Below are 71108 nucleotides of genomic sequence, written 5' to 3'. Positions count from 1 at the left end.
TTAAGTAGAGGCTCTGAGAAAAGAACTTTAATACTCCATTTCTTGCTGTGGAAAGGGATTCTGAAGATAAACCTCTAAGACCCTGAAATATTAAAATAAGTGAGGCATATTACCCGAGTGAGTGCTTATTATAAACTTATTACCCGAGGGAAATAATCATTGGAAGTCAGCTCCTGGAGAAATGCATCAAGTTCTTCAATCAAGACACGCCCTTCGTTCGACTGATTGAGATAGTTGAACACCTAGATCCAGTGGGTTGAGACAGATTAGCAGAAGGTCAAAATTGGAAGAATCATTATATCCTTGCCTAGATCTGAGGGCAGCCAAAAGGATAATTACTGATCACGGACGTCCATCGACACTAACCTTTAAAAGGAAAAAAAACTGAAACTTATGGGATGATCAGAAGATTCTTGGGATCAACACGCGTTAAAGGAAGCAATTGAATAATGCAGAAATATATTTGCTCAGTTAAAGCCAAAGCGAAAGTGACCGATAGAAGGACCAGCGTGGAGAGTCCTGTTTAGAATTTATGAATGATTCTGTTAATGGCAAAATATTTTCAATTCGAAATAGATCATAGAAATTTCGATCAGATCTTCCGGAAACCTACAAGAATCAAATAATGCAGATGGTGAAGTCGCTAAAACGAAAGGGAACAATTGAACGACCACCCTGGAGAGTTCTGTTTAGAATTTATGACTGATTCTGCTAAATATAAAACCTTTTCAATTCCAAACAGATCACGGAAATTTCGATCTGATATCCTGGAACCTAGAGAAAATTAAAAATAAAACTTTTTAAAAATAAAAATTGTTAGGTAGTGATTCGATCTTACTTCCTCAAAGAAGGCCCCCCATTTTATAGCCTTTCCGACATTCTCCGCGTCCCAAGATGCAGACGCGCCCGACGAGCAGTGACCGGAAGCCAAGATTAGAATATCCACGAAGCCATTGATCAACTTCGAAATATTCTCGAACGATAAACTCGAATCCGACGGAGACATCTCTGCAAGTTCGAGCGGAACTTTCTTTGTGAATTGGGGACGAGGTTGAGAATTTTAAATTCGAGAAAAACTGTTTAAGCAACTAACGGTTCGCTGGAAGGATATTTAAGTCATATTCAAAAAAGAAAAGCCCTAATTTCTTCAGAGTGGCCGCTTTATATATAAACGGCGTACACAGTCGTCGTAGGAGAGGCTTGCCGGAGTCGCGAAGGAGCACCGCCACCATGTCGAAGCGAGGTATTTCTTCATTCTTCTTGTTTGGCACATCGAACAATCTTGATTTCTGTTATCTTCGCAGTTTTCAATACTGATCTCATTCTGCTCGCGTTTCTACTGCCGCCGGTTTGGAATGCTTGAATAACCGCACGGTTCGCTACTTTCTGAACGAATAGGTCACTTCCTCATCGAAAATGACATTTACTGAATGATTTCGAAAAACTTCTGTTTGTTCAATTCCGATCGTATTCTTCATTCCCGATCCAATTTCTGGTGCCGGCTTGATTGAACTGATCTTCCACGGAATTCGCTCTCTACTCAGCGAAATCGATAATTGCAGACAACAGGATTTCCGCTCGCTTGGATCATTGAATATATCATTATTTACTGATTCGCCTCACATTTTAATGCCGGTTCCAATTCATTCCAATTTTCCATTCGATCTGCTCTTGGTATGATTAATAATTCCTTTCATTTATGGATCGCAATCTTCATGATTTGCTCGTTTCTAAAATATATTTGCTTTGCTAATTTCGGATTATCAAATTTTGTGCCGATTCGCCTCCCATATCTGTTGCTGATTCCAATTGCGTACTTGTCGACCACACTATCGATTTAAAGTCAACGGAACTTCATCAGAGTGTTGTTCAATCGTGTTCTGATTCATTCTTCCTGCTTCTTCAATGTCCATTCGATCTGCTCATGGTTCGATCAATAATTCTTTTCAATTATGGATCGCAATCTGCATGATTTGCTCATCAAAAAAATATATTTGCTTTGTTAATTTCGGATTATCAAAATTTGTGCCGATTCGCCTCCCATATCTGTCGCTGATTCCAATTGCGTTCTTGTCGACTACACTATCGATTTACAGTCAACTGAATTTCATCAGAGTGATGTTCATTCGTGTTCTGACTGACATCATTCCTTCTGATTCTTCCATTCGTGTTCTGATTGATATCATTCTTTCTGATTCTTCCATTTTTTTAAAGGGCGCGGAGGTAGTGCGGGGAACAAGTTCAGGATGTCGCTTGGTTTGCCGGTGGCCGCCACGGTGAACTGCGCCGACAACACCGGGGCGAAGAATCTGTACATTATATCCGTCAAGGGGATCAAGGGACGCCTTAACCGTCTCCCGTCGGCTTGTGTCGGAGACATGGTCATGGCCACTGTCAAGAAGGGAAAGCCAGATCTGAGGAAGAAAGTGATGCCCGCCGTCATCGTCCGCCAGCGCAAGCCGTGGCGCCGAAAGGACGGCGTCTTCATGTACTTTGAAGGTACCTTCACAGCTTCTTCGACTTCAAATATGTTCCCATTAATTCAATTTTTCATGCAATTGACCTGTGATGAGAATCGGTTCTCAATCTCACGACGGTCATCTGAGATGCTGATGCAAAGAACCATGATTTTCTGATGGTCGGTGCCCGTCGGGTTATCCAAGATACTTTTCGTTGATCTTCTTCCACTTTTGATCAAATTTCTTCCTTTTTTCAGACAATGCTGGAGTGATTGTCAACCCCAAGGGAGAAATGAAAGGTGAGAAATCTCACATTATCAATCCTTTTTCAGCTTGAATTTGAGATCTTATTTATCTCAAATTCTCAATTTTTTTCTTTGCAGGATCCGCGATCACCGGCCCTATCGGGAAGGAGTGCGCTGATCTCTGGCCCAGAATCGCCAGCGCCGCCAACGCCATTGTCTGATCTTTCCATTCCCGGTTCTCTTAATCAAAGATCTTTGAATTGAATTTTCTCCAATTTTGGTGTAGAACTGCTGCACGAATCTCTATTTTCATATACATATTTTTGCGCCTATCTATCAACACCTGGGTAGCAAAGTGTAGAAGATGAGAGTGCAGGCATGCTTGCATGAGTGACTGCCACAGCGGTGGAGAAACACTGAAGCCCTGAAATACCCTCGGAGTAAACTTTGTAAGTGTCATTTTGCAAAGGCTCTATTCTTATCATTCTTCCCTTTTCTCTTCCCTGCAAACATTTTACCATAATAAACCAATAGAATTAGCATTAATTTCGATCAAATTCGTCATGGTTATTGTGTTAATTGAGAGAATGAGCAAAGGGGACTGGCCTCGGGGAGCAGTTCAAGCGGACTCTGCCATTGGCGATCTCTTTCCTCGAAGCTCGGCCCGCCTTTGCTGGTTAAGACTGCGATGGGGCAGCCAAGATCCCATCCGCCGCAGTCGCAGCAACCGGGGGATCTCCATCTCTCGCTGAGGCTCGCCACGGCGCCGCCGTGAAACGCCGTGGGGAAAATCGCGACAACTGATGATTGAGAGATGGCAGCAGGCTTTGGTAGAAATTTGAGGCCCCATCCGCCGACGACAGCCTCGTGGCGGGGCTGCCGCCGGATGACGACCGCCGCCAGCTCCAGATTCACTGCAGCCCTTGCTTCATATAACACCTTGACACTGGATACAGCCTTTTTTGGCTGTGATATTGACCTGAACAGGCCTTTCTTCTTCTGAGATGGGGATTGGAGTTGAGATTCTGAGGATGTTGCAAAGAGAACTGACTCGGTCTCTGAAAGTCCAGCGCTGGAAATCTTCATCTTACCGACGAGCTTCTTCTGTGAGGAGTTGCAGGAATAGAACAAGTAAACCAGGTCTGTGGTTCTTCCTGGATTGAGCATGCTTGCAGCGTAAGTCTCTCTGTTAGCTGTGAAGGTGAACCAAGGAGCGCCTCTCCTCCATGAGAATTGCAAGAGTCCTTGGGATAAGCTTGTTTGCCTTGGATGGGTTTTCTCCTTGATTAGAATATTTTCCATAATTGGAAACCGTTTTCCATAGATGGGCTGACGATTCTTCTCGTTCTTGTGTTGTCCCAGCATATCTGCTATTCGATCCTGGCTACGCATCCCGCCGGAAAATCTTCTTGTTAAGGCCATCTTCCTGTTCAGATTTCATGTTGGATGAGAAACTAGTCCGAAGTACCTTAGAAAGTAACTGAGAAACATAGTTTCGGGTTGTTCGCTTGTAATTAAACATAATAAATCATGTACGATGTGTGCTTATGATAGAGATTGTGGTAGGAAAATTATTGTGTAAGGATGTCAAAAAGATTATTCACTCCATAGAGAATCATAGTTTTGGAAACTACTCACTCCCTAGCTGACGTATTGTTTGCTCTGTTAAAAGAACAAAGAATGGAGTAAATGATTAACATAGAATTATTGACCAACCTTATTAAAAATAAAAAAATAAAAAAAAGAGTGGCCAATGGGGCATACTCGTTCAAAAGATTTTTTCAAAGATCAGGCATACTCACGTGACGGGTTTTGCAATGGGAACGAAAGATCGTCCTTGGGCTTCTAATCACCATTAGAGGTTGTAGACAATTTCGAAGAAACAAACAGCTGAAATTGGAGTTGTGGGACCACTCGGCAACGTGTCGCTGACTACGGTGGAAACAGCAAAATTTCTTGATCGGAGGAATGAACCAGTGCAGCGGTTTTTTCTGGACACACAAATCCCTGAAATGTTTCGGCGATGCTTTCATAAACTCACGGATTGACTTTGAACATGAAACAGTCCGCGGAGAGAGACGATCCTTGTTTCCTACAAATATTTTTTGAAAGTTTGGTGATTAGAAGCTCAGAAAGAGGAGTCGGACGTATAAGCTTTTTTCCATCGACTAACGGCAGCTGAATAGGATGTAAAAGCGCAAATTTCAAAGAATTTTGATTAGTAACGAACTCTAGAGAAACCGGATCAATATGATCAATTTTCCGTAGATTAAGAAAGGACAGCCGAAGGGATAAACGAGCTTAGAAACGCTGATTTTCTGCGGCGGAGGGAGAAAGCACGAAAAATAATCACGAATCATTCATCTGCTGCTTTTAGAGCAGCCAAAATTTCGAGGTGTTGTCTCTGAAAGTGCAGTGAAAATCACGTTCACTAACGCACCTGGAATGCTCGGCAGACAGATTGCGGTGGACGGAAAAGAACTATCTCCTCTTCAAAACTGAAAACCAGAACCAATCTCCGTAGTTAGCGCAACCGAATCGACTAAGGGCAACCGAATCGGATATACAAAGCGCAAAATTCATCGAATTTCGAAAAGTAATAAACTCTAGAGAAACCGGATCAGCCCGATCAATGTTCCGTGGATTAAGAACGGAGAACCGAAGGAAGAAACAAGCTTAGAAAGGCTGATTTTCAGCGGCCGAGTGAGAAATTTCGCTCAAAAAAAATCATGAATCATACATCCGTCGCTTCCGACAGAAAGAAAAAAGCAATCAAAATTCAGAGGCGTTACCGCTGGAAGTGCAGTGAAAATTACGTTCAATAACGTACCTAGAAGGATCAGCGGACAAATATTGCAGTGGACGGAAAAGAACGATCTCCTCGTCAAAAAATGAACAGAACCAATATCCGTAGATAGCTTTCTTTCATCGGCTAAGGACAACTGAATCGGATATACAAAACGCAAAATTCATCGAATTTTGAAAAAGGAACAAACTCTTGAGAAACCGGATCAGCACGGTCAATGTTCCGCGAATTAAGAAAGGAGAACCGAAAGAAGAAACAAGCTTAGAAACGCTGATTTTCAGCGGCGGAGTGAGAAATTTCGCTCAAAAAAAAAATCATGAATCACACATCCGTCGCTTCCGACAGAAAGAAGAAAACAATCAAAATTCCGAGGCGTTACCGCTGGAAGTGCAGTGAAAATTACGTTCAATAACGTACCTAGAAGTATCGGCAGACAAATATTCCAATGGACGGAGAAGAACGATCTCCTCGTCAAAAAATGAAAACTAGAACCGATCTCCGTGGATAGCTTTCGGAGAAAAGTTGAGGATGGGAGGAAGCCACCTAATCGCTGTTACTTCACAGATCAGAACTCGCCTCTCCCTTTCCGCTTCACAAGATCAACCGAGAAATAGAGCTTCAACGCTCGCGTAACCGTCTCTCTCTCTATATATATAGAGAGAGAGAGAGTGGGAAAGGTGGGGAAGATGGAGGTGGGGTCAGCGGTGGTGTTTCCTGGTCAAACCTCTAGGGGTGACGGTTTGACGAAAAACCCCTCGTTAAATTACATAAATATCATAAATTATCTAAGGAGAAGATGATTTTATGTCATAACTGGTAGGGTATATGAGTCATTTCGGAGGTGGTCCCCTGCTGCCTTGCGGCCGATTTTCAACGGTCACTTTTGGGCGACTTCACATGCGGTTGGCGTGGCGTCTTTGGACGTGGAGAGGAAGGAGAGAGAGAAGATAGGGAAATATGAGAGAGAGATATTAAATATTAATATTAATTTAAGAGATAGGGAACGGCACGTCAGGGACGTGACGCCTGGGATATTAATATTAAATAAGCCGATGAAAGAGATGTGTGATGGAACAGATGACGAAACATGATGGATAGTGACGTGATAAAACTTGCATCACGTCACCGTCCCGTCCCGTGTCCTAGTCCCCGTCACCGGTTGGCATCACTGTCACCGGTGACGCAAAAAGAACCCCTAAAAAATTGTTTTCACAGTCCCCTGCTCGCCGACGACCATCCTCACCTGCTCGCTCGACGACTCCTCTACCCCAACGACTCATCTACCCCGACGACGGGCTTCGACAATAATATCTGCAGCACATACACGATCTGCAACTCCAAGTCTGCCAGAAGAGGCATAATCTCAATCGCCTCTAGGCGCATTGGAAGATCTCAACTCTCGACGTTTGTGGGCTTGATCCCGAGGGAAACCTATCCCTATCATTTTTTCTTTGTGGTTTTTGGTATTACATTCTCTGTAAAACCCAGGTTTTTGCTTGATTCTTTGATCTGAGTTTGAACGGGGGGTTTGTTAGGCGAAGGGTTACCGTGACCCGACCTCTTTGTTTTCTTTTCTTTGTGGATACCTCATACTTTCCCTTAATGTCGTACTTGATTCATTGGATGTTAGATTTGCCAAATATTATTTTATCTTCTATATAACACGGGATGCATCTCCTTGAAGTCCACCTGATTCATCGGAGTTCTGATCTGAAGGCTTTTTGATGGAGTGCACCCAAATGACCTTCAAGATACGTCATCGGAGCCACCCTCGCCGTCATCACCATCACCGCTGATCCATATCCAGCCTGACCAACACGCCAAAGCGTTCGTGAAGACGCCCGGGTTTAAATACCCTGAGGAAAGCACGCCTGCGCACGTGCTCGTATTTTAATTTTCCGTTTTTGTTTGTCCAATTCATGTTTCGTGTTTGTCACGACGAGTTCACTGTACTTGTCGTGAAGCGTCCGTATTGTCGTGTTTTATCCGTTGTTTTATTCCAAGTCGTTTTAAAATTTCCCCTTCGTTTTATTTTAAGTGTTAAAAAAGGGGTCCCTTGTTGGGCCGCTTGTGTGAACTGTTTGTAATGGGCCCATCATGGCCCTATATAAGGCCATGATGGGCACACCAAAACTCAGATCTGGAAATTTGGTTTTAGCAGTTATCATCGACCAGATCTCACCCCAGGAGAGGAATAAGAGAGGAAGAGGGATGAGGAGGAAAAGAGGAAGAGAAGGGAAGAAGAAGAAGAAGAAGAAGAAGGGGAAGAATACAAAAGGGAAGACGCCGAGATAGGGAAGAAGAGGCCGCCGTTTTCCTCTCGGTCGTGTTGCCAAGCAATTTGTCGCCATCACCAATTACCGCATCTGGCTCACCATTGCAGAGCATCTCGGAGGTGTGATTGCACCGTCCGCTTGCGTCCCAGTCAGCGTTCAGTTCATATTTGTGCACTGACCATGGCGTCCCAACCTCAATCGAGTGTACGTGCCTCTACCACGGACTGGTCAATCCCACAATTTGCCTCACCATCGCAGACGACCTCCCGCACGTGGGACTTCATCGTCTTCCCGCACAACAATCTGTAGCTGGCTCACGCACTTCGCGTTGACCACAAACTCCCGCCTCCACAAACGCGTGCGCAAGCTCTCCACCACGGCTGACTATTTTCACCGTTGGCCGGCTACATGCAATCCCGACTAGAAGAATTACGTATCCATCATCCAGAAGCCTCCACTTTGTACCTAGTCTTCAACGACATTGGCCGGTCATTCCTGCTGCCGCCGGCCACTTGCATTGCTCTGGTGCTGGAGCGTTGGGATCTGCTCGGTTCTTCTTGGCGCTGATAGCATTCAGTGGTCTCGCAGCTCGGACGATCGTGTACATCGTCCACCAAACGCCTACGACGGCTTCGACCCCCGATCTCTACGCAAGCTGTTTGCAAGCTGCAACATCCGGCATCGCCCTGTCGCACTTTTGCCGCCTGTTCGGACTGGCAACAACTCACACCACAATGCTCGCCGCTCTGCCGAAACGTCGCATTGCCTAGTGGCCCGCCAGTCGTTGCTTTAACTCACGCACCCCCCCCACTGGGCAGCTTGTCGTCGTTCGACATCGCTGCTTGTCTCCGCTCGCACCACCGAGCCCAACCGTTCCCTTGATCTGCCTTGCTGCTGATCCTTTCCCTTCCCTCACCTCCAATCTCTGCCATTACGCTCCTACACCGTGTCATTGCCGCCAATCAAGCCCTGTCGTACCCGTATACGGCACATCTCCCACTACATCAACCTGCACTGGCACATGCACCAACGAAGATCTCGACGATGATTGACGCCGCCAACGAGGTACGTCATCCCTTGCTCGTCCGTTACATTACTTTCTACAGTATATTTTTGGTTGCACTCTACCGCGCTCGGGTTAGAATTAGGTGAGAGAAGTATTTATCAAGGAAACTATGCATCGAGTGATTTTTTAGGTACGGGTCAAGCCCGTACATTACGTGCGAGCATCCACAGAATTATTCTGTTTGACACCATAGTCCTTGTCGTCACTTCGACAAGGGTCAGAAGGTCACCATCACCGTCACCGGTCGCCCACCCCGGAGCTCGAAACTTGGTGAACCCCGTGAGTCGGGGCCTGCACATACATCTACCTAGGGTTTATAGAATCACGTAGTTACATCCCCTTAGGCATTTATCCATCAGACGACGTCATTGACGACGCCTGACATCATCTAGGTATTCGAGCATCACCTCAGTACCCTCGGGACATCGTCACCGACATCGTCCTGCATCATCTTGGTATCATAGCATCGTCTCGATACTCGATCGAACGATGTCCTTGACGTCGTCTGGTACCATTTTGCTATCAGAGCATCGTCTCGATGCCTGACCGGACGACGTCTTCGATAACGTCCGACATCACTTTTCTTTCATATCATCAACGACGTGGGCTGTCTTTTGTAGACGCTCACTTCGTTCATTGGAGTTTAGATGAACAAGTTTTTCTTCAATCCTCTCAATAACGCCAGATGATTCTTCTGGGCGTTCATCTGTTTTGTGAGAGTTTTGATCTTCCTTCCTCTTCTCAACAGTGCAGGCTGCATCTTGCAAAAATTCTGCTGCTTTAAAGGACTTTTGATCCCTTTTGTTGTTCCAGATGTTCATATAGTAGACGTTCCATGTTCGCCATAATATTTTCAGAAGTTCATATGAAGTGGTGGCAGCCTTCTTTTCCGTCGCTTCTTTACATGGGGGAGCAGATCTGCCATCTACTACTTCCCTCAAAGGCTCTCGCCATTCCCCATCGTCCAACGTGGCCGGTCGATTGTGTGAGCCATTGGAATTGGTGCAAAATTCCAAGAAATGGAAATAGCGATTCCACATGGCAACCAACCGTCAAAAAGCTTAAAATAATGATTTCTTATGTATTCTCTGTCCATTTTTAACTTTTTTAAAAATCCGTCACGACAGTTGTTGGGGGACCATCCTGCTTTGAAGACCCCGTCGAACCAGTTTGTTGAGCGAGGGCTCATGCGTGAGACCCAACCTTCGAAGTACCCACCCTCGTCAATAGGCCACAAAGGTTTGATGTTCTCTTTCATTATATTTTCTTTATTTAGTAGGCCTTGTTTATTCGCACGTGTCTGGACCGCTGTACGGACTTACACGTTTACGTGTGTGTTAGCGCATGTGTTGGGTGTGTTAGCGTGTTTCTCTCCTATTAGGGGGCCCTAATTACTTTTAATTGGGTCTTCTCCCCTTTATTTCTAAGGGGGAAGGCCCACATTTGCCCCTATAAAAGGTGGGCACCACCCATAGGAAGAGAAGAGAGAAGAATGATTGAAGAACATGTAATTTTTAGTGAATTTTCCTATTTTTTAGTGTTTTTTAATTTTTTTTTCATCATATTTACAAAAATGCCACTATCAAAATAGAGAGAGAGAGAGAAAAAACCCTAGAGTTTGCTGGAAACCGCCGCTGCCTTCGCCAAAAACTGCCATCGCCATCATCTTCGCCAGAGCTCTGCCTCCGATGCCGATGTCCTTCCTGCCCACGATCGGCATTCCCCTGGCCGACCACACCGCCGCCACGCCCTTCCGGCCACTAGCCGTGGCCGCAACCGCAAAAGCAGCCGCAACCGCCGCAGGCCGTGGCTGCGGCTGTGGTCACCGCGATAGCCAATAGCCATTGTAGCCGCCGCGACAATCAGCGGCTGTTGCAGCTGCCCGCGGCCACCGCAGCAGCCATGGCCAACGAAGCTGTTCACGACCGTCGCAACAACAAGCGGCCGCCACACCCACCCACGGCCACCGTAGCAGCCCACGGCTGCTAGAGCCACCAGAGCCGGCGAAGCACCAAAGCCCTCGCACCCGCGACCATCGCAACAGCCCACAATCGCCGCAACCCTAGCGGCCCTACAGACTGCTCGGTCCTGCAGCAGTCCTAGCAGTTGCAGCAGCCCGCCACAGCCGCACCAACCCTAGCGACTGTTGCAGCGGCCCGTCGCAGCCGCTTGCTGAAAATCGGGCCACAGATTGCTTGGCCACCTAGATCTTCGCTAGCCGCGGCCACTTCCATAGAATTCATCGTCGTCACGCCTGTCACCGTGCATAGCCGCCTACTTGTGCCGCCGCGCTTACTTGAGCCGTCACGCCTACTTGCGCCACCGCACCTACCTACATCCTCATCGCGCCTCTGTGTTGCTCGCCTTACACTGCTACTAAATCAGACACCGCTCGGGCCTGCCATTCCTGGTACGCTCATCCATTCACTCTCGGCGTTATATTATTTCTTTCAGTGCCTCCGAACATTTTCTCCACCGTCGGGGTTAGATTAGTGATAGAAAGGATTCATGTTTTGAGGATTAGGATTTCATTTGGTACATCCTTGGTTGAGATCGTCCAAGGCATGCGCAAAAGCGACAATAGTCGAGCTCGCACCGTCGGCCTTCAACCCGACATCTGGATCATCGGGAGCCTAGTGGCATTCCCAGGTCGCACTTACCGTAGGCTACTGGCTGTTGGTGTCCATCAACACCAGATTTTTACTTCTTAGTGTTTTCATCGTTGCATCGTCATCACATGCATTACATCCACATTAGTCATCTTCACTACATGACATGATTGTCATCGTCCTCCGTGTGGTGTAACACGAGCCATTCAGTTCCGGTGTCCGTCGTGTTACATTAGTCATCATCCGTAATGGCCGTTCCGTCACATCACGTCCGTGATGGCCGTGTCCAGGGAACCCCGTCACCGTCACATCTCCGTCACAACCACTTCGTCATGTGTCATCGTCACAGACCCCGAAATCTGACACCGTCACCACCACGTCATCCATCATGTTTCTGTCAATGTAACGTGTGACATGACGGATGATGCCTGCCGATCCCTAGTGGGAGGGAGATGAGAGAGACTAATATTGGTAGAGAGAGAGAGGAAGAAGAGAGAGACTAAGATTTGGGAGAGAAAGAGAGAGGGAGATGAAAGAGACTAAGATTGGTAGAGAGAGAGGGAGTGAGAAGAGAGAGACTAAGATTGGAGGGAGAGAGAGAGAGTCAAGTGCACATCCGAGATTAAGAGAGTAAGATTTGGGAGAGAGAGAGCCAGGTGCACATCCAAAATTAAGAGAGTAATATTAAGGAGAGAGAGAGAGGTGCACATCCAAATTTAAGAGAATGAGATTTGGGAGAGAGAGAGGGAGAGTCAGAAGCACATCCAAGATTAAGAGAATAAGATTTGGGAGAGAGAGGGAGATAAAGAGTTAGGTGCACATCCATAATTAAGAGAATAAGATTTGGGAGAGAGAGAGAGAGAGAGAGAGAGAGAGAGTCAGGTGCAAATCCAAGATTAAGAGAATAAGATTTGGGAGAGAGAGAGAGAGAGTTAGTGCACATACAAGAGTAAGAGAATAAGATTTGGGAGAGAGAGAGAGAGTCAGTGCGCATCCAAGAATAAGAGAATAAGATTTGGGAGAGAGAGAGAGACATGTGCACATCCAAAATTAAGGTTAGAAGAAGGATGCAAATGGAACATGATCCAATAATGCATAACCCAGCAGTTCTGACCTCAAAACATTGAGGCAAACAAGACCATTTGTGCCTGACATTTTATCTAGGATGCCCGGGATTTTATAGAATTGCATAGGGATTGCATTTCTGTATCATCATTATCTTAACAGGTGGCAAAATCCATGTAATTATTAAAAATTCAGTAAGAGTTTGGTATGGTCTCAGTTAGGTCAAATACCAGTTTGGTTCAATGACAACAGTCTTATATAGCGGGTAAAGTCAAAGTAACATATATTCGAGTATAAATATATTGAATGGAACCCTTGGGCAGTCAATAAAGACAATGGAACTGTAAAAAATAATATTTTAACATTTCTATCATTCACATGGATCAAAGAAATATTTTCATGAATTTTATGTTTGGCAACTATATCTAGATAAGGCAGAGGGGTAGTAAGATAAGACACTACATGATCTATGTGGTGTAAGTATAACACCAAGATATGAGAGCGTCATTGATCTGTGTTCAGATGATGAATAAAATAAGACACTACATACCAACCAGATGTGAGATACTTTTCACCTTAATTGTTAGTAAAAAGGTGGTCCATGATATTGATAGTGACAGATATTATATGGCAACCAAACCATGTCATAATATGTTATGCTTAAGTTCACTAAAGTGAATATGAATTTTCATTATTATTCTTAAGATATCGATGATGAAGTTTATGAATATGTGCAATGACTATTGAATTATGATGAAAAGATAATATAGTGATCAATATTTAAGTTTGTATTCCAAATATTCCTACTTGCTGGATACTCAAAACAGCATGAACTATCTGGAGAGAATGACACTATTTAATCGTATGTATACATTAAGTATTGTTGACCATGTGGCCATTATTGTGGATACACTAAGGATTTGCTCTTTAGAGAAAGAGTGGACTAATTTGATTCATAAGAATCTTGAAATGGTATTATACCTAAACAACAATCAAGTTGATTTATATCCATTGACTTGAGACATGAAAGACATCTTGGGCATAGAAATTTATGTTTTGACTGAGAATTATGAGTCTCTTATCTTGAAGGTAATTAAATGGTCAAGATGGAATCGTCTATCTAAAAAATAAGAGGAGATTGAGTTTAGGAAGAAGATTCATTAAATTCTTGTATAGGGTAGTGAAAATATTGGTGAAAGTGTTCTTGAGTGATCCCTGCTATACATCAATACTAACCAAATAACAGATTAGGGTTTCAAGACTAACTATATCCTAAGTCATTCAAGAGTCCCAAACAGACAAAAGATTACACACACACACACACATATATACGGTAATCAATGCCAAAAAAGGTTACATGAAAGAGTTCAACTACCACTTGGTATCTTATATATCACGAGGTATATCTTGGCACCCCAAGGCCTGGAATTTTAACATATCAATTGGATTAATAAGAATGGTCAATTAGTGCTATTTCACCATTAAAGTCACTAACGAGAATAATACGTGGGCCTAGAAGATCACATGCATAAGATTAATGTATGTTGTTGGATATAATTAAATTCATAAGGGCTCTTACAAAAAATGTGTGTGATAGCCAGAACAGCCCCCTCTATTCTTTCTCTTTTAATCCACTCACTCTACGAGAAGGTTTTAATGATGAGAAGATTAACTAGATCTTCAAGAAGAGTTGGAGAAAAATAATGGGAGATCCAACATTACATTGATATCGTAGTTACGTATAGAGGTCGGGCATGTGAACATCTTGAAGATACTCACCCCAAGAGAAAGTCAAAGGTGGAACAAGTTCCCGAAAATTTAATGAAACTATTTTGCTTCGTGGATCAATGGCAAATTGATCATCTATCTTTGAACGAATTAGAAAAAAGGCTTTCAAGCACTCGACCATAGCTTGAGAAACCAACATAGAGCTCCTTGTCCAATGAACATGTTGGATCTTCTCGACCTTATGCTGCCCAGCAAATTAAAACACCAATATGCTATCACCTAGGGCGTGTGTTGGGGGCAAACACATGATGGAAAGATGCATGCCCAGCAAGCCAATCGCACATTTACATCTCTTTTAATATTCATATAATGCATGTGTGATAAAGTCCATGAATACTTGGGATGACTAAACGAATTAAGATGATATGATAATATAGAAATCACTAATGTTTAAACTTGTGTTCTAAACATTTTTATTCAAAGGACACCTGATAAATATATCAAAATATCCAAGTAAAACAGAACAACCTAGTCCCACTCACATGAATGAGATATCTTTAGTGGAAGTCATCCTTAGACTCTAGATACCACCACTAGAATATTGTAGCTGGAAGATTATGTTTTACTATGACCTATGTGATCCAAACCACATAATTTGAGGAAGATTATGTGAAGAATTCCATGGATAAGGATATAGAATATTGCAGAAGAGTTTCTTTGATGATTCCCAAATCATCAATACTAATTGGGGTGGCCTGTTATAGACTGACAATTGACTATACCCTTAGTCTTAAGAGCATCAAGAAATTGAGGTATTATTTGTTTGGAAATTTTGGAGCTTCAATTGATAAGATCTGAACTCGATTGCAAATAAAAAATGAATATGAAAAACCAATAAAAATGGAATAACAAACAGCACCCTTGCACATATCAAATATGCAATTTCTTGGTTCCTCAAGTGAGCATCTTCAAGCCATTAAGATGCCCGGGCACCAGATGTATCCACGTGATCTTTGGAGTGTTGGATCTCATCTTCTTTCCATGAACTCAAGAGTAGGAAATATGATTTCCTCTCCACCTAGACCCCACCCTAAGCAACACTTAGGGAAAATGAAGAGAATAATGAGGGGGGAACTCAAATTGACTTCCATGGACTTCAAATGAGGGTGCCTCCTTCCATTTTCTATTGTCTAGGAAAAAAATACAATAAAGTCTTTGTCCTCAGGAATAGTTAATAAGAGTCCCCGAACTTCGAGTATATCCACCAACATCTGAAAATCGTTTGCATGTGACCCTCTAGACTCATGTATTAATCTAATTTTTAACTTCAATGGCCTAATAACCTTTATTGGGTTGATGTTATTAATTCAATATATCACATATATTAATTAATTAAGGATTGATTTAACCCAATCAATTGGTTAAGTTGCTTTCCCATTGGGTACCAAGCTACATCACGTGCCCTAGAAGATACAAAATAATATGTCAGTTCTCTCTTGGAACATTTATCATCATCAATTATTGTGTAAGTATACTTCCTCACCTGCACGAGACTCTAAAATGAATAAGGTATGTTGAAATAAAAAAACCACAATCTTTCTTTCTAGTTAATACTTATGCTCAAATAAATCATCAGAGAATGCCTTCTCAAATATTTTCGCTATCCCAACTAGGGATTTAACTCCATCATCTTCCTTAAATCAATCTCCTCTAATACTGATGGCATATGATACCATCTTGATGTGTCTAATCTTGGACAGTTTAGAATCCTTTTATTAAAAACTCATTGATCATAGTCACAACAGAAACATCTATCCACAAGAAGTCTTTGGTGTCTCAGGTACAAGGTCCACATACACAGTTGTGATATGAATAAACCTAATTGACCATAGGTATAATACTACTCAGGGATTCATATGGATCAATTCAATTAATTATTCCCCAAAGAGCACCCACCATTAATCCTTAGTGCCTCCACACTATTGGATATGGGACTGGCCATACTCATCATATGAGTTGGGACTAGATAGTGTTATTCTACCTAGATACTTAAATATCCTTCTCGAGTATAATTTGAATAGGAATGTTTCGAACACATATTTAAAGACTAGTAGTCTTTGTATTATGATCTCACCATAATTTACTTAGTCATTTCATGTATTCATGGAATATATAAGCTTTATAATTAATATATGTTGAATTGATAAATCTCAAATGAGACGTAGAATGTGTGATTGGCTTGCATGCCACACATATTTCCAACAATTACACCAGTACAATAAAAAAATAATTAAGTTTCCGTTCGAGAGTTAAATTAATACTCTATATCTTTTGGAGAACAAGTTGTAGCATGGCCCCCCATTGGGCTGAAAACTAAATTAATACATGGGCTGAGGGAGTCACACACAAATAATCCAGTTTGACTTAAAATTATATAGTTAAAGTTTATTGGCTTTCGTAAAGAAAACTCTTGTTAGGGATGAATACGAGAAATCATTGAATAAAATTCACCCATGAAAAAGTTATTTGGATGCTAATACTTATTCTCCATTCTCTCAATGGAAGCCTGATAACATGAAAACTTCCAGTATTGTCATGTATATTACATAAAAATATTGATCAAAATGGCATTTTTACATGTTATCCTGGTTCAAATTGATTAAAACCTTTATTCTGATTCCAGGCTAAATTGATTAGCATATTAATTTTACAAGACAGATAATACTTTTTCTATGATTGATAGGGACATTCATTAATTTTTATATATTTTTGTGTTTTTCCAGATTTTTTGATAACCAATGTACTACGAAACTAATTTGAGAAGTCTAGAAATATATTTTGGATTTAACAGATGCATTTAACATTTTTTTCAAGGGTTTAAATTCTATGTGGCCAATTTTTAGTCAATGATTGGCTCCATCAATCATTGGAAAAGGAATTATTATGGCTTCACTCTTTGCAACGCCATAACAAATCAATAATTGGATCATTTTTAAAATTACATGAGGGACGTGGCACAAACACTTTAAAAATTATTTTTCAGCAAATGAAATGATGGTTCACCTATGTGGACCAATAAAAAATGCAGCTCTTTTCTTGTGAAAGATATGATGCGAGTCACTAAAAGATCTTGATATTCTAAGCTGACCTGGCATGATTTAATACACTCAAAATTAATATTTATGGTGCTGAAACCAGCACCATAAAAGCAATATCTTTCATTCTAATGACAGCTTTTTTGAATGTGCTGTCCAAGTGGCACCTTTTTTTTGGGTGAAATAATGAGATCTATGTGGTGTCTCACAAATCGTGAGACACCATTAATTATCAACATTTTTTATCACTATTTTTCCTTAATTATTTTCATATTAATTTCAGGACATGCAACTTGATAAACTCAAATTTGGCGTTAAATTTTTGATATTTTTATTTAAGTTAATCAATATATTTTATAAACAAACACCCACTTACTAATTATAGCTAGCGGATGGGTCATCTCCACGTAGGGAAGGACACGGTCCAGTCTCACTCCGGTTTTACCAAAAACCTAAACCTAGACCTGAAGTTCTGTCCAGTCTAGGTCTCAGTACGGGCTCCGTCCTGTCCGGTCTTCAGTCAGTCATGTTTACTAGCCAATGTTAAGTTGACTTTGGTCATCTTGTTGCATCCTATGGTGCTGAAGCAGTGTTGAATAATGAGTGTGAGAGGGGATAGTGAAAGAGTGTGAGAATGATAGAGGGAGAGAGTGACATTGAGATAGTGCAAAGGCAGAGAGAATACCATAGGAAGAGAGTGTGAGAGAGAGGTAAGAAGGAGAGTACAAGAGAGAAAGAGGAAGAGAGTGAGAGATGGAGAGAGGGGGAGAGCCTGAGAGGGAAGTGAGGGGGAGAGAGGGAGAATGAGCGGGCGACAGGGAGGGAGTTCCATAGAGAGAGATTTCAAGATGGAGACAGTGTGTGAGAGAAAATGAGAGAAGGAGAGCAAATGAGAGGGCGAGTGAGAAAGAGGACTAGAGGGAGAGAGGCAGAGAGTAAGAGCAGGAGAGAGGGTGACAGAGAGAGGGAGAGAAAGGGGTGACAGAGAGCAGAGAGAGAACGAGAGGGCTTGAGAGAGAGGGAGAGAAGAGGAGAGGGAGAGCAGGAGAGAGTTTGAGAGAGAGAGGGAGAGAGGGTGAGAGAGAGGGCCTTGAGAGAGAGGAGGAGAGGGAGTGTGGGAGAGAGGGACCTGAGAGGGAGAGATTGGGAGAGAAGGTGTGAGAGAGGGGGAGAGAACGAGATAGAGGGAGGGATAGAGGGAAAGAAAATGAGTGGAAGAGAGTGAGAACGCGAGCAATGAAAAGTGGGAGCTAGGGATGGAGAGCGAATGAAAGAGAGTAAGGCCAGAAGACAAAGAGAGAGTGAGAGAGTAAGACCAGAAGACAAAGGGAGAGAGAGGGAGAGGGACGGAGAGAGAGAGTAAGAGCGGGTGAGAGAGTGAGGAAGAGATGAAGGAGAGCAGGAGAGGGTGAGAGAAAGAGAGGGAGAGAACGAGACAGGGAGACAGATAGATGGAAAGAAAATGAGAGGGAGAGAGTGAGAACGGGACAGAGAGCTAAAGGGAGGGAGGGAGAGCGCACGAGAGCGAGAGTGAGACCGGATCAGAGTTGGAGGAAGAGAGGGAGAGAGAACGAACAAGAGAGAGTGAGAGCGAATGAATGGGAGAGAGGGAGAGACAACAAGAGAACGAGAGAGAGAAATAGCGGGAGAGAGAACGCGCATGAGAGAGGGAAAGATGACGACAGAGAGAGAGAACAAGCGGGAGTGAGGGAGAGAGGATGAAAGAGAAAGAGGAGAGAGAATGGGAGACAAAACAGAGGGAGAGAGAGAAGAGCAGGTGAGAGAGAAACGGTCTTTGGTCCGATTCAACCTACAAACCGGACCCGGACCAAAAGGTTAGGTCAGCCCTAAAAAGGCTGACCGACTGTCCGGTTCGATCTGATCTGACCGAACTTCGGTCAGATAGTGTCCTTCCCTATCTACACGTAGAACATATCTTAAGGATTTAACTATCTCTAGGTACTGATTTGACTAGGATGAGAGGGGATACATAAAGGATAAAAGGTAGTAACGTGATAGATATGATGAGATGAGAGCAAATGTACACATTATTTAACTAGGGAGTGACCATACATAAGAAGAGATACGTAATATGATGTGAAAGGATGATTGGAGTTGATGGAGTAAGATAGAAGAAGACATAAGGGGAAGATGGTGGATGTAGGAAATGAGTAAGAAGTAAAGTAGAGGAAGATCATGGGTTAGGGTGTATGGTCTAAATGGAGGAGAGATATCATGATGACATAAATGATGTGTGATGGTGATGCTGGATGGGGATGGGTGATGATGGATTGGAAAGGAGAAGATGATGAAGATGGTACCGATCTAACTAATATATGTGATGGATGAAGACAATGCCAGCAAGATACTAACCTTAGATCCCTACATTTCGCCGGAATCAAGGCAATTTCCTAATGTCGATCGGCCTAACTTATTCTTTTGTTGACCTTCTCCAAGAACTCAGGTCACCAAGAAAACCTTGATGGACTATCAAATCTTCACTCTCTTTCAATATGCCTATCTAGGAGCAAATGAGTTAAAGCATGTCTTTTACAAAGATGGGGGCTCAATTTAAAGATTAAAATTAAGACAAAGTTTGAGAAATTCAGTTCCAACTACCTCTTATCCAACATATGGATGGATAGAGGGGAGAAAGACAATTCTACCCTTAAAATTTTGAATTAACCAGCCTTTTGAGTTGATAGACACCAAGCCCTCTCAACTTGGAGAATTCCTAGCTATCAATTTAAGCTCAAAATATTTCTCTCTCCTTATCCTCGTCACCACAATCACACCGTCTAGGGTATATTTCTTAATATTCACAAATATCGCTCAATGATCAGCTGATATTTCATATTTTTTCTCTATCAAAGGTCCTTGTTATGCCATGAGTCCCTGCATTGTAAAAAAACAATAGGAAAAAATAATAAACCTTGCAATATATGCATATGATGTGGCAATAAATCATCAAATGCCACACCATCACATTTTTAGTTGCACCCAATCACCAGACATGCCACGTGTACTTGTGTGCGCAAAGTGTACACATGGTGTCATGCTTATCATATGTAGCACAATGACACCATTTTTACCAGATAAAGGCATTAAAAAAGCCTTTAAAATGTTTTTTGATTACATTTTCATCTGTCCTAGAATGCATTTAGTTAGAAAAAAAGGGCAGGCTTTTGTGATTCATCCACATCATCGTTGTGTTAAATATAAGACGTGTAGAGTTCAACAGAACCAATCTTGTCTAGAGGTTGGGCACTTGAACAATTCAACATAACTCATATGAGGACTTGAGAAGTCACATATCTAATATGTGAAAAGGCAATTTGATTATTGAGTTTTCAATTGTTTTAAAAATTCTGTGTCAATTATATCTTATCTTCTGCTGCATGAATGATATATGGATAATGTCAATAATGGTCTCAATACCAAGCAACACACATTTTCTCAATGTTGGGATTAGGACACCATACATGGTCCCAAGCAACAAAGTTCATGTCATTATGCATGTTATTAATTATAGCAATTATGATAAGGTGTGGTGTGCCAATTACATGAGATACTTTGCAGTATTTTTTTAGAATAGTGCATAGAGCTTCATGTAGGGAATCCCTCTAGCATCAGATAATGATAACAAATTAATTATAACATGTATCACATAAAATGTTTCTGCAATACAACATCTGGATATTAAACGGGCCATGAAGAAACTCAAAGACCAGAAAAGGTGTGGACATGCGGTAGAATAAGAGTGGTCAAGAGGAAAAAAAATACACTTTTTTGGAGAATCCAAGGAGCCAGTTTTTGAAAATTTTAAATATGTGATAGAATCTTAAGCAAAAAGAGGATTTTCACTAACACATTTGCAATAAGATATGTGGGTATATGAATAGAGAGAAAAAAGACAACTCAAAATAATCTAACATTAGAACATCGCGTCTAACAATCCATAAAAGTTTAATGTTGACATATTTAGAGTAGCTTCGCTTATCTATTATCTACCGATATATACACTCTGATATAAAATTATAAGTCTAAATCCATGTCAAAAATGTCTTAGACTTCTCCAACACTAGTAGGTGATTGGAGGAAATTGTGTGGTCATTTTAACGCATAATTCATTGATCAAGAATAAAATTCCAGAATCACTCAAATGTATAAAATTGAGTATGATGATGATTATGGGTTGAATCCTCAGAGAGCTAGGATTAACTTTAAAAATGGTTGACTTGGTCAAATAATTCTGAATTGAACAAAGAGAAATATAAGATACCACAAATTTATGTTAGAGAAACGTAAGAGAAATGAATATTTATGTAATTAAATATTTGAAGTATTTTAATACAGTTGAATCAACATAGATACAAAATCAAATGATGAAAAAATAATGACAATGTCAAATCATGTAGATGTACTGATTGGGTCAACCTAGAAATTTTTAATGGACTTTTTTCAATTTTATATTTACAGAAAGATGATTAAGAAGAAAATATTAGTATATTTTGTCATTTCAATGGTTTTGATTAAGAAGAAAATCAACGGACAATATAAAGCATTGGCTTTGACCTACCCATTGTCTTTTAGGTGAATTAAGAATCAAAATGGTAACATAATTATTTTCATAAACTCACAGAAAAATGATAATTATAATGTAATGATGGGATTCTTCAGACAAGATATGAAATTAATATCAATGTTCAAAGTCAATATTTTGAAATTACCTAATTTATGGCTGATGGATGTTATGTGGTTGTCAAGCAAATCACACCACCATGATTATTTAAGTTCATTGAATAAAGGGGTTATATCACGGTGTGGCCCGAATTTTTTCGAAAATTCGAGTTACAGCCCTTACTTTTTTTTTGCCGCGACACAGCCCGAAGTCCCATTTGGTCCGCAGCCTGTGACGTGGAGTCTACATGGCTGCCAGGTGGAGTTCCGGCGGAGTCCACCTGGGCGGAATCCATGTGGCAGCCACGTGGATTCCACGTCATTGCGCGATTTGAAGAAAGAAAGATTTTAGCCCGCCCAATGTGAGTCACCCGGGAGAGAGCTGAGAAAGGCAACGAAGGAGAAGGAGACGGTGGAGAAGGAGGAAGAAAGGGTGCGAGGGAGAAGGGGCTTCTTCTTGGCTACGGGAATCGTTGCGAGCTTCTTCCTGGCTACGGGAGTTCCACGAGGTAGGGTTTCTCTGTTCCATTCATGTAACTTTCTCTATCTCTCTCTAGATTTCATGGTTTACTGCTTTTTTAGCTACGTGTGGGTTGCTTTCTCTCTCTCTCTAGATGGACATACATTACTGCTTCTCAAAATACCGATGATCTTCTATCTTTATCTTGAAGCCCATATTTTATTGCTCTCTCTTCGATTCATGTAACTTTCTGTGTCTCCCTCTAGATTTCATGGTTTACCGCATTCTTTAGCTACATGTGGGTTTCTTTCTCTCTCTCCAGATGGACATGCATTACTGCTTCTCAAAATACCGATGATCTTCTCTCTTTCTCTTGAAGCCCATATGTAACTTTCTCTGTCAATTTTAAGATCTTGTTCAATGACTTTTGAAAGTTCTTATCTCTGTCCCTCTCTTAAATAAAGATTACCCAGGGCTGCTATTAATTTTTAGCATTCTGTTCAGTAACATTTGGAAAGCTATGCAGTCTCTCTCCCTTTAATGAAGACTACCTTGGGCTGTTTGGTTGTCTCTATGTAAAACTTTCAAACTCCATTCTTGCAGCTTTCTCTCATTTTTCACATCTTGTTTAATGACAGTTGAAAATTTTACGATCTCTTTCTCTCTTAAAGGAAGATTTCCTTGAGCTGCTCTTTTGATTAACAAGACATTGGGAAATTGCAGTCTCTCTCTTAAATGAAGATTCGCTTGGGCTGTTGTTTTTTGTCTCCGTGTAAAACTTGCAGACTACATTCGTTTAAATTTCTCTATCAGTTTTGACATCTTGTTCAATGACATTTGGATAATTTTAGTCTCTCTCTCTCTTCATTGAAGATTATTTATGACTGTTACTTTTGCCTTCATGTAGAACTTTCACACTCCACTCATGTAACTTTCTCTATCAGTTTAAACATCTCATACAATGGCATTTCAAAATTTCAGTTCCTCTCTGCCATAAATGATGTTTACGGTGAGCTGCGTTTTTTGACTCGGTGTAAAAGTTAACTTTCTCTCTTCTTTTCATCTTACCATGTTTATTTTTTAAATTTGTGTCGTTCTCTCTCTTGCATTCGTATAAGTTATCTCTTCCGCATTTCCTTTCTCTCGCTTGGGATAAATGTTTTGAGTTCACTCGTGCAATTCTCTCTTATTATGTGTATCATTATTCTCTCTCTCTCTCTTTATATCTCTTGGATGAATAAGATTATTTTCATGACAAAGATGTTGGTGTTTCTCTATTGATCACGGAGGATATGGTGTTTCTTTCTCATACTTATTGGTGAGAACAAGAAGTGTGATCCCTATTTAATTTATTTTGAATTTTTTTTGCTTTCTGTTATGAAAAATATGAAGAGTTGTCCTCTTCTCATCATAGTCATCTATTTTTTGCGCTTTTAGGCGTTCTTCTCTTCTTCGACAGTGGACGCTTGGATTCAAGTAATGTAAGATTTTATTATCTCTATTTTTCCTGCACGTCTTATAATTTTAATTTTTAATTATTTCCAATGTTATTTGAGATATATTTGCACATCGCAATACTAACCCTCTTCGCGTTGATGATTCAAATTATTTTTAAAATTGGTAATGTACTTTTTTTGGCGTTGAACTCTCTGCAGAGTTATAAATATGTCTGTGGGTTGTATAATCTTTTTATAAAACCTGCAAGACGAAAATTCATGGTGTTAATGCATGTTCTATTACTATTTACCATCCGTCACTTAACAGGGCCGATGACGAGTGCAAGGTGTTCGGTTTTGAGTATAATAGCGATGATGACTCAGAATATGATATCTGTAAGGAAGTTGAGGAAAGTGACGTGTATTTAAGTGCACCAGCATTTAATATTCCAGTGAGGAATGGAATGACGAATTGGTAGATCATAGCGAGTATGACGATTCAGAGGATGATATGTTAACCCCCGATGGTACCGATGACGATGATGAAAATCGAAGGTACAGATACAGGGGCAATACGTATGATCCGAGATGCCCCAATGAGAGTTTTATATTTCAAGTGGGCATGAAGTTTGAATCGGCGTCGCAATTTAGGGCAGCTGTGAAGGACCACGCTATTTGGAACAGATTCAACATCACTTTTCCGAGGTCCGGTGACCGGAAAGTGGAGGTCGTCTGCAAGGGAAACTGTCCATGGAGGATATATGCTAGTTTGGATGCTAGGAGAGAGGCGTTTGTTGTGAAAATGCTTAATGATACTCATATGTGCAGTAGGACGTCGAGGAATAGCCAAGCTGATTATCATTGGGTTGCGAAACACTTCTTGGAGAAAATTCGAATGAATTTGGATATGAAGGTGACAGATATGATGCGGGAAATAAATGATCTGTTCGGAATCATTTTTTCAAAACAAACATGCTATAGAGCAAGAGCCAAGGCGCGCACGAAGCTTCTAGGAACATTAGACGACCATTACCACATGCTTCCCGCATATGTTGCCGAGTTAAAGAGGGTAAATAGGCGTGGTACTTTTGAGCTGGTTCTCGATAGAGCGACCCCAGATTCCTTGGTTAGGTTTAAGAGGCTCTACATATGTTTCGATTCGATGGACGGATGTTTTTTGAAGACCGAACTGAAAGGCCAACTATTGAGTGTTGTCGGCAAGGACGGGAATAATCAAATGTTCCCCATCGCCTGGGCGGTAGTTGAAGGTGAAAATCAATCTTCGTGGACGTGGTTTATTCAGCTACTGACGAATGATCTAGGAATGGTGGACGGAAATGGCTGGACGATTATTAGCGATCAGCGGAAGGTACTTAATTGATTTCTTTGGACTCTTATCGCTTACTGTTAGACACGTGTAGTACATTAATAGATGTGTACCGTCTAACATTGTGCAGGGACTGGAGAACGCAGTGTCCTCCTTATTGCCCAATGCGGAGCATAGGAATTGTGCTCGGCATATCTACGCGAATTGGAAGAAGAAAGGACATTCCACGGCATTTTTGAAGAACTTATTCTGGAAAGCTGCGAAGGCCACCACGCACGAAGATTTCCAACGGCTGATGAGGGAGATGAGCAGTGTGAACCCACAAGCCGCGCAAGACTTCCAAGATATAGGTATAAAGAAGTTTTGCAGGGCGTACATTAATGAGGACAGAAGGTGTGAGGTGATCGACAACAACATTTGCGAGTGCTTCAACAACTACATCATGCAGGCCAGGTCTAAGCCAATCATCGACATGCTGGAGGAAGTCAGAGGTGCAATAATGCAGAGGGTAGCAAAAAAAAGGGAGTTATTTTTAAATAGAACTGATACGTTATGCCCTCGGATAAGGGAGGTGGTTGAAGAGAACAAGAAGAAGTCCAGGAGATGCACTCTTAGGCATGCAGGGAAGTATCAATTCGAGGTCACAGACTTGGGAAGCAGGTTTGTGGTCGATGTACTTCACAGAACATGTAGTTGCAGATATTGGGAGTTAAGGCGCATTCCATGCGCCCATGCTATATGTTGCATTCATTCGGTCAAGGAGGACCCCGTCATTTTTGTCAGTGAATGGTTCAAGAAAGACGTATACCAACTAGCTTACACTTATGGTATCCCGCCAATGAATGGCAAAAACCTATGGAGTGAAGTTGATGGGAGCTATGTATTCCCTCCTCTTGTGAGGAGACAACCTGGAAGGCCCAAGCTGAAGAGGAGGATTGACGTCGCTGAGAAACAACCCACAGTACATAGATTGTCGAGGAGAGGCCTGCACATGATGTGCTCCCTCTGCCACCAAGTTGGACATAATCGGAAGACATGTACCCAACCAAAAATGGAAGCTGGAGGCCAAGTACAGTTTCAATTTTATGTCTAACTTTGTTTACATGTGTCATCATTTTTTTCCGAATGTTAACCAATTAACTTGTTTCACTAATCATGCAGGGATCTCAGGAAGCTACATATCTGCCAATTGTCAAAGACCATCGCCGGTGAAGTTGCAATTCGGCTATGAAACACAACACGCTCAAGCTTATTAATCGCTCGCCCTAAACAAGCTCAAGCTTATTAATCGCTCGCCCTAAACAAACATTTGTAGAACAAGATTCAGTTCTCGGTTGATGATACAAACTATGTTATCCAATTCCACAGAATTCTCGTTCATGTTCGCCGTTCTGAATCGCCGTTGATTAATCCATGCATTTCGGTACTTATTCGTCCTTCCTGTTCGCCCTTCTTCTTCGTCGTGGCCCATGTTTTCACAGTAAAACAATAGGTTCTTACGAACTAAATCGGCCAGTGTCATGCCTACTTATAGTACGTATTCTCCAATAAACCAAGAAATTGTCTTCCAATAAAACATATTTCATTATGTTCCTCGCGACCTCAAAATTGAGTCACATAACATAATATAATTCACAAGTTTGCGAAAATGATACATCCTCATTCACAATTCGATACAAGTGATCCATCATGCTTGCGAGATGTCGGCAAAATTGATATGGCCTCATTGAACGCCCGGGGCACATCAAAGGGGGCGGGCAGGGTCGAGCCAAGCAGTCCACCTCCGGGCCACCTCCGGTCCGTGCTAGGTCAACCTCCAGGCATGGTCGAGCTGCATGCTCCCCGTCATTAGCTCTCTGATAAGCTGATAAGCTGCATGCTCCCCGTCATTTCAATGCCTCCTTCACTGTCCCCTGCTCTCACCCAGCAAGAACATATTTTAAATTCAAATTCCCAATCAAGAATAATGTTTAACTTTATTGAAATGCTGTTTATTAATAATAAACGCATGGGGCAATATAGTTGTTCGTCTCACTTGGCACAGAATGCAGCCCGGCTGTGGGGAACTCAGTCTCCTACGTTGGAGTTTTTTATCTGTGGGGAACACAGAATCCAGCCAACTCACTTGCTTTTCTTGCCTGAAAATTTCGGTATCAACCGAGATAGGAAATTTGAAATATGTTTTTCAATAAATTCTCAAACGACATAGGTGCATATCTAAAAGCGTTAAATGAAAGAGAATAAAATAAAGGCAGGTTCACATCTATAGGAGGAAAAATAATGTTCAACTGTAATGCGCCTTGGCCAGATCCTGGGGCTATAAAATTTCAATAGCAGAACTAAGTTATCGTTCATCGACCAGCTCAGAAATCTGCGACTGGAGAAAATCCTTAGTGACACTGCTCAAATAAAGATGAGATTTCAGAATCTCAATCAGATGTACATAATCAGTCGTTTGGGAAAGGCAGGAGAAGTTATTCTGAGGTGTTTCTCCTTTTTTGATTGATTCTGCTTTCTTCTGGAGGGCTTGGCGTTCCTCAAGGTAATTTCTAGCAACAACATCTTCAAAGGTGCTCGACAAACCATGGGAGATTTATGATCTTTCTTTTGCCTATATTGCTGCAACTGAATAGAAATGAGGATAAAAAATGAGAAAAATAGCATGAAATATCCGTAAAGAGCAAGAAACTGATGCTTGGAACAATGAAAAAGCAACATGAAAGGGAATTGGGGCAAGAAAAACCTTCTTCCGTCCGGCGGCTAATAGATCTGTCGTGTTCTTCTTTCTTTCCATTAGATCTTGCAGCATGGGCCAAGAGGGAACCGGGGGGTCAACGATTCAATCCTCACAAGAATCTACTCTGCAAAGAGACCCACCAATTAAAGAAGCAAGAAATTGAATCCTGAAGCAGCCTAAATCCATGACGACCGCAAGAGAAAAGGCACAGATCTACCAAGAGAAAAGGCGACGCGGAAAGAAGGCGTCAAACCTAGGACGAATCAAACTAAGAAGCAAAACAATCAAAGATGAATCTGTTCATCAACAGATCCATCCGCCGGATAACTGTACTGCTTAAAATAAATCTTGACTCAAATCACGAGAAACCAAATTTCCAACAGAATTTGACAAAAAAAGCATATGAAAACAAATTCCCTGTGTCTAGAGAATTGATTTCTTGGCAAATTGAAGACAATGCTCCGATCCGCGGGAATTCTTCTTCCCCCCCTTCTCCTTCATGCGAGAGTTCTACAGAGAGAGATTGAAATTTGAGATCCAGTCAGTCCGCAGTCTACCATCACTCGTGAATCAAAGCAAAAAAGAATCGGCGAGGAAGAAGAATTGAAGATCAAATTTCAATGAACCCTAGAACAGCAAGCGCAAATGAACGAATGGGTATGGAAGAGCATGAATTTAGCTAGCCCATCTCCTCTTTATCCCAGGGCACCTCCGTGGCCCGAGAGCAGGCGTTGATGACGGTGTTGCTGGTGAGGACCGTCGACGCGACAGAGTAGGGCGGCCGCTTCAGTCGATCGAGGAGGGCGAGGGCGAGGGCGTGCTCGCAATGATTCTGGCGCCAACGACGTTGATCAGCGCGGAAGCCCCTTCTCCCTCGCGCCCTTTCTTCCTCCTTCTCCACCGTCTCCTTCTCCTTCGTCACCTTTCTCAGCTCTCTCCTGGGTGACTCACATTGGGCAGGCTAAAATCTTTCTTTCTTCAAATCGCGCAGTGACGTGGAATCCACGTGGCTGCCACGTGGATTTCGCCTAGGTGGACTCCGCCGGAACTCCACCTGGCAGCCACGTAGACTCCACGTCATAGGCTGTGGACCAAATGGGACTTCGGGCTGTGTCGCGACAAAAAAAAAGTAAGGGCCGTAACTCGAATTTTTGAAAAAGTTCGGGCCACACCGTGATATAACCCCTTGAATAAAATAGTATGTTCATTATCATTCTAGTGTGATGATTATTATGAAGTCCATGAATTCGTGCAATGACCTTGTAAATTATGACGAGATCATTATACAGATATTACTAGTCTTTAAACATGTATTCTAAATATTCATATTCGATGGATGGTCGAGATGGACATCGAATTATCCAGATAGGATAACACTAGCTGATCTTAGTTATGCGATAAGTATAGTTGATCATGTGGCTATTAGTGTGGCGACACTAAGGGCATATAGTGGGTGCTCTTTGGAGAAAGAGTTCACTGAATTGATTTGTACGAATCCCTGAGTGATATTACACCTAAACATCATTCAGGTTGATTCATGTCATGTTTGTATAAGCAATCCACTTATATGAGACACCAATGACATCTTGTGGATGGATGACTACCTTTTGACTATGGCTTAAGAGCCTCTATTTATGGGGCTCAAACAAATAATAGCTTGGATGTAGTAAGAAACTCGCATAGGTGATTAAGTGGTCAAGATGAGATAATCTGCCCTAAGTATTAGAGGATATTAACTCAAGGAAAATGATGCAACAAATCCCTAGCCATGGTAGGGATAATACAAAACTTGGTCAATTAATGTTATTGGGCGACAAAAGTTATTAACTATAATGATACATGAGCCTAGAGGGTCACACGCACAAGGTCATAAGGGCATTGGTGGATATATTTTACTTTGTAGGATTTTTGAGAAAAACCTTTAGTGAAATATAAAGAGGGAAAGGGGTCTCATTTTAAGCACCCATGCAAGCCTGACTTGAGGGCCGCTCCCTTTCTTTATTATCCACATCAACCAAGGAAAGAGTCTCCAAGAAGAGTTGAAGACAAAGAGCTGGAGATCCAAGCGCCGAGTGATCATGTGGATACTTCTAGAGGCCGGACGCATGAACGGCTTCAGAACGATCTCAAAGTGAGCATGTAAAGGGTGGAATAAGTTCCCCAAAAAGGTACATTTAAATGTATGATTTTAAAGATCGATTGTGAATTGATCGACACGCTTTCACAATGCACCTAACCCAACACAAGGAAGGGCCTCCCTTCACTATCTCTAGATGTTTGTTGAGGCTGTTGGATCCCATCCAGCAGTCCCCTTCGAAAAAAATTGTCTCTCCACCAGAGTATGACAAGAGAGAGGGGTAGAGATTGATGGCTCTGCCCCTGGTCGTTGAATCTCTTGAGTTAGAAGGGCAAATGACTACAATAAAATTATAGTGCTGGACCCTCCTTTGAACCGTATCCCCCTTTGCCTTGTCAACCTCCATCCACATCAGCATCACACCAACAATTCACAAGTCACCATCGTGTGACACCACCATCCATAGGCCCGACCATCACGACTTGTGAAAGAGAGAAGAAAAGAGAGATAATGTTATGTTGTTACTTTTAAACTAGCTCGGAATTTTTTGTTTCTCAGTTCTTAAGGTAGCATCCTGTTGGGCTTAAATCCCAATTATTTAACCTCATTCGTGTGGCTCATTTGCACATTAGAAAATAGGTAAATCTCACGCTTACGTAGGCTCCACATGTGATATTGGGATCTGTTTGGGGGGCTTATTTGACCCTTCTTTTCTCCATAGCCTGGGCGTACTAGGCCCTTGTGCGGCTTACTTGTGCTTATTGTTGCTTGGTGACCACTGAGAGTTTTGAGCTTTATTGCACTCGCAAGCTGATGACTAGCTTGAACACTTGTTACACTCGCTAGCTGCTGGATGATGTCCACTAATTTATTACTCTTATTTTTATTATTTATTTTTAACTCAAACCCCACAAATGAATTCTAGAGAGGTGCAAGGCCCCAAAGTAAGCTGCACTCTTATGTGCTAACCACGTGGAGTGTGCGAGCATGCTTGCCCGAGGGGAAACTCCACATATTTGTACTCAGGATAGGTGGCCAAGTTCGTTGCGTGGACACCACACACACCATGGTTGGTGATGGCCATCCCTGATTTTTAAAGCGAATGTCGACAAAGTGCTTGAGCTCATTGATGCACATGTGTGACAAATCACACACACAATCGTGCACGTTAGCGTTCTAGTCCATAGGTACTACTCACGCAATGGGGGATCATATGCTTCCAAGGGGATAGGGCATGAGGACGTCGTAGCGAGTAGCCATGGAACGCGGAGTGCCGAGGCAGTTGCAGGGCACTTGGTGTGTCTCTACGAGTAGAGCTGCACATGCACTAAGGCTTGTGGTACCAAGCACAATAGCGACAATGTGAAACAAAGCAGTAGAGGTGTCAATGTTGGTGTTGGAGTAGCATGAAGCATGAAGGTTGGGCTCTGAGCATAGCGGTGCTTTAGGTGGGAGGTGGGGTCATGTGGTATGACCGACTGGCGAATGCGCCAATGGCCATGGTGGCGCCTACCCTAGGGGCACGCTTGGAATTGGGGTTCCCACAGGTGCGCGCCAGAGGCTATGGGACTCAAGGTGGTGGATCGCCATTACCCAAGGGTGCGGATTGTGCCTTGTCTCTACATTCATGTATGGGCCTTGTGCCTAATGTAATGCCTACAGCCATCGATGTACCTACTCGTGCAGTAATAAGGGCCTAGACGTGCGTCCTCCTTAACTCCTAAGTAATCTCAAGCATTCCAAATAGACTTTCATTACACAGGTGAAGGCTGCTCAATCTTCCTTCCCGAGCTTCTTCGTAGCTCCAAATTTGATTGTATGACAAGAGGCCATAGGCCACGTCTTCAAACAATTTTATGAAAATAAACAAGATTCCATGATACAAAATATTTGGTCTATAAATCATGTAAAATTCTTAAAAAGTAAATTTAACACAATTGACCATTTGAGTCATGAAATGTTATTTTACATTCAAATGACAGTAATCTAGACTTAATGATGACAAATAACCCTAAAAAATGTATAATTGCACACATAAAAGTTTATTGGTCTACGGGCTCTTATAAAGCCACAAATCACATTTATATTGTGAGAATCTATAGGCCTATGGTGAGTTCCTTACATTTACATTCTTCTTCTCAACACTCTCATCCATCCACTCATATTCATACACATCCATCCACCCATATCACTAAATCAAAATCCATCCATCCATATCTAATTCACTCATTATCATCATCATACATCATCCACCCTTAATCCACACGCAGTATGTCTACCCATATTTATCATCATTTTCATCTCTTAATATTTTTAAAATTTATTCATCATTTATCTACTAGATTACCATATGTTCACATACATTATATTACAAGTTATCACCTTCTTAAGTCAATGTATCCCCCTACTTTATATAATGCCCATTCTCAAACCTTAATTACCATTAAAATGCATTAACTCCACATTCATAGTTCTGTGTGGATGATGGGGGACCATCCAGCCTTAGGGACATATCTTCCCTGTTTTTTCGCACCCACGGCGTGTGTTTGTGTTTGTTTTTCCTAAATTGGGCCCTCTTTTAAGCTTATTGGGCCTTCTTCCCTTTTTACTAAGGGGGAGGGCCTATATTTCCTCTATAAGAGGGGGAGGGTGCCCACCGTAAAAGATAGAGCCAAGAGAGAAAAGAAAAGTCAAAATGTAATTTTTTTTATTATTTTCTGGGTTTTTTATAGTTTTTTTAAAGTTCGGGTTATTTACGAAATTGCCCCTGCGAGAGGGGAAAGCTAGGGTTCCTACCCCGAGTTCGCCCGAGAACTGTCGCCACCTTCACCGGCACCGCTGTCTCCGCCACCGCCGCCCTGCCGGCACCGCCATCCTCGGCCGCCGAGAATCGCCACCCGCGGCTACCAAGGCCACCTCGGCCGCTCTTGTCCCCCACGACCGGCCACCTTGGCCGCTCTCGGCCGCTCGGCCGCCCTCGGCCGTCGCGGCTGCCCTCGGCCGCGGCGGCCGCCCTCATCCTCAGCGGCCGCTCTCGGCCGCCCCGCCGCCCTCGACCGCCATTGGCCGACCGCCCGCCTCGGCCGACCTCGGCCGCCTCGACCGACCTCGGACGCCTCGGCCGACTAGGCCGCCTTAGTCGCCCCCGCCGCCCCGGCCGCCTCCTGCCGTCCCAACCGCGTTGTCCCAGCCGCCTCAGGCCGCCCCGGCTGCCTCCGGTCGCCTCCGAAGCACCATGCTGGAGTGCCGTCGCCGACATTGTCGGCGCCGCCGTCCTCGGCCACTCAGATTCCTCTCGGCTGCCCTCATCAGTTGCCTATGACTGCCTCCGACCGCCCCGGCCGCCTCGACTGCCTCGTCCGCCTCGACTGCCTCGTCCGCCTCGACTGCATCAGGCTGCCTCTGCCTCCTCAGGCCACCTCGTCCGTCCTCGTCAGCTGCCTTGGCCGCCCCGACTTTGCCACCATGCTCGTGTCTGAGCCTGTCAATGCACAGCTGCGCCGCCACTGTCCTCGATACTGCGCTCGCCTCCGAGCCCGTCACTGCGCCCACTTGCGCCACTGTCCACGATACCGTGCTCGCCTCCAAGCCTGTCACCGTGCATAGCTGCGGTGTCATCGTCCTCACCACCGCGCTCGCCACCAAACCCATCACCGCGCCCAATTGCACCACCGTCCTTGATACCGCGCTCGCCTACGAGCCCGTCACTGCACATAGCTGCGCCTTCGCCATCCTTGCCACCGCACTCGCCTCTGAGCTCGCTGCCGTAGTTACACACGCCCCACGCGCGCCTAATGATCCCTAGAGTAGTTTCGAGGAGAGTAATCGTCGGACGACCTGCCGCCGCAGCTTCATCGCCGCGAAGTACATGCCGCCGCAAGATGAACCGCCGTCACCGTCACCACCGATGCCTACCTCCATTCGCTGATATATAGAATTAGTTCGTCACAACCAACGACATTGTAGCAGCGCCTAACGTCGTCGTCATTGAGGTCCGATGTTCACCGGTCACCGTTACCTACTTGGCAACCCTCTGCTACCATGCTAGTGATCAGCCCTCCTCCCCTTGTGGTGTAACACGAGCTGTTCGATCCCGGCATGTCGTGTTACATCAGTGGAGATGACCCTTTCTCATCTCTTTTTAGTCATATTTTCTTGATTCAAAGCCATGTAAATTATATCTCCTAACTCAACCATCACTGACAAATAACACCCCAAACTTGAGACCATCACTTATGGGTGTGCAATCTTGAAAATTTGTAGCTTTTGGACAAGATTTCTCTTTTGAGGCATGGTTACCTGCACATATGCAATGTAGAACAATCCTAAGCTGCCAATTGTAGACAAGTAAGATGGCTACGCAGTCACTAATGAAAATATATGTTCACAACTATGTTTGAGTTGTCTAAGTTGGAGATTGATATAGGTATATATGGATGAAAAATATCATCACATCTCTTTCAGTTTAAATTAATTTATTAATTATTATGGACATTTGATTTTTATGACGATGTCCAATAATAGATAATCTGACTCAGTGAATTATGACAAGATCATAAGACCAAGATCACTGTTCTTTAATCATGTATCACACAAATTGATATTCAATGGGTACTCGAGAAGGACATCAAAATATATGAATATAATAACACTATATAGTTTCACTCACGTGGTGAATACTGATCAGGTAGCCATTAAGGATAAATAGTGGGTGTTCTTTAGCAGAAAGAGACCATTGAATTTATCCGCATGAATCCATATAAGGTATTATACTAGACTAACAATCAGGTAGATTCACATCTCATTTGCATGAGTAGTGCTTAGTTATGAGATAAAAATGACATATTGTGGATAGATTGTTGTATTCTGAATGACTTAGTAGTTCCTAATCATGTAATTTCATATAGTCCTAGCCCAAGTGAAGTTTAAAAAGATGATTGAGCGGTCAAGATAGGATTGTTGTACCTTGGAAGAAGAGGAAATCACTCAAGGAAGCTAATGCAATAAAGCCATTGTCAAAGGCATACAATCAATGTCTATCGTATGAGAGACTGTACATATAAAGGTTCTGTGAGCGAGTCAATGCACTTCTTTGTATCTTTTATGACGACCTGGAAACTCAACCTATCTATTGGCTTAAGCTGATTTGTAATTGTCTACTTTTATGATGATGTAGATAATTAATTTAAAAGCCAATAAAGGTTATTCGACCACCATAATTATTAACTAGACTTACACGTGGGCCTAGAGGGCCACGCACAATTGGTATTTTAGACCTCACAGGTTTATGGTTTTATGAAATATTACGTTATTTATAAATAAGGAAAGGTGATGGATAGCATCAATACGACGCCAACGAGCCATCAGCGGAGCCGTCATCGTCGACATCAGCATCACCGCCGGTCTGTGTCCAGCCTGACCAGCACACCAAAGCGTCCGTGAAGACGCCCGATTTTTCGTTATGACACGTTAAGTACCCCGGGTAGAGCACGTGTTCGCATCTTCCATTTTTTGTTGTTTTATTCTCTATTTTGTGTTCATCGCGACGAGTACCCCTACTCGTCAGGACACGTTGGTATCACCATGTTTTGTATCCATTCGCATCGTTTTTGTTTTCACGCCATTTAGTATGTTATTTTCGTACTTATGTTGGAAATTGGGGGGGAGATCCTTATTGGACTCCCCTTCCTGGACTCTTTGCAAGGGCCCATCATGGCCCTATATAAGGCCATGATGCGACCACGTTCAATCCTAGATCTGAAGTTTGTATTTGCACTTACACATCGTGTTCCAGGTCTCACCCAAGAAAGAGAGTAAAAGGGGAAGAAGGAGAGGAAGAAGAAGAAGAAAAGGAAGAAGAAGAAGGAATAGGAGAGGGAGTGATCGCCCATTTCTTATACCCCTTCCCTTCCCCACTTCTTTCGACCTTCAAATTTGGCGTCCATGCGCACTCCGCTGGCATCGCCGTTCGTCTTCCACTGCTAGCAGCAGAAGGGAGGACGTGAAAGAAAAGAGGAGAAGAGGTGGTAGGAAACACCATCGGACCTATTTCCTCCTCCTCCCTCTTTTCCTGCCCCGTGACTGACGGTGTTGTGCGCTCTCCGCCAACGAACCCCCGCACGTTTTCCTGCAGAGAAACCGAACGAGGTCGCGGAAGACAAATTAGAGCGGTGGAAGCAATCTCCGCCACCACAAAGTCCCTCTCGTGATTTCCTTTTCTTCTCGCAGATTCAGGCGTTGACCGCCAAAATCACAATCCGTGGAGCTGCCCCGCTGCGACCCATTCACCCGGCTGCATTGACCGTAACCGTACGGCCTTCGACGTTGAGTCATTGGTGCGCAGCCAAGACGCACGGCCGCTTGACCGACTGGGTTATTGCTCCTGCAACTGGCCTACAGCTCGTGTGATCGAGATGCTTGCCGCGCCAGCAAGTTGCACTGCCACCCAAACCGACCGCGTCATCGTGCTAGCCGCAGCAGCACCGACCGCCCAACTGAGTTGTCGACTGTGCAGCTGCCCCGCCGAGCGCCCGACCATGCTGTCAGATCGCACCGCCGCGCCAATCCAAGGCCACGCTGATCGCGCAATAGAATCGTGCTAAAAGCATTAGCTCCACCGACCGAGCCATGTCGCTGTTCTGTCCTAGGCCGCGCCATTGTAGCGCCATCCTCCTTGTTGCCTGCTCTTCCTCTCCTCCGACTTCCATCATTTTGCTCCTACGTCGCGACATCACCGCCAGCCGAATCCAGCCGTATTCTTCTACGGCACGTCTCTCCTACTTCAGCTTGCCCCGACCCGTGCACCGACAAAGATTTCAATGACGAGTGACACCACCGACGAGGTACGCCGTTCCCTTGCTCGTCAGTTACATTACATCTTTCATTATATCTTCGACTGCACTCCACCGCGCTCGGGTTAGATAGGTGAGAGAGATTTATCGAGAAAACTACGAAGCTGAGTGTTTTTCCTATGCATGGGTCGAGCCCGTCCGTCATGTGCGAGCCCCTACGGACTTGCTCCGGTCGGCGTCGTGGTCGCCATTGTCACTCCGACAAGGGTTCGAAGGTCACCGTCACCGTCACCGACCATCCGCTTCAGAGCTTGGAGTTCGGCAAATCATCACGTGTCCAGGCCTGCACGTACATTCTCCTAGGACACATCGCATCGCGTAGTTACGTTCACTTAGTGATTTTACCCATCGGATGACGCCATCGACAACGTCCGACATGAAGAGGGCTCGAACAAATGCCACCCATGCCATAATTTTTCAGATGGCCACCCTTCTTCTCTCTTCTCCCCTTAGCTCCTATCCACTCCCAAGGTGAACAAAATGACATAAACATGATGGTGGAGTGATGTTTGTGTGGATAGTCAAGATGGAGGAGGATATTTGTGTGGATAGGTTAATTATGCCAAAAAACAAGGATCACTTGGATGAATCTAGAGGCTGGATACACGAACCTATTACCTCTTAACAGGTCTCACTCAAGGAAACAATAAATCATATCCGACCCGTGCTAAAGTGATCTGATCATTTGGTTTTAAATATACATTGTATCTTTCAAGTTTTGTCTTGAACAGGGCACTAGAACCCAACATTTATCAGGCAAGGCAAACCAATGCCAACCTTAAATGACCCTTATTTGAGATTACACCACTCCAATAACAAACAAAAGTCCTCAAGTATGGCAAGAGAAAGGCGTACACATTCCCCAAAACCGTGTCAAGAGATGACGAACGAGTAAAGACTGCCTAAAGCTACCCGACCACCTATCTGCCATCCCCAGGACTCAGTGAAAAGGGATCTACACTTCAATAAAAATCAAGATAAAATTTATTTCCAGAAACACTAAGTCAATCCAATAAATACACAAACTCAAGAAGATAATACCCAACACTTTAGGTAAAACCTATGGTATAAAAATACAATATGACATGATATATATTCAAGTTAGTCTAGGTGGGCCGGGGGCTCTGGGCTTTTAATAAAGCCCGTGAGAGGTGACCTAAGTCTAGAGATATCACACTGCGATAATCAGCAAGTAGTCTCTACTGCCTGCTGCCCGCCAAGGAGACTCTCCGAATCGTTGAATCCCGCCATCTCTCGGTCGCCGCAGCTAGCGGAGAACCCTTCTAAGAAGGCTGTTAAAGCGGTGGAGTAGAGCCTTCGGAAGCACCTCAGCGCCGGGCTGCCGAAGTTTCAGATCCCACCAGGATGCTGTGCGCAAGTCAGAGCTCTTCTCCCTTTTTTGAGGCTTTTGTTGCACTATGATTCTAGGGTTTTTCGATCTTTTATGTGGGTTGCAGTTATTTATGAAAAAAATGTTGTTTTTTTTGTTTTTTCTTCTGCGAGCAGTCTCCGGCGAGGTGCCGGAGGAGCCGGTTGTCTCCAAGAAATCTGGGCTTCTGTTCGAGAGGCGTCTCATCGAGCGACACGTTCTTGTAGGCCCTTCATATGATAGTTGATTTTTCTACGACTTTGTAGTATTTACTGTTTCCTCACAATCTCTGGAAGTGTAATCCTGTCTTGTGTCTTTACGAGCCTCTCTGTTTAAAATTTTTGGGTTTCGCTTTTTCACAAGTCTGGAAATTCTTGCGTAATGGGATTCTGGAAAATTTCCTGTTACTTGAGACGTTCTTTTTGGCCCTTCATATGATCGTTTTTTTTTTCTACGACTTTACAGTATGTATGAGCGTCTCCTTGTGAAAATTTTGGGTTTCTCTCATTCAAAACTCTGAAAGTTCATTCGTTACAGGATTCTGGAAAATGTCCTGTTACTGGAGAGGCTATCTCGATGGACGACATTGTGCCTGTGAAGACGAACAAGGTTATTTAAGATAGAGCTAGTTATCATTTTGCTTCACTCACCTTTAACTATTTTAAGGCCGTAATTAAGTACTTATAATGTTCATTTTTTTGTTTTCAAAAAAAAATGTTCATCTTTAGGCTTACTTTTCTTTGCACTTATTGTTTCTGTCGCAGACGGTGAAGCCCAGGCCCTTACAGGCTGCCAGTATCCCTGGTTTGCTTGGGATTTTTCAGAATGTGAGTGTCTATCTTTATCTTTTCCCTTTCTTGTTTTTATCTTTTTTAAGTTACGAAGTTTCTTCGTTGAAACATTGCGGAGATGTGTGTTTTCGGTGGATACTTGTTCAATATTCTCTTTCACAATCGTTTCTGAAAAGGTTAACCCGCATTTCTGGCAGGAATGGGATGCGTTGATGCTATCCAACTTTGCATTGGAGCAGCAGTTGCATACTGCAAGGCAGGAGCTGAGTCATGCTTTATATCAGGTCACGATAAATCACCATTTATATTATTCATGAGTAGTTTTCAATTTTAAATTTGACTCTTTTATACGGACATTCTGATTTCTTTTTTTTATACATTGGCAGATTTATTTTATTCCTTTCAAACTTGATGCAAATATTTATAATGAAAAAAACTCATACTGTGTAATTTGCGGTCATCTTAAGCATAGTCAAGTTAGATTTTGGATTTCTCTCGGACAGTGAGTTAAAAATATCTGGCTCTCTTCGTTTTGAGATTGCAAGTTCCAACATCGTATCAAATGACTGTTTCAACTGTTTTTCCTCCCGTCTGTTCTCGACCCTATTTTCATTTTATCCTAGGCGTGTCCCCATCAGATTGTTTTCTCATGTCTTAAATTATGTTTTTGGTAATGATAAGTATGCGTCCTCATATTCTGGCTTTTGGCTTCTATTTTCTCTAGTCACTGATCTTCTAAGAAAAACGATGAGATAAAAATGCTCTCGGAAGTACTTCTTCTTCTTCTGATAAAGACTTTGGATCATTCCAGTGACTGCCAAATCTCCACACAAGAGAGTCTATATCTTTTTTTTCGTGAGAGAGTCTAGGTCTTGAAATATCTCATTGTGAATTAAGCACTCAGTGGAAGGCACTCCATGTGATATAATCGTGCGTTCGCGTTGGAAATTTATCATTGAACTTGGACTCTTTCGAGTATGAGTTTTAAGATTTCTAACGGCTGGGTAAATAATTATGCTGGGAATCTCGATAATTTCGTAATCACCTTTCACGTGGTGGCCACAGTCATGAAACTACCTTCTACCAGTGCGAACACCTAATGGTGCATGAAATAGAGGGTTTAATAAGCATTGGCGTGTATTTTATTATGGAAAATCTGGTTTAATAAGCATGCTTTGTTGAACCAAACAGGCTCGAGAACATTAGGTTTTTTTTCTGAAAGAGGGACACGCTTTCTTCATGGAAGTATTTTTGGTCTGCATTCCTGTTGCAAGAGCTTCTGTTAGGATTCTTGATCCTAACAGGGGTAAATGAAGGAAGATAGAGAGAGACAATACATTGAAGAAAGAAGAACTAGATTCGTATGAGGGAGGGATACAATAGTGTTAGATCTCTTACTAAGGAGGAGACATGTGCGGCCATCCTGTGGTTAGGGTTTCACTAGAGAAAAAGCGTCATTGTCCAATAGTTAGTGAGGACCTGTACGGACACAAGTTACAGTGGTACTCGTCCCGGACCAATTTGTTCTGAAGTATCTGCAAAAATAACAGATTCACTTTAGGATATATCTTTAAATATGGGGAGAAGGCGTTTAGACAAATATAACTCCGGTATTGTCTAACCATGAGGGTGTTCCTACTGGGTTTTCTAGACCATAAGAGTTAATCAGAAACTTTGAGGTGAATCTCTTCTGTTTCATCCTTATTCCTTACTGTGAATTGAGCGACAAACTCGGAACATAAATTACCAGATTGCTCTCTTCCTGCGTTTGAAGTCATAGTAGTTTCTTGAGCTGGTTTTTTTCCCTGAAAAAGGCTTTGCCTTAATTCATCATGACTTGCCTCCGTTCATGGTTCGATTTCTCTCATTCAATCAGTTCATCTTTGATCTTAGCATAAACACCCAAGACAGATTAGACCTCTAAGTGAGCCTCAGGATGACCGTGGCCCAAGAGTTCCACACATGCGCAAAAGGCTATGGATCAGAGAGTCCTTCAGTGCCTTTAGACACCAATCCTCCCCAGAACTCATTATCTTGCTACCTACTTAGTGAGAAGCACCGACTTCATCTTTTGTAACTGCATGACACCTGGCTCCCCAAATTGACAGGTTTGCTAGCCACATCCCAAGAGACCAGAGCCATCCCCTAATCCTGAGCCTTTCCATAAAAATCTGCACATCAAACCTTCCAACTGCATTGCCACTCCAACTGGCGGTCTAAAGACGGATAGATAGAAAATAGAGATCACAGAACACCTGCCACAGCAGCACCAGATTTCTCTCTTCTCTCTCTCCAACTCCTCCCCTCTCCCACACCCCCAAAACACAACCTCTCATCGCACTCTGGCTTGCCAACCCTCCAGCCTCCTCTACCTTCTCTCCAACCAGCTGCCAATCCGTCATTAAAAGCCAAACCTCATCCATGGTAGACCCAAATAGTGCATGGGAAGTGCCCCCATTGGTGTCTCCAAGTCAGATTATCCTCCGATCATTCTAGTATTTGCAAATAAAAAATAACGAACGATGTTTATTATGATAATAAAACTCTTATTCTGTTCTTCTGGACTCGCCACTACGCGCTAGCCAACACTTGCGATTGTTCTCTCTGATAAGCTCACACATTAGCGTTTGCCCCATCCCAAACCACAGCTTCCAAAATGCCATTTGTTTTTGTCTGTATGATCTCTCTGGTCGTTTGATATCAGCTCGCAATTTATGTATTTTTCTTTCACCTGTCATTTACTTGATCTGCTTGTATGCTTCAGTATACTTTTATCTTGTTTAATTTGATGGTAATTTGAGTAATTATTTTCTTTTACTGACTATAATCATTGGATCACAGATAACATTGAGTAAACTTGAAAATTATTACTGATGGGTTGGGTATTATACAGCATGATGCTGCATGTCGTGTGATTGCACGTCTTAAGAAAGAGAGGGATGAAGCAAGGACGTTGTTATCAGAAGCAGAACGGAAGATCCCTGTGATTCCAGCATCAGAAACCAGTGCGCCCATTACAAATGGGAAAAGATGTATACTTTGGAACCCTATTGATGATCGTTTCTCTTTCAAAAAAAATCCTGATGATGCTTTCATTTAAATTTTTTGAATTTAATCATGCTCTCGTTGTTCATGCAGCTATCGAGGATGAAGAAGTTGGTCCTGATGGAAAGAGAATTCGGCCTGGCATCACAAACGATATCATTGAGGAGCTTTCCAGCTGCAACACTCTTCTTTCATCACAACGGAAAAAGCGCCAGGTGAAATTTTTTGAGACAAATAGATATCTTGATTGTATATATAAATACTGACTATTTAGATGTTCTGTTGTTAGATTCCGTCAACGCTTACACCTATTGAAACTCTTGAGAGCTTTACTCAACTTTCAAGTCATCCTCTCCACAAAACTAGCAAACCCGGGATACTGACCATTGATATTCATCCTTCTAAGGTAAATTCATCAATTCCGATGCATCGTATGATGTTGGTCCCTTTGACTGCACTTGAAGGTTTTTTTTTCATTCTTTCCGGGGGCTTTTGTTTTGAAAATTCTTGTCAATGCAACTGCCAGTAAGATTTCTTTGCAATTATCAATACCAAACTTGTTCATAAATACTCAGTTGTTTTGAAACATAATTGTTGAAAGTACTGTCAAAATATTTACGGGACTACTTCAGGATGTTATTGCAACTGGCGGAGTTGATGCCACTGCTGTAATATTTGATCGGGCATCGGGAGAGATATTGTCCACTCTCACTGGACATTCAAAGCGGGTCAGTTTCTCCTCTGATTCTTTCCCTGGTTTTTGTATTTTTTTATTTGTTATTCTCTTTGATTGTTTCTTGGGATATTATTGGTGTTACAGGTGACTACTGTCAAATTTGTACCGCGGGACGACTTGTTTGTGACTGGGTCAGCTGATAAGGTGCTTAATACTTTCTGAATACTGTATCCTCTTATTGCTTTATAATTTTTGGGTTGTAGGATAAACATTTTTTTTTATCTTCTCTTGCATTCATTTTGCAGACCATTCGTTTATGGCAAGGCGCAAATGATGGGAACTACAACTGCTTGCACGTATTGAAGGATCATTCAGCTGAGGTTACCCCGGCTTATCCTTTGATCTTCTGTTCTTTAGTTTCAATGCTGCGTGTCTTCGTCATTCGTATCTATGATAATGCCCTATATCTTAAAAATAACCTTGCGTTAATCATCATAACTTAGTTTGTTTTAATGAGGTTACATGTTTCCCTCATTGATGGTGCTCCATCTCTGATACCTAGTTTTTTTTGAAATAACTCTCTGATACCTAGTAGTGACATAGTATCAGAGCCCGGTTTAACAGTTGAGGGTGTGGCCCCAATTTCTGTTTAGTAGGGTGTTTTAGGTAAATTTTTGTAATTTTTTTCTCTCCTATCTCTGCTTATTTAAGACAGATAGAGTGAATGAATTGTGTGCGATACTGAGCCCAAAATTCTGCTTTTGGGCGACCGGTATCCCACCCTGCTGCTTAACAATTATTGTATGCTTAAACGAGTGCTTTTTACTCTAATAGAAATTCACTTTTTAATTTATCCACAATCATCTGGAGAATCAGATTCTTGTTACAAAGTTAATTCAGTACTGAGCCCAAAATTCTCCTCTTGGGCGCTAGGTATCCCATGCCGCTTCTTAACAGTTAGTGTAATACTTAAATGAGTGATTTTTGCTTAAGGGCAATCAGTGTATGCATCTGGAGATGCTTGAAGATTCATATTCATGTGATGAAGCTAATTCATAAGTTTGGTATATGAACACTATGAGGTTGTTTCTCACTAAGATTTTCCAAAATCTTGCAGGTTCAAGCAGTGACGGTCCATGCTACCCACAAATACTTTGTCTCCGCTTCGCTTGACAACACATGGTGTTTCTATGATATCGTATCAGGACGCTGCCATTCCCAAGTGCATCTCCGTTATACGACCTTTCTTTTCTATTTATGATTTATACTTTTTTAAAGCTTTACGATGAACTCTCTTAACTGCACAGGTTGGTGATCCCTCAGCCAACGAAGGGTTTACGTCGGCGTCATTCCACCCTGATGGTCTAATCCTCGGGACAGGAACGACCCAAGCTGCGGTCAAGATCTGGGATGTGAAAAGTCAGGTAATTTTGATCCCCTTTCTATTCATCTTCCCATCATTTAATCCATAGCGTTTATATTCTCATTTATTTGATGCAGTCCAACGTGGCTACCTTCGATGGGCATGTTGGGTCAGTGACCGCCGTTTCATTCTCCGAGAACGGTTACTTCCTTGCGGTAGGGCTTTCCGTCGGTCGCTTTTGCACCCTTGAACAAGTTATTTGTTTGAATATCATCCTCAATATTTTAATGATAAGTATTGCAGACAGCGGCTGCTGATGGGGTGAAGCTTTGGGATCTTCGGAAGTTGAGAAACTTTAGATCTTTTGCCCCATACGACTCTGACACGACAACTAATTCAGGTAGATTTTGGATGGAGTGTGTTATGATATTTTTTTTGTTCATGATTCTGATCTAGCCTTTGAATTTTCTCTAGTTGAATTCGACTTCAGTGGAAGCTACCTCGCACTCTCCGGCTCTGACATAAGGTTTGTCACAACTCTCGTTTTCCTATTTCTTGACAAGATCTATCTCGACGTAAAGATCTTTGGTCTCCAGAAAATCTCCTGTTAGGAAATGTGGGCCATTTTATTTTGTTTTTTCTTGATTTTTAAGTCAATCTGCAGGCTTTATCAAGTGGCAAACGTGAAGGCTGAATGGAATTCCATCAAGACCCTTCCTGATTTATCAGGCTCAGGTTCTTCACCTCCACCCTGCGCCCGCTTCCTCTCTCTCTCTCTCTCTCTCTCTCTCTCTCGAATTCTCTCCTTACTCCATTACTCCTCTTTCTTCGCGCATTTCTCTCCTTTCCCCATATCTCCCATTCTCTTCATCTCTTGGTCCCTCGTTTTCTGTCTCTTTGTATCTTCCTCTATGCTCCTCTTTTTCTCACATATTTCTCCATTTCTTTCCTTTTCTCCATATCTCTCTCTCTCCCTCTATATCTTTCTCTTTGTTTCTCTCTTTACATCGTACAATCTCTCAATTTTTTGGCTGATGGCAGGCAAGATAAGCTGTGTTAAGTTCGGGCCAGATGCGAAGTACCTGGCGGTGGGTTCGACTGAGGACCGACACCTGCGCATCTTCGGGCCAGCCGGGATGGATGGTTCAGAGGATACCGTGTAACCAAAGCCTGAAAGAGTTATCATCTCGTGGCAGCAAAGACGAGGTCTCCACCTTCATCGTCTTCATGCTACTTCAATGAAGAAATAGGAAAAGATGATGTTTTTGGAAGGCTGTAAGAGCCCTATTCTTGTTGTTGACCATCTTCTAACGGTGCTTTAAGTAGATCCCCCTGAGCAATAATCCAGTCAAATGGCCCTAAGAGAAGAAAATAAAATACTGACTATTATCTCAAGCTTCAAACAGTTGAGAGATTGTGCCATGTGACGAAGCGTGGGGGAAGTGTCAATCTCAATTTGCATACTTTATTACGAGAATCTGCCTATTGATAATCTACAAGTTGAGTGCCATATCTTTTTAATTAGCAAATCATGGTGCATCAACCCCAGGGTTGTACTCTTAGATTGATCTAGTCATGCCCTGGGGTTTTATATATGTGAATGTTTAGTGGTTGCTAGCATTTATTGGTGTGGTGTAGAGTAGAGTGCCCTATATTAGCAGATAGGTGATGAGAATTACCTGAAGTACGTAGCTTGGGACAAAGGATCATGGGCTGCGGTATTGTTGACCTACATTGAACATGAACTTACCACTTCTCCTATATGAGTACTCTCTTTCTCCAACAGACTCCAACTGCAAATAGTGAAATCACCCACCAGTAAAAACTTAGATCAAGGTTGACCTCAAAAGTCTAGTCTTCAGGTACTTAAGATTTCTTCTCATTGGACATTTTCCAAGTGAATCTCCTTGTGCTTCAAATGCCTTATTTCTTCATCTCAAGTTTCCTCTCCCATCCTTCCTCAATATGCCCGGAGTTTAACTTCAAAGTTATCAAAAAATACTCTTCAAACATATATTCGAACTAGTAACTACCTGAATTTGAGTTTCAGTATTTCCTTATCATTCTCTCAAATGCATCCTTTTATCCTCAAATTTTTTATTAATGCTTCTTCGATTTTATGCATAAATCGCCTTATTCTCTTTTACTTTGGACCAAAATCCTTCTCACAATCTTTTCCACTTAGCAAAACTTTCTATATGAAAAAAAATAGTTTGTTCAAATATACTCTCTTTAGTTGCAGAATTTTATGCTTTTATTTCTTGGATACTTCAATTTTACTGGTTTTTGGATACTTCTATGGAATTTTCTGACATCCAATTCATAGGAAATTAATATCCCTAGTCAGGATACATTTTTTGGAATTATTTAAAGTCTTTATTTCGTTTTAAAGGTTTTTTGGTATTTATTGCCTTCAGCCATGTATTAAACTAATTGACCAAACACAATGATTCGGGCATCCAATAATTGTAAAAGGTGCCATAATTCACCAATCGCACACCTAAATTCTTCGTTTTTGAATGTTCAGGGATATGTTGTATCAAGAAGAAAATGACGATTTAGATGCTAATGATGCAATGAAAGGCGAGGTTGCATGGCAACAAGAGAAAACCAGGGACTAAAATTTCAGTAAAGGCAATGGAAAGCGGCCAACAATTGAAACTAAAAAATTCAGAAACTAAAATTTCAAAAAATGTAGTGCAAAGCCCAGAACATGCATGTACACATGTCACAGAAAGATGTTACGACAGTGCGAAAGGATAGATAAATTAAATCAGTCGCTCAGATAAACCCAAATTCAAACCTTGATATTTAACGACTCCAAAAGTGAATCATGTTAAAATCAGGTGGGTACTTTTTCCATTATGTCATCCATACATCCATTTTCCAAAGATTTATAAGGGGAATAGTTTAACTCTGTAAAACTATCTTGCAGCTGCACCTACATCTGTAGGGCTAGTGTAGAATAGAATTTCATGATCCATTTGTAGGGCTAAAAAAAATTCAGATTTAAAAATATTTTGTTGAATTTTAATGGTTTTTGAAACATGAAATGCTAGAAATCCAACATGTGGATTAATAAGGAGAGAGAAGATCAATTGGCTGAGAATAATTGAACTTCAAATCACAATATCTGACAATTTACGAGTTTTGGGCTGAAATTTTGAGGATAGATTTATCTCTCAAGCATGTGGGGATATGTGATCAAATTGGTAGGTTTACATGGGAGGTGACCATGCACCATTTTAAAAGGGCTCATAAAAGTGGGAATGGATTCATTGTAGGCAAACTCCCACATATACTATCTGGATATTTAAGTAATATTTGAAAATACAAGTTATGGTTTTCGGTGGTGGGAAGCCTTAGTGTCATCCCCATACATATCATCTCTTTTCAGATTAATTACCTGGTATTTTCCCGAATCCATTCATCATTACATGATTAGATTTCCATTATAAGGTAACTTATGTGCGTGATAACTTATATCTGAAGTAGGTAATACATAAAGCTATTTGTTTCTCAATTATAAAAAAGGCCAAATAAATTCATAAATCTACTGTGGATTACTAATTTCAGCACATATATCAAAAGGGAATTCTCATTATATTTTCAAATTTTCATTAAACCCAAAGTTAATGAGGGAGGGAGAGGGAGAGGGAGAGAGAGAGAGGGGGGGGGGGAGGGAGGGAGGGAGGGAGGGAGGGAGGGAGAGGGGGAGGGAGGGAGGGAGGGAGGGGGAGAGAGGGGGAGGGAGGGAGAGAGGGAGAGAGAGAGAGGGAGAGAGAGAGGGAGGGAGAGAGAGAGGGAGGGAGAGAGAGAGAGAGAGAGAGAGAGAGAGAGAGAGAGAGAGAGAGAGAGAGAGAGAGAGAGAGAGAGAGAGAGAGAGAGAGAGAGAGAGAGAGAGAGAGAGAGAGAGAGAGAGGATATGGCAGATGGAGCAATAGGCTGAATGCCCAAAGGTCCCAGAAGGAAGAAAGAAGAGCAGACTACAGAGTGCAGAGTATGTGTGGTGGTGGGAAGAGAGGACGCCCAAACCTTGGCTCATAAGTCATAATGCAAGTATGTGATAATTCAACCTAAATTAGGATGGTTCACCTGTAGGTGTTTTATTTGCTCATATGAATTTAATTGTGTGATGGAGATACTGTCCTGTAAAGGAATGAAGACAAAAAGTGAGGGCCTATGAGGTGTGATGCAATTGTGACCAATTTTCTCAAAACATAGGGACATGTGGAGGGACAGGAGACATGACAAACTATAATCTCATTTTGGTCCATCGTCAATCGTCATCCTTCTTGTCACTTTCCATCATGTCCTGTCCATCCCTTTTGGGATGTCCCATTCCCTGTTCAAGAATATGCTATAACTTTTTTTTAGAAAAACAGTGGAGATCCTTGAATTCCTGATCATCACTGGAGTTTATCCAGGTTAGGATATCCACCCAATTCCTAATCATCACTAAGTTTTAGCCAGGTTAGTATATAGCCATAGTGGCATAACTTTATAGAAAAAATGAGAAGCTCATTAGATGCAAATAAAATGCTAACCACCAAGGCAGGAATGAGCTGTAGAAAAAAAAACAAGCAGCGTTCATGCCAAGCAATTTTGGAACAACAAAATCCCATAATTGATCAAAGTGATAAAGCAAAAGAGAAGTTGGAAGTCTCTTGCCGTTGCAAAATTTTTTTTGATCCTGGAAGAATAATAATGATCTATGTTGAGTTTCTTGAGCATATTTGTCATATTCTTCTCGATACTTCCCCATTTATGTACATCCATCCATCACCATCTATCAATTTAGATACCTCTATCATATCTTAACGATATTATCCATTATCAACATGCCATATCCAATTTACTAGGCGTTCAAATGTGTATTAGAACATATTTTTATCCTTATAACCATATCATCTCACCATATTAATCATCTTCTGAAGTATCTCTTCTCATCCCCTAATCACTGTTTTAAAAGGTGTTAATTCACTAATATCAGTTATACGTGGATAATATCCTCACTCATCTCTAGCTAATTACTTCTTTTTAGAGTCGAGCTTATAAATTTTTACTCAAATATCAACGACATATTAAACACCTAAATCTGAGATCATCACACTTCCCCTCTCCCAGATCCCACTTTCACTCCCCGCTACCCACTTGATAGTTTCCTACGCAGTAACTCCACATCCCCTGCAGTCCTCCCTGCTCCTGCTTCCGTGATCCTGCTCATGCTTCTGCTCCGCAAATTTTTTGGAGTCAAATTCGTTGAGAAACTGTAATTATTGGCTCCATCTTATGACTTTTGAAATGAATCGTGAAGCCATTAGAATGACAGTGCAAAATTCAATGGGTTACCTCTGCCCTACCTTCATGCTCAAATTTACTGCATTTTAAATTTTCCTATATTTGTGATTTCTGGACCGATACTTCTCACTTTTGAAATCCATATTTACATCTTATCTCTAATCAGTTATCTTTACGAAGGATTTGATATTTTTGGTGCAGGGGTCATGGTTGTATAGTGAAAAAAGAGATATCCTATAAGAATCATTGCCAAAAACCAAATTTGGCTTAAAAGAAATGTGTGATTCAACTTACACTCCTCAGGCAGGCGCCAAAGGGTCAACATAAATTCTATTTTTCTCACTATATTTCTACCTTTCCTTCCATTTATCCTACAAATTTTCTGCTTTGCAAGCTTCAGTGCACACGGCCTCTTGCTGTGGTTTGCGCCAAAACAATTGAGAAGTTTGAGTTTGGTAACAGTTTCACATCTCTCCCAACGTGCTCTGTCATTTAGCATTTATCCTTGACATTGTTGAGTCTCTTGATTGTCCATTAGTTGCTCTTGAATATTTGTGTGCCCTATGATATCTCGTAAATTGATAATTGCTATTCATAAACCGTGACCCAGAAATCATCTGTCCCACTAAATTTAAACCTCGTTGATGGTGGGAGGAGATATGCAAGATAAATATAATTGTGAACTGTCTTCTCTTGTGTATAGATTGGTGTCAATATTCTATCATGCTTGAGAACTGATCCTCGTCTAATGTTGGGTGGATCATTCATCCCTTTCATAAAGTCAGATAAGTACATGCTAAAACATTAGTCTGACCTTTGACTATTTCAAATAATAAAAAATGTTCTGAAAAACGTTCAAAGAATAAAAAATGGACGATTAAATTGGAAACAAAAATGTTGCTTGTCTCTTCATAAAAAAAAAACTTCGTTCCCCAACATCCTCTATGAGCGTCTTAGTTTTTTTTTTAAATTACTCACATATTGTTACATGTAAAGATAATTCTCCCAAATTTCTAATTTCCAAGCATTTGCATTAATTAGTTCTCCAAAACAACTCACGAAAGTTTTTTTGTTTGGAAATAGAAAAAAAACTGTTCAGTCAAACTAATATATCAAGAATCCAGATTAGAACAGACTTGAGGCAATCTGCTAAGTCAGTTTATGATTGCTCAAACCATGTAACATGAAATTTTTTTCTGTTCAAGAGATGGCGACTCTGTAACCAACAGAAATACTTCTCCAAAATATGAGAAAACATACCACAGTTTGATAGGAAAGCTTTTCTCTTTTCTTGTTCCAAGGTTGATGAAAGTGGTGAGGAAAATTTAATTGTTTTCTAGCAGAATTGTGATGTTCAGAGAAAATCTGGATTATGTTCAAGGCAAATTCTATCATACTTGGATTTGAATTTCACATGAAAAAGGTAATATCATCCTTGAAAATCCAGATAACAGATTGGATGCTTGCGAACACTTCTGAGGTCTGACATGACTACCATTCATCCATGCTCAAGACCGAGAAAAAGAGTCTTCCATCTTAAGAACTACGTCTGATGAGATGACGAGATCAATCAACAGCGGAGAATCAAGGAATATTTGAGTTATAAAATAGCTCCATTAGGATCATGAAAATTACCATTTGATCCGTTGCAATAAGGCAGGTCAAATTACCTTCTCCTTTCATATTCTTCTATTCGTTACAGTCGCTTGAAAGTTCTTCATGCTGGCGATCGAGCATCTCGGATTTCTTGTAACCCACTTCAAGATCCAACATCCAAAATATGTCTGACGGATATAGAAGCGCAGCTGAACTCGATTTCAGCAAGAATTGACTCGTAATTCCCAGACTTTATTCACAATAAAAAAACCATTCAATGAAGCAGGCAGACCAACGAGAAATCCCCAATTACCGAGAGCGAGAGACGGAGGCATTGAGTGCAAACAACGGTGAAGAACAAGAATATCACGTAAGATTTAACATGGATAAGCACAAGTAGAAGAAGGGTAGGGGAGGCAAACCAGAGATAGAGAGACAGAGACAGAGAGAGAGAGAGAGAGAGAGAGAGAGAGAGAGAGAGAGAGAGAGAGAGATTCTCGCCTACGAGTTCCGAGCTTCAGAACCCAGAATTCCATTGACGACGGAGACAGCGGCGAGGACGGCGACGGCCTCAGCGGCGGCGACGGCCCCGGCCTGCGCGAGGCCCGTCCCGAAGCCAAGCTCAAGTCCAGTCGCCTCCCCCACCGCAGCAGCGCCAATCTCCCTCTCCGCAGCTTCAATTCCCTCCTCCACAGCCTTCTCTCCTTCCTTAACGATGCCCTCCACGGCCTTCTCTCCTTCTCTCACGACCTCCTCGGCCTCCTCCTCTATCTTCCTCAGCCTGCTACGCAGCCCGAAGAGAGGGATATCCTTAGCTTCCGCCATGGAAACGAAGGCCGCCATGGGCGTGGCCAGAGAGAGAATGGCGAGGAGAGACTGTCTTCGCCCGCTGCGAAGCTCGGGCGATTTGCCGAGGCTGCATCTGGGCAGAGAGGATCGGCGACGGAGAGTTCTTTGGCTGGAGCTGAAGAGGAAGGCTGAAGAGGGAGAGGCTGTGGCCGCCATGGCCAGGAGCTTGAGGCGGAGATGGAAGGTTTGGACTGGGCTCGAATGGACGGAGTTCGCCGTCGTCTCCGAGGATACACCGGATACGTGTTATGGGAAACGAGTGGAGGACTCCACGTCCACGTAGTTGCATGGCTCTGGGATAGGCCACCAGAGAACCCCCCCCCCCCCCAACCAAATGGACGGTCCAGATCAGTGCATGATTATTATAACTCGTTTCAAGATAATTTTTAAGCGGCCTTGGGTAATTCTGGGCAAGAATTATTGGGTGAGTTTGTGTTGAATCTCTTCCTCTTTAATCTTTATCATGGTGGTACTTCTTATTGGCCTTAATAATTCTTTCAAGGGTGACTTTCATTCACGATTTTATCCTATTTACGCAGATTGGTCAATTTTCATTTATAAATAACTTGTGATTTTTTTTATGGATTTGCTAGGATCAACGTCCTCTTTCTACATTTATGCACTGATTGGGGGTAAAATGGTTATTTTTACTAACGGTGATTTTTTAATAAAATTCCCTATAATTTAAGTATATTTTATGGAATTTTGCATGTGACCCTTGAGGTCCACATTTTAATCTAACTAGTAACTCATATGGCCCAATAACCTTTGTTGGCCAACCTCATTAGTCAAATATGTCAACATTTTGAGTTGCAAGTCTATTCAGTAGCCAGCTCCACCTCATCTTCTAGAAGATACAAAGAAGTATGTCAGCTATCTCGTGGAACGTTTACCACCATCAGTTACCATGTATATAAATTCTCTAATCTGTTTCATAGTCCTTGAATAACATAGGGTATAGAGAACTATCAAACCCAAATAAGTCATCACATTTAGTACTAAAGATTTTGAACAATCATCAAAAAACTAATTCTTTTGGGACTGGGTTAGGGCACTAGAGCCTCCCACCAAATGAACGGTCCTGGTCAAGTCATGAATTTTCTCAGTCGTTTAAAGATAGTGTTTCTAGAGGCTTGGGTATTTTTGTGTTGAATCTCTTCCTCTTTATCTTGATGATTCATTTAAGTGATCCGTCGTCATTGTCTCATGGTCCTAGTTGCATTATTAGGGAAGGGGGCCAAAGGAGAGAAGTGGGAAGAAGCATTGGCTCCTTGAGAATTCTTGCATAGGTGATTTTCATTCAGGATTTTCTCCTATTCACACTTATAATGGCTCTCTGAGTTTTAAAATTTATTTCTGCTGCTTCCACCTCCTCAATTCTGAGCAAAATTCCTATTTTGACTATTGTCTCTTCAATGAATGTTATGTGTTTGCTGAAAGTTTTGAGTCTGTGTATTGTAAGCCATGGGAGGAAAATAATTTATGTCCTCTTCTTGTCCGAACATGAAAAATGCTTCATGTGACTTAAGATTAGCAACAATCTTATCAAAATTTAAATCATAGATGTTTGTGTTGGTACAAACCACAATTGAGAGTAGGAAGATCTTTTTTTTATTGGCAAAATACACGGTGCCACGTACGTCCAACCTTGCGGTTGTGCCCATAGACTGATCCAGCCGTGCCTTGGACGCCATCCAGTGGGGATTATATATAAAATTTAAAAAATCCTATTAAAAAAGTAAAAAGTACTGACAGTTCATTTACCAGATATCCCATTAGCTCTAGTGATTTTCCAACAGACCTGAAATTTCTTATGCACTCATCAGTGGTTAATGGTCCCTTCTTCATATTGTAAAATTATCTTTGGAGCTTCTTCACTCTTAATTGATTCCATCTAGTGAATGTGCTTCCTAACTTTTCCCATGATTCTCATGACAATTTCTCTTTGCTGATGTATGTGAAGACAGATTCAGATATAGTTTGGGGAAGAAATCATAGTATCTGCTGGATCCATTCTCCACCACTTCTTGAACTCTGGATTTTCTACTATGTTTTCTCTTGCATCTGTAATAGAAATTGGAGGCGAAATGTTTTCTATATGTTCCTCTAAATCATACCCAGTTAAGACTAGGAGCATTGCACTTTTCCATATCTGGTAATTGTCTTTATTAAGCTTTGGATTGATCATGATTCCTGTTGAAATGACGACTAGGATATGCCTTGCAGTTGGCATGCTGATCCCGCAAGTTGATCCATTGGGAACGGCAGGTGAGAAATTTGCCAACGAAACAAAACTGATATCACTCAAGAACAAGAAGAAATGAGAGGAAAAGGAAGAAAATAGAATAAACGAGAGAGCAAGAGAGGGATAAAAATGAAGATCGTTGTTTATTCCCATACTTAGATGATTAATTTGGTTAATTTATACTTTCAATAGTTGCAGTTATAATCTAAAGATACTTTGTGTTGAGATCATAACTGTTATGACGAATAATAATGACTATAACAAAATGAATGGTAACCATTGGATCCTACTCATGCTTAATACTATCAATATTAAATCCTATCTATATTTAATCCTATCTATGTTTAATCCTATATTGAATCCTCACCACTAATTTTTATAACGAGTATAAAGGGTATGTGTTCAATTTTTAACTACTACTTTTTGTTACTAATCCTATTGTCGCACATCATTAGTGTGCTGACTTTTGGGAATTTCTTACGCTTCTTCCACAAATAAAATGCTAATTTCATAGTAATTTCTTGTATTCTTGTATTTATTCTTATTGAAATTATAATAAATCATGTTATTAAGATTTAACTAAATTCAAAGATTTAGAATCAAGTTCAAATTTTTCTATATTTTATTGTATTTAAACATAATTTTCTGACATAAATTTCTACAGAAAATATTTCTTTTACATCAGAATATATAAATTTAAATTTTGTTTAAACTTTCTAGGTGTATATTATATTTTTAATGATATAATGTGTTTTTTGGATTTTATGGTATTTTATGAAATTTTTTATGTTGAATACATAAAAAAAACTTTATCAGTCAGAAAATATAAATGTGAATTTATGAAAATCTTTAATTATAATTTTTTGACTTTTCTGTTCCATTAGTTGTGTCCAACACTGGCAATCAGCCACATAAATAAGAGGAGAGATAAAATCAGGTGGGTCAGATTGCTCCAAATTTGAATGATGATATTAGTGATCTAATTACTATCTTGACATGTTTTGGGCTGAAATTTTGGATGTGGTTTCGTATTTCTTTTTATCATCTAGGATCTTGGATCTATAAACAGAAGAAGGAACCATTCAATTTTTTTCCTAATTATGATTCATAAATTTACTTGACCATTCAAAATCTTACGTGGGCCCTGTCCTGCATTCCAAGACTGAAGGATTGAAGAAGTGACATTCAGATCAAGAATGTTAAGAAAAGTCACCACTCGGCAGGTTGGGCACGTGAAGATAATGTAAGTGTTATCTTCATCTTTTTCCAACTCACTTCTTTGTCCTTTTTCCTAGGTTATTATCACACATAAGCAAGGTTCTATTATCATGCATGCCACCTTGAACTCCGTCGCTCGTTGATGGAGTTCGATCACTGGTGCACTAGCAATGATAAAATAGTCGTCACTCTGCACACCTAGTTAGTGTGAATCAGCCATCATCACTATCATAACCAGCATGATATCTCTTTCGTCCCCTCCACTCCATTTTTGGTCCATCTCTGTCAACCATCACTCGGTACAAGCTCATATCCTCAGCATTTATTAAAAGAAAGGAAAATTCTAACTGTAAAATGAAATTTATATAAGAAAGAGGGACTACTTAAGATAGTCAGCTAGGTTGTCTTCTAGCAAGCACTCACTTTTATGTCTTCAGCTATACTTATGGGTGCTCAATTTTGATCATGTGAGTTCCTTAATTATAACTTTGGGAATCCGTATTCTCTTTGAAGAGCTGACTTTGTGGTACGCCAGAATGTGAGTCGGTATCCACGCTAATTTCCTTTGACTATGTGGTGTTTGTTTAGGGTGTGGGGGTCCCCTAATATTACGAATCCCCTTGCATCTTATTGTGCACATTGTCTTTGTTTAACTTCCCACTGTGGTGCTTCCTTAGTCTTTTGGATCAAGGATGTGGATTTGGATTGTTTTGATAGAGCTCTTGAGTCATGCTTTAGTTGTAGCTTCTTCATTTGAGCTTTCATCTCCTTTCGTTCTTCGAGAAGTGTCTCCACATCATCCTTAAAAATATTTTTTGCTGTCTTTAAGGCATGTATCGCTAGCTGAGAATGTAAGCGAGGAGTCTTGTAGAAGAAATGTATGAATGGGTTCCCTAAAGTGTTGATATCTCGCTATTCTTGTTCATAGATGCTGGAGGTGTGGCCTTTTTTGCTGTTTTCATAGCTTCCTTGGGGCTCTCTTTCACATTAATGGTGAAGCATTCACTCACACCCTTGTGGAATGTCTAAGTTTTTTCACGGAGACCTTTTTCTCCTTGTCATGCAGAATGACCACTTCGTTATTCATATCAATGATGGCACATGCCTTCTTTAGGGATGTTCTCCCCAAACGTATATGTGTATCTGAAACTACAACTCGGGATGTGGATACTTACATCATGAATTTCACGTATTGGTACACTTTCTGTACCATTGGCAAAATGTAATGTATGAGCTGTAGGGTGTAGTTCACCTATATCATGAGTCTTCAAAATTCTGGATGGCATTACATTAAGGCCTGATCCAGGATCTATACATATGTTGTGGAAACGGATTCCACTAATGTCACAAGTGATTCTGGCCTCTCCTGGGTTTTTTTTAGTTATAAAATTTTCTGTCCTTGTTGTGGCCTCCTCATGGAGGTTCACATGTAATGGTATACAATTCGGTCACTCCATGGAAGATACATTGGGATTGGACCTATGGCTCTTCTTCCAAAGGTGAGTTGGTTACATTTTGTGATTTTATATAATTCACAGATCTTGGTGGTGCATCACGAGGTGGTCTAATGTTTCTTGGATTTGGAACTGTTTGGGAAGGCAATTGATTTATATCCATTGCTGCTAGGGTCTCCAACTTTTCAACTCTTGCCATCGACACCTTGTTCTGTTGTGTGAGGAGAGTCATTTTGCGCCATCATTTTAATCATCATCTGCTGAGTTGATTGGTCATTTGGGGCTGAGGGTTGTTGAGATGATGGATGTGGTCGAGAATAGGTGTGTGGAGGATGGTGCTGGAATTGCTCGGGGCCCCTCTTTTGTCCAAGTGAGTAACCAGTGTTGGATTGGGGAGCATGATGAGTATCATTATTGTTATATACATTATGGTATGAAGGTCTAGCTTGTTGACCTGGTCAATTTTCGGGTATGTAGCAGTTCTACTCCTCAACTGGCGTCACATCTTGTCCAGCTTGAGCATCACATTCCTCATGCTCTATGTCGGCATTGGCCGTGTATGAGAGTGGTGTCTCTCAACTGCTTTGCCCTACCGGTCCTTGAGAGATGCTAGGTTGTATTAATCTTTCCACCAATGCATTTTGAGAATCTATTAATTTATCTATTTTTTCCATCATCATGTTTGTATGGACACATTTTGCATCTATGTTGCCTCCTCTTCTAGTGGTAATCCCCCTGTTAGGGTAGGCAGGTGCAGCATGATGCTCCCTGTTTTCCACTATCAAGTCCGTGAGCTCCAATGCTTCGTCATCATACTTGCTCACAAAGGCTCCTCCGCTTGCACCATCCAACATCAGCCTGTCATGATGGTTCAATCCTTCCTAGAATATGTGTACAATATCATGCTCTGACACATCATGGTGAGGACAAGTTCTGGTGTAACCCCTCAGTCGCTCTCATGCCTCATTAAATGGTTCTCCCTCTTCTTGGTAAAAATCTCTGATGGCCTTTCAAATCATCTTTGTTTTACTAATATAATAGAATTTCTTGTGGAAGGCTTGCTCTATCTCATCCTTGGAGCTCAACTCCAAGGCCAGATTCCTAATCATTCTTTTGCTCTATCTCTCAAGATGAGTGGGAATAGTCGCATATTGACTATCTCAAGTGGAACATGTTGATAGTTTTTCAATTCACATACTCTAGAGAGGTCTCTTATCAACCCGTTGAGGTCTTCTGTTGTCTTCCTTGAGAAGACAGGTTGTAAGCTAACCGTATGAGAGTCTATCCTAAAGTTTATCTATTTGCCAATCGGTGCACACACTGTGGTGATGGGACAATGTTGAAGAGGGGTGAAATGATCCCTCAACCTCATCTTCCCAATCCCTTGCTCTCCTGCAGCCATGATGAGTCTATCTAATGATGATGAGCTTGAGTCGTGGGATGAAAACTCCTCTTCATCTGAAGGGAAGTCAAATGGTTCCACCAATGGGTTCTGTAATGATCTCCGCCCGTTCATAAGCTGCCAACCCATCTATGTAGTGGATCACCTTGCTCCAAGTGGTCGATTAGTGTTTAATATCGATGAGGTTAACTTCCAATAGAAGTGTAATCTGCCAATTCCCAAGATAACACGCCTAGGTTTTTGCTAAAGTTTTGATTAAGAGGTTTACCTCCTTATCACTTTTAATCACACCACAATAGAAGCAATTCATTGATTCAACATATAAACTCTGAATCGAAATAAAGTGCTGAAGAGAGTACCTGACTTTTTATAGCTGCAACACTAGTTAGTCATATGAAGGTCAAAGTAGTTAATAAAAACATTAGCAAGTTGAATAAAATTTTTGACTTGTTGTCCGTTTCCTTCTGCACTAGAGAGTTAGGGAAATTATCACAATTGGATAAAAATAAGACTCAAAGTCAATAATGGTAGGTGAATGATTTCCCTATACTGAATCATATTTCTTCCCTTAATTTTATTTCATTGCTATTAATTTTACCTGTTCAAGTTTTGCTTGCCAAATATCATAGAATAAAGGTCATACCCAGATAATCTCAAGGAATACCAAGTAAGTGCAAGTAATTTCAAGGAGTAGCAAGTAAGAGCAAAGTTTTTAGAGGAAAGTAATAAATCAAAAGCAAATCACTCTAAGGGATGCGAGTCCTCGACAATGGCACCAGTTTGATGAAGGCAAATTATGTATGAAATTGTTATGCCATTGTAATCTTAATTTTCCTAAAACCAAATAAATTTGATAAAAATAGAAATTCACTCAATGTATAATGGGAGCTAGACCATTTTCGCAGGGACTAGCCTTCAGAGGTGTATTTAATAGCTGTGTAGTTACGTGGTAATGATAATAATAATAAAAAAATATAGTGAATATAATAAGTGATAGGTAGATAGTAAGCGAGAAAAAATTATTAAGTTGATGAGAGAACTAGATATGCAGGAGACAATACCAAATATGATTTATAATAATTATAGATACTAAAGATAATAAGAAAGAAGGAGAGTGAAATGGATCAATATCGTTAGAGTTAAGGATGATGTTAACATAGGTAGTGGAAGAAGTAGAAAAGATTAATATGGTATATAGAATAGTAAAATATTATGAATAGGATATAAGAGGTTATTTATTTAATTAATAGTAAGTTGTATCTTAGATAGGAGATAGGTATAATAATAACAGATATTAAAACTTAATTAGATAGGGAATAAGAGGTTATAGGAATAAAAGATAAGTACTTAGTTTATAGAGGTATTTAGTTTAGTAAGAAGTAGGGAAAAAAGTGAAAGAGAGAAAGGAAATAGAATTATGATTGATAAAACAGGAGAGATTAAGGATAAATCAATTATATATATATGAGAATGTGGGTGTCTTGTGATATGCAGATATACTAAGAGCCTAATATAATGAGAGGAGAGGGAATAGATTTTTGGATTCAGTTAATTAGATAGAGAAATGGATTAAGAGAAGGTAAAGAGACTAATAAGAGTATTAAGGAAATATATATATGATTAAAAAGTCAATTATAGTAATGAAATATTATTTATATAAGAATCATATTTACTGTATAGTGATACATATTTTTTATAGCAGAAATTTGAGAAAACTATGGGTAGTTGTGTCCACATCCTAGAGGTGTTCGACTCAAAGAGACCAAAATCTGATGCATATATTTTTTTATATTTAGATATATATACCTTTTATTTTTTCAATAAGGGCAAATTGGGATGGACTTAGATAATTTATGAACATTTATCGAATACACACCGGGTGTTCCATGAAATACCGAAAGGAAGCAATTCACGAAAATTTAATGAAATCGGTCTTCTCTTATATTCAAATCAAAATTAATCAAATCAATAATGTTCTTGAGCTAATGTTCTACCAGATTAAGTAAAACTATGACTTGGTTTGCGCTGATTTGATGAGCAAGGGGTGGTGGCATTGGTCCTAGCCGCCAAACTTTAGTGTGCATTCTCCCTAGCTCTGCTCATCTGTGCTGACACAAAATCTTATTTCTCTGAACTCTCTCTGGTGTCATCCTGAACTGTGGGAGTTGTGAATGCTAAATATTATGTGGCCATTAAGCCAATCACACCACCATGTTTATTTAAGTTCATTGAAAAAAATATTATATTCATTATTATTCAAGTGTGATGATTATAGTGAAGTCCAAGAATATGTGCAATGACCTCGTGAATTATGATGAGATCATAATATAGTGATCACTAGTCTTTAAACATGTATTCTAAATATTCCTATTAGATGGATAGTCGAGATGAACATCGAATTATCTGGATAGAAGGACAGTAATTGATCCTACTTATACGATAAGTATAGCTGATCATGTGGCTATTAGTGTGGCGATACTAGGGACAGATAGTGAATTCTCTTTGGAGAAAGAGTTCACTAAATTGATCCGTACGAATGCCTGAATGGTATTATATCTAAATGTCAATCAAGTTGATTCATATCACGGTTGTATAAGTGATTCGCTGACCTCAGACACCAAGGACCTCTCATGAATGTACAACTACATTTTGACTACGACTTACGGGCATCTAATCATGTGATTCAAACAAGTCATAGCTTAAATGTAATAATAAGCTCACGAAGATGATTGAGTGGTTAAGACGGGATCATTCGCCCTCAATATAAGAGGATATCGACTCAAGGAAGGCGATGCAGAAAAAATCTCTGGCCAAGGTAGTGAGGATATTGGAGAAGGCGTTCTCCAATGATCCCCATTACACATCAGTACTAATCGAATGATGAATTAGGTTTTGACGATAAACCATACCTGAAGTTGTTCGAGAGTCTCGTGCGGATGATGGATTATACGTATACGGTAATCCGATGATGGTAAAGGTTCCATGAGAGAGTTCAAGACTACTCAGTATCTTCTAGAGCACGAGGTGTAGCTTGGCACCCCACATGCTGGAAACTTAACCTATCGATTGGGTTAAATCAATCCTTATTTAATTAATCTATATGTTGATATAGTTGATTACTACAGTTGGCCAGTATTTGTAATTGGGCCTCTAAAGTTATAAACTAGAATGATACATGGGCCTCGAGGGTGACACACATAAGGTCATAAGAGCATTGGTGGATATATTTTAGTTTGTAGGGTTTTTGAGAAAAGCTTTAGTAAAATAATAAATAGGGAAGGGACACTCATTCCAAGAACCCAGGCCAAACAGATTTGAGAGCCCCCCTTTCTCCACTCTCTTCTCCATTCAACCAAGGAGAATGTCTTCATGGTGAGAATATCTTCAAGATTTTCAAGGAGAGTTGAAGAAGAAGACGTGGAGATCCAAGGCCAACGTGATTGCATGGATACTTTTAGAGGTCAGACATGTGAGCGGCTTCAGAACAATCTTAGAGCAACAAAGTTAATGGTGGAACAAGTTCCCACAAGGTACATTTGATGTATGCTTTCAAAGATTGGTTATGAATCGATCAACACGCTTCTGCATCTGTGGAGTCATGTTTTTCCATGGACGACGCAAGGCACAAAACCCAACAGTCAGAACAGTGTCACTCTCCCCTATTGCTCTGGCGACCGTAGGAAGGGTCCTCTACCACTACCTCTTTTATAGATTGGAGATGGATTGTTAAGTCTTTAAAATCATGCTTTAGGGGGGGTCAAGAGGGGTTCTCTCGACTGTTTAAGGGGTTAGATCTGATCCAACTAGCCCATGGGCCATTGGATTGATCTATGGCCCCCTTGTCCCCCAGGGGTGAAGAAGGACATGATTGCCCCTCATAGTCGTGGTCCTATTCTTAATGGTGTACCCTCTTAGCCACATTAGCCTACTCATCTCCAATTATCCTTGTGATTCATCAGTTCGTGTGGCCCACATCTGCGCCAGTGCCCTATAAACAATCAAAACTCGAAAAAGGGTAGAAAATATTAAAAATTGTGCGTATTAAATCTCACGGTCCAACCTTATTGAAGAATATTGGACGGTTGAGATTAGTTCAGAATGCTTAAGAAAGCCCATTATGACTTGGGCTTTAGGCCAAGTTGGCTCGAAGCATGGTCAATATTTTTTCCATTCATTATCAGATCGCAGCTTGTTAGGCTACGATCAATCTCATCCTTGTCACCCTGGCCTAGTGTGGTGGTAAAAGAGGTAGCCAGATACAATTCTATATTGAAAAAATCTAAGAATTGTAATGATTTATAAATTCCATCCTATACAACAGGTCAAAAGAAATAAATGACTTCCCCCTTACGCCAATGCATGGATCTCTCTATGGGCCTCTATAGGCCTACTATGGGCTCCTTAGTGGGCCTGTTGGCTTGTGTCGAGTGCCGTCCCTTGCTGGCTGGGGTGGGTTTGAGTGCCCTACGTTCACCCCCATGTGGTTGACTTGGGAGTTGTTGAGCCCTAGCTCAGCCCAGTTGCTGCCTAAAACCAATATTTTTTATTTTTAATATATATATATAGATTTATTTATATAACCTTTCTTCCTCTATTTGTTTATTGTATTTCCTTCTTCAACTTTGAATTCTTACCTGAAAATGCATAGGTTAACATAGAAGAGAGCATTAATCTCATTAATATTAACAATTTTTTAAACATCTTTTTAATAATAAGTATTTGGACTTGTAAAATATTTAAAAATTACATTAAAATGCTTTGTTTTATCATTTTATCTATTTAGTGCATGAGATGAAAATATTTTTAAATTTTAAGATAATACACATAAAGTTATCCCAAAAATGACTTTAAAATGTGTACGATTGTATGCCTTAATTAGGATTTATCAGTGCTCAGGTGCAAGATTTGCCTTTGATGTCACATGAGACTGAGACATTAAATGACACCAAAAGGTTATGCTCTCTACATAAGAAGGAGATCACACAGTGGTCCATTCTCTTCGTGTATGAATTTTTTTTCCTTTTGGAGTGAAGTTCTGATGGAAAATTACGAGGCCACAAAGAAAGTAGAATTTGTGGTAAATAAGTTGTTCTAAGGCTCTGCTTATGTAATAATATCTATAAATTTTTCCTTAGAATAGGGTAAGTACAAGTCAAATCCATAAGCAACAGGTCATGAGAGAGTAAACCTCACTTCAAATATATTTTAAAATATTTTTTGTGATTTATATTTTTATGGATTTTAAAGTATTTTATTCATAGGAAAATCAATGAAATAAATGAAAATTAGTAAAAAATATCTTAAGTAAATAAAATAGATATTATTATGTTTTAGGTAAAATTTAATAATTAAATGTGATTTCTAGGAATTTTTGTGAACTTTTTAGGGCAAGAAATAAAATTTCATGTTAAAGAGAACCTTTGGCTGCAATTTGTTGGCAATGTCATGGCAAGAGAACCAAGCAACAGCTTTTGTAACTTTTGCTACTTGAGGAATTTTTCAGTGCTATTTGATGCGTTGGAAAGCTTGAATTCTAGGCTATCCATTGGAATTAAAATCAAACTTTGAATATTCAGGAGATTGCACGAATCTTGTTGTCACTTTCCCAAGGGCCAAGTGGTGCTATTTCTCTAAAAATCTTGATCACCTTTGAACTCTCTCCTCCTCACTCTTGTAGAAAATAATGTGTGGAAGAAAAATGATGCACTAGGCCTCCAACAATAAGTTAGGAGCAGAAATCCAAGATGAGACACAAAGATAGTGGAGAAGAGAATAAATAGAAGTGCCCTAACTCTTCCCGACATTGGAATTAATTCCAAGGGTTTGGAGGGTTAGGATTTCTTGATTTCCAGCTTGGAACCACATTCTCTTCTTCCTAGATGTGAAAAGAGGCCTTTTAAATTCAAATTATGGGTTAGTTCCACAAGTTTTGCCTTTAATTGACGCTGTCCTTAAGGAAGTTTGAATGTGATGCACGACGGACGTCTAGATGTCGTCCCGTCATCACCGAGTATGATGGCTCAGCGACGATAAATGATAATGTATCGGATAACAGCAGTGTCGTCGTCCGACGGGTAACCCTAACGGATATGTAACTACGATGCGAGATGAGAGTCCTACGTGTCGTACGTGTAGGCTCCGACTTGAGGGAGACGTCAAGCTCCAAGTTTGGACGGGTCGCCGATTGACGGTGACGGCGGTCTCTCGAACCACGTCGGGGCGACAGGCGACTACGGCCGAACGGAATCAATCCGTAGGGCTCGCACGTGACAGATGTATTCGTCCGTACTGGTAACACACTCACTAACGTAGTTATCTCTCTTTTGTCCTCTCTCACCTACCTAGCCCGAGCATGGAGGAGACGGGACGAAAGAAATACTGCAGAGAATAACTAAACGAGCGACGGAGAGGACGGCGTACCTCGTCGACGTGGCTCGTAATGCAGGGCTTCGTCTTCGTCGATGCCGTGTCGGAGCAGGTGGAGTGGGGGGACGCCAGAGGAGACTCGGCGGCTCGACGTGCAACAATATGTGCCAGAGCTTCTTGTAAAGATGGGACGTTGAGGAGGGTGACGGTGGCGGCAGTGTCGGCGGTTCAAGCCAGTGGGCCGATCCGCTGGGCAGCTCGAGCAGTGCGACGCCACAAAAGGGGGCCAATTCAGTCGGTTCAGTCGGACGTAACATCTCACGGAGAGACGCCGGAGTCAATCGAACGGATCAGTTTGTTTGGACAAACGGTTCGGGCAGTTCGGTCGAACAGTCCGTTCAGACTGGGCAGTTCGATCGGTCGGGGTCGGTCAGACTGGTCGGACTGGTTGGTTCGATCAGACGTTTCGGGTCGAATCCGTTGGTCGATCGTTCGGCTTCCTTGAGGGGGGCTGCATCGGTCGCGGGGTCGATCGACCGCAACCGAACGGCAGTCAAACGGATGGACGGTCAACCGACGGATTGTCGGAAGATCGTGAGACTCGGGCCACGGCCAGGCGGAGGCGTCGCGGGCAGCAACGGGGTCGCGCCAGGCGGAGGCGTCGCGGGCGGCGACGGGGCCTCGGGCGGCGACGGGGTCGCGGGCGGCGACGGGGCCGCTGGCGGCGACGGGGTCGCGGGCGGCGACGGGGCCGCAGACGGCAACGGGGTCGCGGGCGGCGACGGGGTCGCAACGGCGACAGGATCACGGGCAGCGACGGGTCGCAAAGTGCGGCGACAGGGCAGGGGACGGTCGGGACGGTGGCAGCGAGTGTCCTCCTTCTTCCCTGCTGCTCCCTTCTCCTTCTTCTTCTCCTCTTCTTCCTTCTCTTTATTTTCTTCTCAAGCGAGGAAGGAGACCAGCCTTCTGTTCGATAAAATGCCTCAATGAAAAAAACTGGCTAAAGAGGTTAGGGCGCCATCTCTTCCCTTATAAAGGGGAGAAGAGTTGGGCACTTACGTGGGCCTTAGGGAGGTCCGTTAGGGGAAGCCTTTGTACATGGGCTCCCCTATTACAACAAAGAAAATAGGTAAGAACATAGGGGAAAAGGAAGGAAATGGGGAAGGAAAGGGAGAAAGAGGCAAGGGGGAAGGATCAACGGGTGGTCCCCCCCCTTGACGGTAAAACGGCGGGTGGGCGAACATCGCGAGTGCGATAAACACGATGAAAACAAGACGGATGAGAATGGGAAAAGAGACAAAACACGATAGAAAGGCAAAAAGCGGGAAAGATAACCGGAGCAAGATCACTCGGTCTTCAACGTCACGGGGGTGTGGCGTGGGTGACGTTGATGATGATCCTCGATGGCGTGCGCCATTAGAATGGGCTTCTAGAGTAGGCTTGTTGTGTATTTGGCCTCTTCTTATTATCTATGAGATGGCTTGGGTTTCTAATTTCCTCCCATTTGAGAAATTCTCCATTGCATTTACCTAAGTCTTGCTTTTTCAAATAAAACTCCAAGAAGATGTGAGAAATTCACTTGACCCTGGGAGTCAAGTGGGGTTAGTCTAAAAAATCTAGTGCAATTATATAAATATATGGTAAAAAACAAGTATAAAAGCATAACATTATTGCTCCAATTTGATGTTATTATTAGCCACACTACGCCGACCCAACTTAAAGAGTCTCATATCCTGAGACAATAATGACGGATGACCATGCTTGAACTCTTTACTATATTGCTATGGCAGATATTTAAATATTGGGCTTTAATTTTGGTGTTTATTTTCATGCAAGGACTATGTTAATATCATATTCAACATTTCTTCATAAAGGGTATATGATAAATACACTTGACTCATATGTCGTGTCAGGATGGGTTTATCTTGAATATAATTCAAAAGCAAATATTTAAATCCTATGTCAATCCATATTGGCTAACAATGTCCTACATATCCTACATCAGGTCCCTCTAGATTTTTCTAAATTATTCTCTTCATCCAACATTCCACAACTACATAATATGTATTCTAAATCAAAAGAAAGAATCTAAATGAACCAAAATTTGATCATATTAAATTATTTCTAAATTTGAAATGTGACTATCATGTTGAATAAATCAAGGAACCCCCATTAGAATAATATCAAAATAATTATAAGAAAAATATTGGATTTAATAGTTTAACTTTAAAATTTTTCATCCAATTATTCTAAAATATACTCATTTAATAAGTTTAGAAATTTTATTAACATTAAAGATATATAATATTTATTTATACAGATCAATAAAATGGAATATATTTATTTTCCTGGTTGTTTGGATTTTATTTGACAGTAATAATATAAAATTTAAATTATTCAATTTAAATAATGGGAAAGAGGAATGTATTGAATCACTCATGGGACATTTCTATCCTTTGCTCATGGTGTTTATACAGTCCCTCATCTGCTTCATGTTCCTAGGGAATTTAGGATATGATTAACTATCAAACCCTAATCGATAGTTAGCGTTAGTACTGATGCATCCAGAAATCCTTAGGCAACCATTCTATGATATTTCCACAACCTTGGCAGACTTCATCGCCTTATATTCCTTGAGCTGTCTCCTATTACACCAAGGGAAAAAAATCTCATTTTGACCACTCAATCCTTTTACTGAACTTCTTCTCCACCAGAACTCCTAGGTCATGGCTAAAACATAATCGTTTGTTCACAAGTTATCATTAGTGTCTCAAGTCCAAATACCATTTACACTACAATGGCGTGAATAAACCTGATTGATAGTTTGATAGAATACCATTCAGATAATTGTACAGATCCATTCAATGAACTCTTTCCGTTAAAGAGAATGTATCATCTATCTTTAGTGTCTCTAAACTAATGGTTATGGGATTGTTCATACTCACCATATGAGTGAGAATAGATAATGTTATTCTATCTAGATATATTGATGTCTGATATGACACAAAATATTGAGTTATTCCCATGCAAAATATGTAATTTATGAATCAAAATAATTATAAATGTATCTTATCAAGCTTACAATAATTTACTCTATTTTTTAAAGTTATCATATATTTCTGATATCACACCCTTAAATAAATTGATTATCAGATTCGGAAAATATTTTCTATGATTTTTAAACATTATATTCTTGTATATTTATTACATTTTTTTGACATATTATTCATTTTATAATGATTTATTCATTTATCTTCACCATAAAATTATGCCCTGTCATGTAGCACCATTCAATTTGATTGAATGGTGACCTATCAAAGACTTTGGCAATTAGTTGCACCAATCAGTGTAAAAAGGTGAAATTATGGCATCACTAGTAGTGATGCAATAATGCCCCTATCATTGATTGAGAAGTCTTTTAATTTTTATTCATACGGTGATCTGGATCAAAAGGAAAAAAATGGGATTTAAATTACAGTAGATGAAATTCGAAGACCGAGGAAAAAAATGATAAAAATCAGATTGAAAAGGTAAAAAAATTATGCGCTACACGTGGTGCACAATGTACCACCAAAATTCATTAAAAATGGAGAATGATGGTGATGTGGTACACTGAAATGCACACCACATCACACAATCATTGTTGAATATTCTCTTTTCTCTGATGTGAATAGCATGCATTAGTGTGTCATTCATTCAAAAAAAGAGAGCTAAAAAATATAGTGGCATGGCACATGGCGATGCACCACCACATCACAATGATGCAATAATGACTTTTCAGAATCCTTCTTTTTTATCATTCTCTTCTTTGCAGTTATATGTGGCTTTCTGGAGCTGTTGATTACCCCAATGATTAAATAATGATAATTGAATATTCTAACTATCAATGTAAAATGATTAGGCAAACAAAGATGATGATGAGGCAAGAAAAAACTGATGACCAGGATTGTGTAAACTTAAAAGCTAGATATTTCACAATCCAGGAGGTCCATTAAGCTGAAACTTTAAGGGTTCTTTGTCTCCAACTCGTCTTAACATCCATGCTCTTTATCTATAAATAGAGGTATGGATACTTGTCAATGTCATCCTTGAACTTGCCTCCTAATCATGCATGCTGATCGGAAGCTAATGAGTTTATGAGATACATCTAACTTGTTCTTGGTCCTTGTTGTGTGAGAAGAGGCAACACAGAATAGGGGGAGCTTACCTGAACTCATATATTGCTGTGATCCTGGTTGAACGCAAGGATATATGATAAGTAGCCTTGCGGGACATTGTTTCTTCTGGGCATCATTGGTTGCTTACATCCCTTTCATTGTTCCATTATACCATAACTTCTCATCTTTTCACATTTGACCACATATCACAGGTCACTATCTCATCATCATTCCACTCGCCATCTCACTTTACACAAGTCATTATTTTCATTTCATTTCTTGTGTGTTTACTTTATTATCTCTTTATTCCACTCCATCCTCAGTCTCACGCAATCTTCCAAAATTCAAATGATCACTTTCTACTATTTTACTAATTATCAGTATCTCACCTTGCATTTTCTCATCGCTTGACTATATATTTATGTATATCATCTCATCTCCCTAATCACTATTTAAATAATAATAAATCTTTAATTATCTTTCCATGTGTTGATGGTCATGCTAACACTGGCTAAATTTAGTTAAGAGAATACATGTTTATGTTTTTACTAATTAAAATGAAAAACACCAATGGTTAATTAAAACCTTTTATTTAGCTTATCAAAGCCCTGCTAGAGTAGTTGTTGAATAAGAATATTTAGAACATGTTCATAGAGACTAGTGAGCTCCATATAATGTCATCATAATTCACTAAGTCAGATCATGTGATAACTGACTTTCATTAAAACTTATTATAAGCATCACAAATGCATTATAATGAATAGATTGTATAATGAATGTTGAACGAGACACATAATATGTGATTTTCTTGCCGGCGCATACATTTCCATCAAACCTATCACGTGTCAACAATAAGGTCAACCGTAAGTTGAATGCAAACTGAAGTCAAAATAAATCTCAAATAATGCATGTGTGATGTTTATAATGAATTTTACTGAAGTCTATGAATACAAAGTGGGTAGCTAAAAGGAAGTAAAGATCATAGTGGGTAGCGATATATGACAACATTGTGTGGTAGGGGTTGTCATGGAGCATGCTTTGTATCTTGTATTGAGGTAATCCTACAACCCTTGTTTTGAGTGTACACGACCAGGATTCCCTGGTATTTTTTGGCAGGTTGAAGCAGACATATTCAAGATTGGATGTAAGGGTCATTTAGGTCCCTTAACCGAGATGAAAACACTTTGCTTACTGTGAGATTGAAAGGTGAGCAATAAATCCACAAATCTGTAAAATAATGACCTAGGAAACATAAAGAAAAATCAAAAAACTAATTCACCTGCCACCACACACTTAGTTACATCACCACCAACTTGGGACTTTCAATGTAAAAACTCTTCAGGGTATCAAGATGTGGATCAATTAGAGATGACTTGCTTCTGCCACAAATAATAAAATAATTGCCAAAAGACTAAGGTGGGAGCACAAGGTTTTTGGAGGGTTCTCGACAAGTGAGGTGACTCTCGAATACATTGTCTTTTTTTGGATTGGGACTGAAATTTTAACACTCAATTTTCTCTTATTTATGATTAGCAGGTTTGGGTGTTTATATCCACGAAATTTTAATTTTAAAGCATTATCATCTTGAGTAGTTGTATGTTTTTTAGTTTCCTAAAAATTAAAGCATGTCTTTGATGTTCCATATTCTTTGAAATGACTTCAACCTCACAGAAATTCAATAAGAAGAACCTCATAGAACAATATCTTTCCATACATTGAAACGATCAGAATGGCAAAATTACATCCTTTATCATGGAATTGCTATGCCAAATCATGAATAAAGTAATTAAGAATAACTATGATGGCATTAAGTAAAAAAAATAAAGAGCATATTTAGAGAGTAAACATGAAATATGAAAAGTTTAATCATCAGATTATGAAAAAATAAATTATCCTGTATTTAGTATTCTAGTATTATAAACCAGGACATGTGTTGTCGTATAGTGTATCACTTGATCACCTGCCATGCAGATTACGAACACATATTACATAAAAGTTTGATTGACCCCTACAATCTGATATCTAGGTCATCAAGTATGCACTTCTTTCAAGTTTGGAGTTAAAACATTGTACTTTCAATTTATAAAGGGAGTTGACATTTTACATTCGGTCAACAGGTCAAAGATTCAGCTTTAAACCAAATATTTAAGGACATCCATATTATTATGACCGTCTGATTGCTCAAATTATACATCTGTTTAATTTGAATTGACTATTCAAAGGACTAGGTCTGGACTCATATCTATGAAGGTTTTAAAGATGTCACTTTACAGATTAGTTGGGTAAATTATGGTCCAATGAGCTGAAATAAATTATGTATATTAATTGTCATTAGTTTTAGAAATGTCCTTCCTGATAG

General features: G+C 40.9%; 5 protein-coding genes, 1 long non-coding RNA gene and 2 other non-coding genes across 14 annotated transcripts in view; 4 read left to right on the top strand and 4 right to left on the bottom strand.

The window, feature by feature from the left end:
• Positions 1 to 1301, bottom strand: part of LOC144700203 (fanconi anemia group F protein (FANCF)) — a 4298-nt gene extending 2997 nt beyond the window's left edge. For 3 of the 4 annotated variants that reach the window (XM_078571642.1, XM_078571640.1, XM_078571643.1), the window contains exons 1-3: positions 839 to 1143; positions 144 to 242; positions 1 to 82 (exon numbers count right to left, since the gene is read on the bottom strand). The exon at positions 1 to 82 is cut by the window's left edge and continues 373 nt beyond it. In XM_078571642.1, the coding sequence (XP_078427768.1) occupies positions 1 to 82; positions 144 to 242; positions 839 to 1006 (349 nt within the window). In that variant the 5' untranslated portion in view covers positions 1007 to 1143. Of the gene's footprint in view, positions 83 to 143; positions 243 to 838; positions 1144 to 1180 lie in introns of those variants that run through there. The other variant, XM_078571641.1, reaches the window with a different exon arrangement.
• Positions 1109 to 3044, top strand: LOC144700207 (large ribosomal subunit protein uL14). Of its 2 annotated transcripts, none has more exons than XM_078571651.1 (4): positions 1109 to 1243; positions 2215 to 2499; positions 2717 to 2758; positions 2843 to 3044. In XM_078571651.1, the coding sequence occupies exons 1-4, from the start codon at positions 1231 to 1233 to the stop codon at positions 2923 to 2925; spliced, it is 423 nt and encodes a 140-aa protein (XP_078427777.1). In that variant the 5' UTR covers positions 1109 to 1230; the 3' UTR covers positions 2926 to 3044. The 2 variants fall into 2 exon arrangements, with proteins under 2 accessions (XP_078427777.1, XP_078427778.1); XM_078571652.1 differs by lacking the exon at positions 1109 to 1243 and adding an exon at positions 1317 to 1398.
• On the top strand, positions 2561 to 2641 carry LOC144700340 (small nucleolar RNA Z161/Z228). Its single transcript, XR_013580715.1, has one exon. It is a non-coding gene; the product is annotated as a small nucleolar RNA Z161/Z228 (small nucleolar RNA).
• Positions 2965 to 6120, bottom strand: LOC144700204 (uncharacterized). Of its 3 annotated transcripts, XM_078571644.1 has the most exons (5): positions 5928 to 6120; positions 5145 to 5202; positions 4507 to 4796; positions 3311 to 4130; positions 2965 to 3207 (listed from the first exon to the last, which is right to left on the bottom strand). In XM_078571644.1, exons 4-5 carry the CDS (start codon positions 4124 to 4126, stop codon positions 3034 to 3036), a joined length of 990 nt encoding a protein of 329 aa, XP_078427770.1. In that variant the 5' UTR covers positions 4127 to 4130; positions 4507 to 4796; positions 5145 to 5202; positions 5928 to 6120; the 3' UTR covers positions 2965 to 3033. The 3 variants fall into 3 exon arrangements, with proteins under 3 accessions (XP_078427770.1, XP_078427772.1, XP_078427771.1); XM_078571646.1 differs by lacking the exon at positions 4507 to 4796; XM_078571645.1 differs by lacking the exon at positions 5145 to 5202.
• Positions 6121 to 38081: 31961 nt separating this feature from the next.
• On the top strand, positions 38082 to 45488 carry LOC144700202 (pre-mRNA-processing factor 19-like). The gene is made up of 18 exons (XM_078571639.1): positions 38082 to 38295; positions 38424 to 38509; positions 38824 to 38895; positions 39051 to 39113; positions 39275 to 39361; positions 41971 to 42109; positions 42216 to 42337; positions 42412 to 42528; positions 42755 to 42850; positions 42943 to 43002; positions 43104 to 43178; positions 43916 to 44020; positions 44106 to 44222; positions 44299 to 44376; positions 44465 to 44561; positions 44636 to 44687; positions 44826 to 44896; positions 45203 to 45488. The coding sequence occupies exons 1-18, from the start codon at positions 38283 to 38285 to the stop codon at positions 45322 to 45324; spliced, it is 1572 nt and encodes a 523-aa protein (XP_078427765.1). The 5' UTR covers positions 38082 to 38282; the 3' UTR covers positions 45325 to 45488.
• Positions 45489 to 51409: 5921 nt separating this feature from the next.
• Positions 51410 to 52177, bottom strand: YCF37 (homolog of Synechocystis YCF37). Its single transcript, XM_078571638.1, has one exon. The coding sequence runs from the start codon at positions 52061 to 52063 to the stop codon at positions 51560 to 51562; it is 504 nt and encodes a 167-aa protein (XP_078427764.1). The 5' UTR covers positions 52064 to 52177; the 3' UTR covers positions 51410 to 51559.
• Positions 52178 to 57736: 5559 nt separating this feature from the next.
• Positions 57737 to 57843, top strand: LOC144700366 (small nucleolar RNA R71). Its single transcript, XR_013580736.1, has one exon. It is a non-coding gene; the product is annotated as a small nucleolar RNA R71 (small nucleolar RNA).
• Positions 57844 to 63749: 5906 nt separating this feature from the next.
• LOC144700200 (uncharacterized) lies at positions 63750 to 65588 on the bottom strand. Its single transcript, XR_013580688.1, has 2 exons — positions 64647 to 65588; positions 63750 to 64101 (listed from the first exon to the last, which is right to left on the bottom strand). It is a non-coding gene; the product is annotated as an uncharacterized LOC144700200 (long non-coding RNA).
• Positions 65589 to 71108: the final 5520 nt, after the last annotated feature.

This window comes from Wolffia australiana, chromosome 2, assembly GCF_029677425.1.
Source record: "Wolffia australiana isolate 7733 chromosome 2, ASM2967742v1".
Lineage (NCBI taxonomy): Eukaryota > Viridiplantae > Streptophyta > Magnoliopsida > Alismatales > Araceae > Wolffia > Wolffia australiana.
This window is presented reverse-complemented; position numbering and strand designations above follow the sequence as displayed.

Bases quoted from the DNA above. Each gene is read 5' to 3' on its own strand.
- LOC144700207 (XM_078571651.1), top strand. The intron at 2,500-2,716 runs GTACCTTCACAG...TCCTTTTTTCAG, and splicing joins CGTCTTCATGTACTTTGAAG to ACAATGCTGGAGTGATTGTC. The intron at 2,759-2,842 runs GTGAGAAATCTC...TTTTCTTTGCAG, and splicing joins CCCCAAGGGAGAAATGAAAG to GATCCGCGATCACCGGCCCT.
- LOC144700204 (XM_078571644.1), bottom strand. From the start codon at position 4,126: ATGGCCTTAACAAGAAGATTTTCCGGCGGGATGCGTAGCCAGGATCGA. The intron at 3,208-3,310 runs GCCAGTCCCCTT...AAATGTTTGCAG, and splicing joins CGCTTGAACTGCTCCCCGAG to GGAAGAGAAAAGGGAAGAAT.
- YCF37 (XM_078571638.1), bottom strand. From the start codon at position 52,063: ATGGCGGCCACAGCCTCTCCCTCTTCAGCCTTCCTCTTCAGCTCCAGC.
- LOC144700202 (XM_078571639.1), top strand. The intron at 43,179-43,915 runs GTTACCCCGGCT...AAAATCTTGCAG, and splicing joins TGAAGGATCATTCAGCTGAG to GTTCAAGCAGTGACGGTCCA. The intron at 44,562-44,635 runs GTAGATTTTGGA...AATTTTCTCTAG, and splicing joins TGACACGACAACTAATTCAG to TTGAATTCGACTTCAGTGGA.